Genomic DNA, 72,089 nt, shown 5'->3' with positions numbered 1-72,089 from the left:
AATGGCTGATACTTTACGGGATTCTAAGCCAAAACAACCATGGATCTAAGGTAGCAACCTCAGATCTGGACCTCAAGCTCAAGATTGATCTTAAACATGGCTTAAAAGCCCCAAAACTCATAACCAAGGAAAATCTGGAGGAGAGGAATGACTTAATACCTTCAAATGCTCTGAAATGCTCCCCAAACTTCGGATCCAAGACCACTCTTTGATGCTTCAAAGATTCCCACTCCTTCTTCTTCCTTAAAACCACTCAAAAATGGCTAAAAGCTTGAATGAACACAATGGGGGCTTAAGGTGCGGCGTTCTGGGTGTGAGAGGCTGTAAAGGAGCCCTAGGAAGAAGATTGAGACGTTTAAATAAGCTCCAAGCCCCGGATTTAGGGTTTTCCTCGCACAGACCAGACTCGCCGAGTCCACTTGGCCGACTCGCCGAGTTGGTCACTTACTCCTCGACCCGGATCCCGCTCCGACTCGCCGAGTCCCTCTTAAATTTAGGGTTTCCTTTACTTTCTTGGCTTTCAAAATCTTGGGTGTTACACCTACTCGACGAGTCGGGCTATAGACTCGCCAAGTCCCTCTTGAAAACTTCTAAATAAATGCCACGGAAGCAACATACCAGAGACGGGGCGTTACAATTCTCCCCCACTTGACTCAGACTTCGCCCTCGAAGTCTCCTACGGCTGAATCTGCAAATAACTCCGGGTAGTGCTCTCTCATTTCCTCCTCAGCCTCCCACGTCCACTCAGACCCCTTCCGGTGCTGCCACTGCACCTTCACTAACTGAATTGCCTTGTTCCTCAAGGTCTTTGTCTTCCGGTCCAGAATCGCGACCGGCCTCTCAATATAATTCAGGCTACTATCAACCTGAATATCCTCTAGGGGAATAACCGCTGACTCATCCACCAGACACTTACTCAACTGAGACACATGGAAAGTGTTGTGGATCTGGCTAAGCTCTACTGGAAGATCCAACCGATAAGCAACCCGACCCACTCGGGCCAAAACCCTGAAAGGACCAATGAACCTGGGGCCCAGCTTGCCCTTCTTCCGAAACCTGATGACACCCTTCCAGGGTGAGACCTTTAGAAGGACCATAACGCCCGCCCGGAACTCCAAGTCTGAACGCCTCCTGTCGGCGTAGCTCTTCTGCCGACTCTGCGCAGTCTGCAGTCTACTACGAACCTGCTGAATCAACTCGGTCATCTTGAGCACCACCTCTGTGCTCCCAACGACCCGCTGACCGACCTCACCCCAACAAATCGGGGTCCTACACTTCCTCCCATAAAGCATCTCAAAGGGAGGTCGATCAATGCTCACATGATAACTGTTGTTATACGAAAATTCCGCTAATGGAAGATACGTATCCCAACTGCCACCGAAGTCTAGAACACATGCCCTGAGCATGTCCTCGAGAGTCTGAATCGTCCTCTCACTCTGCCCGTCCGTCTGAGGGTGGAAAACGGTGCTGAAATGGAGACGAGTACCCATCTCTTCGTGAAACCGCTTCCAGAATCTGGATGTAAAACGGACATCTCGGTCTGACACCACTGATACCAGAACTCCATGACGTGCCACGATCTCACGCACATAGATATCAACTAACTTTTCTGTTGATATACTCTCCTGGATCGGGATAAAATGAGCACTCTTCGTCAACCGATCCACTACTACCCATATCGAATCTACTCCTCGTGCGGTCCTGGGAAGCTTGGTGATAAAATCCATGGTGATGTCCTCCCATTTCCACACGGGAATGTCTAACGGCTACATCTTGCCGTGAGGCCTCTGGTGCTCCGCCTTGACCTTCCTGCAGGTTAGGCATCTCTCAACATACCAAGCGACATCCCGCTTCATGCAGGGCCACCAATAATCGGGTCGAAGATCTCTATACATCTTCGTCGCCCCTGGGTGGATAGAAAATCGAGACTTATGAGCCTCATCCATCAACACCTGTCGTACCCCACCCCAGTACGGTACCCACACTCTCCCATGAAGTGTCAGCAATCCCTGACTGTCATAATCAAATGAAGCTACTCGGCCCACTATCCTCTCACACTTTTGCCTCTCCTCCTTGAGGCCCTCAACCTGAGCCTCCCTGATCCGTTCCAACAATGGAGTAATCACTGTCATCCTCAAACACAAATCTCTGATAGGGGCTACCGACACTTTGCGGCTTAGGGCGTCGGCCACCACGTTGGCCTTCCCTGGATGGTAAAGGATCTCACAATCATAATCCTTTAGCACATCCAACCACCTCCTCTGCCTCATGTTCAGACTCGGCTGATCCATAAGGTACCTCAAACTCTTGTGATCCGTGTAGATAGTACAACGGACCCCATAAAGATAATGTCTCCAAATCTTGAGGGCAAACACAACCGCCCCCAGCTCTAAATCGTGGGTAGGATAATTAGCCTCGTGAGGCTTCAACTGCCTCGAGGCGTAAGCTATCACATGGCCTCGCCGCATCAACACTGCACCCATACCTGTGATTGAGGCATCACAGTAGACTACGAAGTCCTCTACTCCCGCTGGCAAGGTAAGGATCAGAGCCTCGCACAATCTCTGTCTGAGGGTCTCGAACGCTGCCTGCTGCTCAGGCCCCCAACGAAATACCACCGACTTCTTGGTCAGTCGGGTGAGCGGCACTGCTATCTTGGAGAAATCCTGAATGAACCTCCAGTAATACCCTGCCAACCCTCGGAAGCTCCGAATCTCGGATGGAGACTTCGGACCTCCCACTGCATCACGACCTCTATCTTGGCCGGATCCACCAAAATACCCTTCTGGTTGACGAGGTGACCAAGGAACTGCACCTCGCGCAACCAGAACTCACACTTAGAGAACTTTGCGAAAGTCTCTCCCTCCTCAAAACTTCCAGCACCTCCCTCAGGTGCTCCTCGTGCTGCTCCTGCGTCTTGGAATATACCAAGATATCATCTATGAATACTATCACTAACCGATCCAGCATCGGCCTGCACACACGATTCATGAGATCCATGAACGCGGCTGGGGCATTGGTGAGTCCAAATGGCATCACCACAAACTCATAATGACCATACCTGGTCCTGAAAGCAGTCTTCTGCACATCCTCATCCCTAACCCGCATCTGATGATACCCGGAGCGTAGATCGATCTTGGAGAACCAAGACGCTCCCTGAAGCTGATCAAACAAATCATCTATCCTCGGAAGTGGGTAACGGTTCTTCACCGTTACCTTATTCAACTCCCGGTAATCTATACACATACGATGCGACCCATCCTTCTTCCTTACAAACAGGATCGGCACTCCCCAAGGCAAACTGCTCGGCCGAATGAAACCCTTGTCTAGCAACTCCTGCAGCTGCGTAGACAACTCCTGCATCTCAGGGGGAGCTAGGTGATACGGTGCCTTGGCTATCGGAGCCGCACCAGGAATCAGGTCGATCCTAAACTCAACCTGCCTCTCAGGAGGTATTCCCGGTAAATCCTCGGGAAATACATCCGGGAAGTCTCGCACTATCGGAACATCATCAACTGTCGTCTTGCCCTTCTCCCGGGCATCCAATACATAAGCTACATAACCCGCGCAACCCTGCTGAAAATAGCGTCTCGCTCTCGCGGCGGAACAAAAGGTTGGTCCGCGTTGTGGCCTCTCACCCTGAATTACTAACTCTCCCCCACTGGGAGTGCGAACCCTCACTAGCTGCAGCTCACAATCAATCACCGCCCCATTGGGGCTTAGCCAATCCATGTCTACAATAACCTTATTCCCTCGCATGGGAATAGGAACCAGGTCCACCGAAAACTGCTCGTCAAACAACTGAAGAGAACACCCTCTATGCACTCTGGCGACCCTCACGGTCCTGTCATCTGCTATCTCAACCTCTAGTGGACAATCCAGCTCCCCTGGAGCTCTACTAAATCTCTTGCTAAGCGCAAATGATACAAATGATCGGGTAGCCCCCGAATCGAATAACACCATAGCAGAAATGCCGTTCACAGAGAACGACCCTATATAAAACATACAATCATAAGCAATAATCAATCAATAATAATATAGAGATGAAGGGAAGATACATACCCGTCACCACATCAGGAGTCGCTCGCGCCTCCTCTGCTGTCATCTGAAACGCCCTACTCTTCGCCACTGGCGCCTCGGCTCGGCCCTGCCGGCCATCTGTAATCCTCAAAGTAGCAGGGGAAGGTGCAGCCACCTTCCCTGCTGCAGCTAAACTCGGACACTGAGACTTTTTATGTCCCTCTAATTGCACTGAAAGCAAATCAGATCTGATGCTGCAATGGCAGTAGCAGGGGCCGTACAATCCCTGCTCAAATGCCCAGTCCAACCGCACTTGTAGCAGCCGGAACTCCCTGCCTTGCACACCCCATCGTGCAATCTCCCACACTTGCCACATCGACCGTGGCTCTGCTAACTCCTGGATCTGTGATCAGCAACCTTGGGCTTTTTGCCCGAACTGCCTGTACCCGAAACCGCCTCCGGTTTCCTCTTCTTCTCCATCTCGAGATCAATCTCCCTCTCCCGAGCCCTAGCAATCATATCATCCAGTGTCTTACAGCTGGACCGGCTCACAAACTGGCGGATATCGCTCCGCAACATCTCATGATAGCGGGCCTTCTTCATCTCCTCATTGGCTGCATACTGAGGAACAAGAAGAGCCCTCTCCCTGAACTTGGCGGTGATCTCCGCCACGGTCTCTGTAGTCTGGGTGAGGTCCTGAAACTCCCTGGCTAACTGCTGCACCTCAATAACTGGTGCAAACTCCGCCCTGAACCTGGTAGAGAAATCAGCCCAGGTCATGGCATCCAACGCTGCATCATCTCCAATGGTATGTCCGACCTCCTCCCACCAATCCCGTGCCCTGTCCTTCAGAAGACAGGACACCAATCTAACCTTGTCCCCCTCGGGACACCTGCTCGTGCGGAACGCGTTGGCCACATCCGCCAACCATCTAGTACTCGCTATGGGGTCCCACGCCCCGTGATAGTCTGGAGCTCCACATGCCCTGAACTCCCTGAATGTAAGTGTGCGCGACCCCATCATGGCCACCACCTCGGCACGGAAGGTGCCCAATCTCTCATCCGTCAGCTCTAGGATACCCTCCTTGATCGAACCGAAGATCACAGGAGTCTGCTCTAAAATGATACGAGTAATCTCTGAAGAAAGAAACTCTTTGGTCTGCTCATCCATGCGCTCGCCCCCCGAGCCTGATCCTGATCCCTCCCCGGCACCTCCACTGCCGGCTGCTGTCCTCGAACGCAAAACCACCATTCTGAAACACATCATAGCAACATCAGAAAACTGAAATATCTCAAGGGATCATTGATACTACTACTAGCTTCCTGGTCTTGTCTCGGCCTTCCTTGATTCGAGTACGGATCCTCTGCTTTCAGTAGTACGGGCCCATACTACCTTCCACATCTATCCGTACTTTCCTCAAGAACTGCATTGACTCCACCAAGTCACTTCTACTACTACTGATCTCTGCTACTCTCATCCTAGGCTTGCCCTAGGGAAATCTCTGACTCCACTCAAACCAGTCCTCAGCTGCTGAAGGCCTCCTTGTAATGCTAATTAGCCATCACCTGAATACCATCACATGTGATGAGGCTCGGATGATCCTTCGAGTAAAAGGCTCGTCCCTACAACAGTTAGACTCAAACAAGAGCTGCGCAATAGGGCCAAATCCAATACTATGAGATTATTCAACCCTGATCATATGTGACGTGGCGTATTCATCTAATGGCTAACTCTCATCACCAAGAGTTCTACAAAGCACGAAGCAAGCAGCATTCGGACACCGGAAACTACTCAAGCAAATCTACTCTCATAATGAGAAACTATACTAGCATACAATGCTAAGCTCGCGCTACCAGGCATAACCTAAACAGGCTATCCTACTGCTGTCTACTCAATACTAGCATGCAATTCTCATAAAGCTGTAACACATATAGCAGGCACATAAGGCATCCTCCTAGATCCTTAGTCCTATACTAGCATGCTGTTCTACTGAAACTGGAACAATTAATCATAATAATAAAACTTGTATGGGTAATTTGGGAGTACTTACTTGAGCTCGGCTGATCGCATGCACCACACCCTTATCTTGTTTAAAAATTCTTTTCTTTCTAATTGCTTTTCAAAATTTCATTCGAAAACATTTTTCTTTTTGAAAATCTTTTTATCTTTCCCTTAGTTTGAGTTTAGATGCACCCGGAGGTGTATCCGAATCCCTCAAACCAAGGCTCTGATACCAACTTGAAACGACCCAAAAATTTCAATTTTTATCATAACAAAAACATGAAACCAAGTATCACATAACAAAATCATACGTTGCGTGTTTCACAAACCATGATAAAATACTGAGAGAAAGAAAACTGTATCACAACTGTATCCAAAACATATCAAGAAACTGAATCAACTCCCAGGACAAAAACTGAAGTTGTGGTGTGTGCGATGCCATCATCCCGAACTCTTCCCTTTGCTTGCGGAAGTACTTGAAACCAAAACTGAAACTGTAAGCACGAAGCTTAGTGAGCTCCCCCAAACTACCACATACCATACAATACATATAAAGCACATACTGGGCCTTGCCCACTGCATCGGACCGAAGTCCGGAACTAGCTGCATCGGATCGAAGTCCGGAACTGACTGCATCGGACCGAAGTCCGGAACTGACTGGGACCTTGTCCCCTGCATCGGACCGAAGTCCGGAACTGACTGATCATGGCATACCATAACACATATCAACTAATATAGACACATATACTGCATACTGCATCAGACTGAAGTCTGGAACATATAACACATAAACATGCTTGAATCACATAGACATCAAGCATACTGAACTACTGCATCGGACTGAAGTCCGGAACTACTGCTAACTAAACGGGCCGGCATTGTGGCCGTAGACTCGTTCCTACTGGAAGGAAACTCACCTCGTGAACTGGCTGCTGCGTGTATAGCTCTGGAAGCTAACTGCTGCTGCTCCGGTATCTCCCCGGCTACAAATCCATAAACACGCTCAATCAAATGCTAATCACTGCACTGGGGTAAAATGACTCTTTTACCCTTGGTCAAAGTCAACTCTCCCGGTCAAAGTCAACCCACAGTTGACCTGACTCGCCGAGTTGGGCCGCCAACTCGCCGAGTCTCTAGTCTCACTTCTCAACCCTACTCGTGGCTACTCGTCGAGTATGGCATCGACTCGACGAGTACCCTCTCGATCCAAGAACTCAGACAATCTGCATCCGACTCGCCGAGTCATATGAACAACTCGACGAGTTGTTCTTGGCTAAGAAGATTGCCTTGTACTCGCCGAGTTGTATGAACAACTCGTCGAGTCCCTCCATTACTGAGTCTGCCCTCCAACTCACTGAGTCCACTCTACTACTCACAGGCTCCCACTCGACATCACTCAAAAAGGGGAAAAACGGGACTCGCGACTTGACTCGCCGAGTCGTTCTTCCGACTCGCCGAGTCACATCCATGCAGCTACTCTAAACTTGAATTCTACTTGAATCCAGCGTCTAAAACTTATAGATCTGGGCTTCCTTAGTTCGATTAGCACGTAAAGATTCTATCTTTACGTGCCCATAAGCGTCCATGAAGATAATAAGGCTCAAAAAGCATAATAAAGGCTAGATCTAGGGTTCTTATGCAAAGCATCTTCAAAAAGGCAATAGATCCGGGCTCTACAACTCCCAAATGAACAGATCTAGGGATATCTCGACCTATTAAGGCATCCATACAACTATAAGGTTTGGAAAATACATCAAACTAGCCCTAGAAGTGTTCTAATGGAGGTCTAAAGCATAAAACAGAAGGAATCCGAGAAATACCTCAATGAACTCTGATTTTGCCCTTGGATCTTTGCTCTACACCTCTTCTCTTTGTTCCTTTCTTCTTCTTCTTCTTCTTCAAGCCTTCAAAAATCCACACAAAAACACTTAAAACAATCAAGGGATGGATTAGGGTTTCTCACAGCTCTCTGAGGGTGAAGGAGGCGAGTTTGGGGCACATAACATTGCTTAAATAGTGAGCAACCCGGGGATTTAGGGTTTCTTCCTGGCAGGCAGACTCGCCGAGTCGCCGACTAACACGTGCTCGAATTCCCGCCCCTACTCGACGAGTCGGGCTATAGACTCGCCGAGTCCCTCTTGAAAACTTCTAAATAAATGCCACGGAAGCAACATACCAGAGACGGGGCGTTACATAAATACTATAAATATCACTTTTTATCGAATCAAAGAAATTAGCTTTGAATAGAATATAAAAGATTGAATGTAATTGTGGTTTGGTTTAAATTAAACTCTCGAATATATAATAACTAGGTGTGACCTCGCGCGTTACGCAAGAATGTATTTAAGTGGTTAAAATAATTATGGGAAAAAATAGAGTTATGTTGAAATTTACGTTTTTAGTCATGTTTTGGGCACTAACCAAATTATCAAATAATATAAAATTCCATCAACTTGTATTTTGATACTATCTAATATAATTCATAACTTATAATTATACTTTTACTTTTACAATATCCAATATAAGTTATAAGTTTTTGTATAACATTAATATAATCTACTTTTCTTATGTCCGATAATATTTTTTGGATAAAATAAGAAATAAGTTGTTTTGAATGAGCTATTAATAAACAATATTGAACTAATATATTTTGTATTACACTATTTATATTACACTAAAACATCCATGATTTCATATATGAACTTTCAAATATTAAACATGGAAATTAAGAATGAAGTCATACAAAATATATCATTATACATAAATGTCATCAAGAGTTTTAAAATAAGTCGATTAGTAAATATGATATTTAATTTTAATTACATATTTTGCAAGGCGTACGTTTGACTTTATGTTGGTGCGCCGATAATCTTCTTCTTTAATTTGTACCTAAAAAATTAAGGTGAATAGGAATATGAAATAGATATTACTAAGCATTAATATAAATAATTAAAAAAGGTAAGCTCCTACCACCGGTTAAAGACAACATACCTTCTAGTGGTATCGATTCCTATGAGAAATTGAAGCAGTCATTCTATGTACACCTTGTTTTCTAATTACATAAACAAATATGAGTAACCAAACATACAAATTTTATATTTATGTAGGGAAAAAAATTTAGTTAACTAACAATTTAAATAATATAAGTTTAAGAGTTAGAAGTTTCAAAACATTAATATTTTTATTAATCAATCAATTAAGTAACACATGTTAAAATTTTTACAATCATTATTAAAAGCATTTGAAATATTAGATTTTAGATGAATTTTGGTTGAAGTGTTTTGACCTCTATAATATATATATATATATATATATATATATATATATATATATATATATATATATATATATATATATATATATATATATATATATAAAGAGAGAGAGAGAGGGGGGGAAAGTATAACATATGTATGAGTTTTAGTTAATTATCTTTTTGAAACGGTACAATTACAAAATGACAAGTGTCAAAACTCATTGACATGTGGCAAAAACAACATTCATCTATTAAAGAAGACTAGGTGTGAGACTCGTGTATTACACGGTTTGATTTAAAAAAAGTTTAAACATTAAATTAGGGTGTAAACAAAGAATAATTTTTTATTATACAACTTTAAAAATTGAATGAAATCAAAAATTTAACAAGTGGATAATATTTGTTTCAAAAATACCACAAAATGACAAGTGTCAAAACTCATAAGAGAATTACATGTGATAAAAAAAACTTTCATTTATTAAGAGGATTTAACTAAGTACTCAACATGTTTGTGAAAAAAGAACTTGCGAAACAAAAGATCTTTCTCAAAATTGTTAAGTTAATATTTATTTTAGGGTAAATTACACGAATCGTTTCTTGTCGGTGCCAAAAGTCACGTTCAGTCTCTATTTTCAAAAATTAATTCGGACTGTCCGCTCATTTGTTTAAGTTCATCATTTTGTACATAAAAAGACTATTTTACCCTTAATAATTTCTTTTTTAATTTTCTTTTATTTATTAAATATTTTTGAACTCAAAAAGGGAAAGAAATAAAGAAAAAAGCTCTCCAACCAACCCACTCCTCCTCCCCCCCCCCCCTTTCACTTTCTCTGTTCCATGTTTTCTTTCTTCCCCGATCCAGCTCTCTTGAAAGAAATATGGTGGATCATGAAACTCCCGACACTTTCTTTGGTCCAGTGTGAAACTTCGTCGTACACTGCACCATAAATCATTCATCAGAAAGGCTACGATGGATCGAAGGCGGATCCGGGGTTGCTTCGACGACTCTTCCTCACTCTCCTTTATTTTTCTTTCAAGCATTTTTCGGAAACCCTGAACCTCTCACCACCACCACAAACCTTATCATCAGCATCGCTAAAACCACTTCGTCGCTGCCTACCCCTGCCCTGACGTCACCTAGCTAGGGTTTTGAGTCTATTGGTCATTTGGGTGTGAGATCGAGGTTGTGTGTGCGGAGCTGTCGGGGCTACCATCACCCCATTCTTCCGCATTTGATGTGAAATACACCTAGAAAAAAGAAAACCTTTTAAGCTTCTTTCTCTGCAACTCGAAACCGTCACCAACATACCTGCAAGCCTGGGAAGATCATGGTTCACAATAGGGTTTAGGGTTTACAAAACCATGTTTTGATTTTGCTAAACTCTCAAACAGGCAAGCATTAGGGTTTCAAAATTTCCAATTTTGCATCTGTGTATTTTTTTGGTGTGTAGCTTGCTATGCAGTTAATAGCGGTGCAATAGCGGCGCTATAACGGTTAGCGGAGGTAAAGAAACGTTATTTCAAAATAGGGTTTTAGAATAGCGGTGGGGCTATTAGCGCCGCGATTTACTGCTATTTACAGTGATTTTGGTCACCGCTATAGCGGCGCTATAACCGCTATTTGAATAAATTCCATTTTTGGGCTATTTTAAATAAAAATAATAAATTTTTTTGTGCCATTCCATTGAATAAAATTGTTTTTCCTTATCCCAAACCAAAATTTGTGTCATTCCATTGAATAAAATTGTATTTTGTGACTGTCATGACTTCCACTGAAACCATGTATGTGTTGTGTTGCTAATTGTGTTGAAAACTTGAAGTACTACATTATGATTAACTATCAAGTTACTTAATCATTTTATTTGCTAACAGTAATTGTGTTAAATTATGATAAAATTATAAGTATCACATATGTTTTCTTGATGACTGTGTTAAAGTATGATTAACTGTGACATTGGTAACCGGTCTATGAAGTATGATTAACTAATTATGATATGTGAAGTATGATTAACTAAATATGATATATGAATTATGATTTACTGATTAACTAATGAACTGGATTGGGTTGAACTTTGATGTATGATTTACTTATTAAGACTCTAATATATATAAATTCTAAATAATATAGAAAAACGCTATAACACCGCTATACCGCCGCGAGAACCGCGATTTCAGATAGCGGCCGGTGACCGCTATTATATTTTTGACCTCGATAACTGCTTAAGTAGCTTGAGTTTTGGATTTTGGTTTCTGGTTCATTTTGTTTTTGGATGGTATCATTTGATTTAGTGTGGTGGGGCTTGTTGAGAAAGAGGACAAGGAAGAGGGTTTCTGGTGGTGGTTATGCACATTTTCGGTGGTAATGTAGATTTTCCGATGGTAGTTATGGGTATTGTTCTTAAAAGAGAGAGAGAGAGAGAGAGAGAGAGAGAGAGAGAGAGAGAGAGAGAGAGAGAGAGAGAGAGAGAGTTCTCTTCTAAATGATTAAAATATATTTTTAATAATTAATAATAATTAGAAATTAAAAAGGGCATTATTATCATTTCATCTTTCAAAAATGAAACGTGCAAATTTAAACTAACAAGGGATGAAACACACAACCTTTTATGATATTAGATACGATCTTAATTAATTTTTAAAAATAAAGATTAAACATATATTTTGAGACTTCGACGAGGATGATTCATGTAATTTAAGAAAAAGTGTATGGGTTGCATCTTTTGTGATTAGCCATGGCCCATCTGCCCATGTCACATGTGCTTTGTTAATGATACGTGAATAATTGATTTTAGTTGTTCACTATTACTCGCTATAATTTGTTTTATTATAACCAATTATTTGGGCAATTTATATTCTATGGCAAGTAATATCTTAAATCAAAGGAATACTTGTCTATTAATTCATGCCCATTATAGAAAACTGCACATCCATCTTAATCTCATTTTCTTATTGTTATTGCGATCTTTCGGGGAAAACAACCCCCACAAACTTCTCACATTGTATGACACAGCCAATCATGTCCGATGTGACCCTACCCAATGTTCATCTCTAATATAGAAAGTACGTGAACATTTTTTATTGCACTTACTCCATTGGAGAGTAGTGTTAAGAGACAGAGTTAGGACAATATTTTGTCTTTTATAGCAATTTTTCGATTTAGGATTTTTTGATAACTTCTAAATGGAACCAGCAGTTGTCTCTGAATTTTTTGGTACTTAATGTTTTTATACAGTTTCTGAACGACCGCTAAATGGTTTAAAGAACTCTGTATTTTCAAAAGCATTAAAAAATTGAAATCATTCAACGCTAAATGCTTTAGTTTTATCAAACAACCTGATAAATAGAACATTTGTTTTTGATTTCGTATGTCATTTTCTCCACCATTTCTTCTTGTGTATAGATTCGTGTTCTTATTGATTTAAATTAATCTAGTAGTGTACTCATCTGGTCATTAAATATGTAGTCATCTAATGGTATGCTTATTTGTCATATTCTCCATCATAACTCAAGTGGTCTTACCAAAAGGCTTCTAACCCAGCGGTATCCGGTGTTGCCCTCCCTCCTTGAGGTCGAGGGTTCAAGTCCTGTGAGGAACATAGGTGGAGAATTAGAAGTAGTGTAGGAGTAGATTAGATTTGTCGTTCAAAAAAAAAAAAAAAAAACTCAAGTGGTCTTTAGGGATGAGCATATGACCCGTTGGACTGGACCGGACCGGAAAAAAACCGGGACCGGACCCGGACCGGACCAGATATACATATTAATGGGCCGGTTTTCGGGTTTTGTTTTTACCACTAATCGGGTTTCGGGTTTGGACCGGACCGTACCCGGAATACGGGATTTAATCCGGACCGGACCGGATATTTTTTTCTCCTTAAAATATATAGATAAGGATATTGAATTATTATTTAATGTTATATATAACATTATGTATAAAACTTGATGTTTTTATTGTAACATTATTTATAAATCTTGATCAACGTTTGTTCCTTTCACTTTACAAGAAAGAGAGTATTTAGCATGCTATTTTTTGTTCAAACATGCAAATTTTTTATATAAAAACATGCAAATTTTTTTATAAAAACATGTAGTTTTTTTATAAATAATGCTGTTTTTTGTTGTTTTTTACACAAAAAAGCTGTTAAAATGCAGTTTTTTATTAACAATGTTGTTTCTTTTTTTGTTAAAATATGCATTTTTTTTTTATAAAAAGTGTAGTTTTTGTGCTAAATAGTGTAATTTTTATTTGTTCCAAATGTTAATAAGGTTGGTATTTTTTTTTTTGTAGACACCTCATTTGCACATGATCTAACTAAAGTCCCGCATTGTACCAATTTCAAAAGCCTAGTTCGGTCCAAAACCCGAAACCCGGTTTAGTACCCGAGACCGGACCGAACCCGAACCCGATACATCCAAAAACGGTCCGGTTTTCGGGTAAGAAAATTCACGATTTTCGGTCTTCGGGTTTTCGGTCTTCGGGCCGGTCTGGTCCGGGTTTGACCCGTTGCTCATCCCTAGTGGTCTTCGTGTTAAACGGTCTATAGCCCGTCTAACATTACCCGCATTGATCTTTACATTTATGACTATTAAATATGTATTTATGCTACATTTACAAATAAAATGTTAAAAGTAACTAGGAAATAGTTTATTAGTTACTTTCTCATACATATATAAGATTTTTTTGAACGACAAAAAACACACTTCTAATAAATTACCGGAAGGAAAAATATAAAGAGATTTTAACAACCTCTCTAGCATACATATTTAGAGCGTTTATGCTTAAACCAAGAAAGTGAAAGTAAAAATCTGCATTATGCAAGAATCAAACACAACATTATTCGGAACTTCCAAATCATCCACCACATAGTAAAAATCGCCACATCCAATTTTTCCTTATTTTTTCGAACCATTGTTGCATCATCGAGCTTGAAAAGCCATTCTCGTATTTTCATCACGATGTGGAGTCAAATATCACACCACCTCTCAATTAGTCTCCAAATAGCCGAAGAAATGTGACATGTGAACATACATATGGTTACTAGATTCCACTCTTAGGTTACAAATCCGACAAAATATATTTTGCACGTCTAAATTTTTTTTTGAAAGGTTTAGGTGAGTTGGTAAACAATCAAACATGGCTTGCCATAGAAAATGTTTACCTTCATAGGAACACCTTTACACAATTTAGTCACCATATCCATCTCTAGTAAAACTAGGTTGTCTATATGTTGCCTAGTAATAGCAACCTAGAAATCCCCTTCATCACTTAAGTCTCACCACCATCGATTTGGAGTAGAATTGATGTTCATTTGCATTTGCAGATCCTACATGCAAAAATCTCATATTTGTATGAGAAAATGTAGAGTTTCATATATTATTTAAATTTTTTCAGACAAATGTCACGAAAAATATCAAATTTCATGCCTGTAAAATTCTCATACTTAAACAAATAATGCAAAAAAAACATATAAAATTGTCAACACGTACCTACAGAAACCTAAGATGTAAAATTTTCACAGATAATACCTACGAAAATCTTAGATCTATAAGAAAATATATATTTTCTTAAATAAATGAGATTTTTGGAGATCATACACGCAAAAATTTCAGTTCTATTTAAAAAAAATATATATAGATTTTCACATATGACCCTACGGAAATTTTAGTAGTCTACACGTACGGTTTCGTAGATCATCGTCGCTTCGTGCCCATTTCTGCGAAGACTTTTCGTAGTCCATATGATATTTTCAGAGAAAATTTCCTATGGTTAGTGAAAATCAAAAAAAATATATTAAATGTTTTTTTTCCCCTTAAATAGAGGGGATCACAACATACACGTTTGTCTAGGCCCATAATATGATTTTCGCAGCCCATAAAGACTTTCTGGCAAACCCTATACACATTTCCACATACAAGAGTATATCACGATTCACGACATCGTTTTGTAGCGAAAAAAGAATACCTTTATTAAAAAACATATTTCCATATATTGATAGATTTTTACAGATATCAAGCTGCAAAAGTCATATTATTCTGGTCCAATGCCTATTTTTTTTTTTAATCTTGAAAATTAATAAACGAAGTTATGGTCATTGCCTTTTTATTTTATTTTTTTCATTATGAGTGTATAATTATCATAAATTAATTTACATTATATATAGTGACGAAAATATAATAGTATTATTTAATTTGACACGACGAAAATGTAACAGTATTATTTATTTATTTTTTTTTTAATCTTGAAAATTTAATTTGACACGGATATATTCTCAACCAGTCAGTTTCTGCTGAAAACAACACATACACACACACACTTCACCTGTTCCGAAAAACAAAATTTAGAAAAATGGAAAACAGGCTCGGAACTTATGGAGATGATGCAGGTTCCTATCACCGGCTTCGTGATGGTGCCGGAGTTAGTAACGAAATCATCGGCTCCGGCGATGATTCAAAGTTGAATAAGCTCGGTTACAAGCAAGAACTAAATCGCAGTCTCTCGTAAGTAATTATACGTCCTCCTTATCGTCATCAATCTCCTCCATATATGAACTTACAATGAACTCATTTTGATGTTATTAGCAGTTAAATTTATGCCTCTTTGTTTTTGAAAAGTTAGGTCATCCGATATTTATAAATGCGATAACAAATTTCAAGTTTGAATTTGCTGAACCTCGTTGTTTTATGAATCGCATTGGTAGATTTGATGAGTATTCAATTTGTGGATTTTGAATTCACGAGAAAGCTATAGAAAAGATATTTGATTTTCCCGAAATGGCTTTTTTACGATATTTTTGTATTTTCGATAGCAGATCGCGTTTTTTCCGGTAATTCGTTCAATTTCATCCTGGTATTCTCTGGTAATACAACACTCAAACAATTTCAGTTATTCTACAATTAATAAAAATAAATCAAACAAACAAATCCTGGTTTAGCATCATGTAGTTAACCACTTAAAAATCTGCCATTGTTGTAGGTGTTCTTGAGTTTTATAAAAAGTGTATCAGCTATTTCTTGTTATCTGCTATTTGATTAACTCATCAAACATTCATCATACCCCAAGGTTCTCATAAGAGCAAATTCATGAACAAATTATGTTAAGGTAGTGAAACTTTTGCAACTAATAATTCCTCAAACAATATACTTTATAGATTTTGTCAATTGTCATATTCTTGGTGATTGATTGGACAATAGAAAAAAGGTGAGATCCAAATATAGCAATTTATATTGGGCAAACTCAGTTACTTTATCATTTTCATCCAAATAGTCAAACATAAAGTGGATTTAAAATGCAGAAGCATAAACTTTAGATCTTAAAATCTCGAATATGGTTAAAAGAAACTTAAACAAGAAAAAAGATTACATTCATGCTTCCATTAAGATTTTCAGATCTAATGAGCAGGATTGGTTTTCAAGTTGATCTCTCAAAAACTCTTTCTAAATCCTTTGTCAATTTCATATGTAGGTTACTCTCCAACTTTTCTGTAACTTTTTCAATCATCTCTGTAATCACGGGGATAACCACATTGTATAGTACTGGGCTCGCATTCGGTGGGCCAGTAAGTATGGTCTACGGATGGCTAATAGCGGGCCTATTTACGATGTTGGTGGGCCTATCGATGTCCGAGATTTGCTCTGCTTACCCTACAGCCGGTGGGTTGTATTTCTGGAGTGCAAAGCTTTGTGGCAATGACTGGGGTCCTTTTGCTTCTTGGCTCACTGGTTGGTTAGTACTCTTTATAACTGCCATTAATATTTCTCATTTTTCTGTTGTTTATTTATTTATTCCACCTTCATATTAGGTATTATAGACTATAGATAGTTGCACATGAATGACACAATATGTCGATATAGAAACTAGAAACTAGAAAGTAGCATGTTGGGTGGTTGATTATGGACCCTTCATTAAAATTTAAAATAATGGTTGTAGGTTGGAGCAAGAAGATTCCTTAACTAGTTTGGGAGAATGGTTTTGAGAAATTGGGCCCTTTTTATCCTTAGAATTTACTATTGAGCCCTATTAGTATATTAGATAGAACTTTATAATTTTGTGAATTTGGGTTTTTGGTTATTTTATTGGTTTTGATTTTTTTTTTTAGGTTCTGTTTTGGTTTCTCGATTAGGATTTATTAAGTTATGTATCTTTTAAAATATTAAAGATATTTAAGAAGATTAGAAAATGTTGATTTAAAATAAAAGGAATTATCATCATTAAACTTGTTTAACTCTTGAAAGTATTAAAGAAGGAATTAGAAAAAAACATCAAAACTCATGAAAACTAGTTAAAATTTTGAGACTATATATGGATTTTCGAACCTATTTTATAGAATTCAAAGCTTTAACCACTCAGAAGAAACTCTGATGTAATTATTATTATTATTATTTTTTGCAAAAATATAAAGGCTAAAATGAAATTTATCGTTTGCTTTAGTATATAAATATTTGATAATTATAAAAGGCTAAAATGGAAAGCAAAATTTTGTCATTGTAATTTGGAACTCTTTTTTTAATGAATAGAAAAAGATAATGTTAGTGGACACTGTTTGCACACGTTCCTCACGCTTAAAATTTCAATTTTATAATCAGGAATCGATATATTAAAACGTTACCTGCCCAACATTTGTGGTCCTTGAAATCGCCAAAAGTGATTGTTAAGGAGTCCTTTTCATGAAATATTATACATTTCATTTCACACACGATTTATAATTGTAAATTAAATATAGTAAAGGTCAAAAAACAATACAATGTTATAAACCAAAACAATGTGAAGAAATAGTTGAACTTATATTTAAAAAAAATCTTGAAAGTGAAATTTTATTTTTATCAACATTTTATAAACATTTTATAATTAAAAAATAGGATGTAAGACAGAATACAGGTTCATGAATTAATCGTACTTTTAAATGATAGTTTAATTTGATATAAATCCTTTCATATCAAATTTAATTAAAAAAAACAGATGTTTCCAAAATACATCTGTTAACGATATCAAATATAATATAATAAATTGGAATGGTTGTCATCATTATTTATTAATATTATTATCAAATAACCCCAAAAAAAAACATCAAACAAACAAACATGCTTATGACTGTTATTACATGTTATCAAACTTAAACTTAAGATCATCTATTATTAAATCCAAAATAAATTCGATTATCATAAAGGCGTATACAGAATCGAATCATAATTTTTAAATCAATTTGCTAAGGCTGTTCTGATCGGTAAATTCGTCTTCCACTCAATACAAAATTGTTAAGGATTTTTAGTTTGTATTTTTTGGAACGAAAAACTAATGTAATCATAAACTACTCTTAAATCCATTTATGTCATGAGACTTGAACTCTCAACATAAAAACATAAATTAAAAAAAAAAAAAATCTAATACCTTTGGGTTAGAAACATTTTGACATTTATTGAATATTTGGTTATAATAACATTTTAAAAGTGCATTGATGATGTTATTTGATGCGCAAACTTGTATTTCATTATGTTCGAATATAGGAGTGCAAACGAGCCAAACTACTCGTGAGCTATTCCGGATCGGATTGTTAAAAGCTCGACTCGAAACCGATTCTAAACGAGCCCAAGCCGAGCTCAAGTTTAATATTAAGCTCGTTTATTAAACGAGTTCAAGCTCGAGCCTGTGTCACTAAGCTCGATTAGAATATTAAAATATATTGCAACAGTTAGGATTGAAAATAATATTTGATAGAATATTAAAATATATTGCAAGCCATTATTAAGAAAGGCATGTAATTATAAGGATCAATTATATTTCACTATGCATATTATGTGTTGGAAAGAATTTGTACATACAATAGTTTTTGCATCGCATATAATTTAATCAAATCAATTAGGGAATGATATACCAAAACTAAATTCTTTGTTTAGTGCATTGCAAAACCCATTTTGTTATAAAAGTTGGAAAATGAAGAATGGTGATAAATCCACCACTAGCAAAATTGAATGAAGAATGAGAATGCATTATATACTCGAATTAGTGTATCATCAATGCAATGATTGGAACATACTACATTTGAAGAGATGCATTTCATCAATATAAATTGATCATATTACTTTGAATTTGGGATGTTACAACTTCAAATGACAAACATAATAACTAAAATATTGAAATACAAAAAAAAAAAAAATGATGACAAAAAACCGTAGTAATATTTATGTCAATTTAGATGTATAATCGTTTAACTTGAAAAGATTCAAAATAATGGGACAGCAAAGCATGTAGTTGCATTATTGTAACTTATAAGAATATATGCAATAGAGAAAGAGAACAAATAGAAATTGTAAGTAAAGATCATTATGGAGATAATCTGTGGTCGTAATTAGTTGCCGAATAATTATGTTTTGGAATAAGATTAAAGGTTAAACAGAGCATCTTAGTGGAAGTCATCGACAAAATAACGACTTAATGTACTATTCAGAAGTGTCAATATCAAATTCAACTTTTTTTTGAATAATAAATTAAATGTAACATATCCTTTTTTTTTCTTCCTTTTTACCAACTCCTTGTACCAATTTGACTATTACCTACCGAATCTATATATAACTAAATAAATATTGACAACATCACGTTTAAAAGATAATATTATATATTGTAGATAGTCCAATCCAAATATACGATTACTTGTTGACGCCCATAAACATGTATAACGTTATGTTGATTTTCTTACAAATACGATTCCTTTGTTTAATGTTTTTACATAATATCTTACGTGATTGATTAAGAAACAAATACAATTATCCAAATATTATGAATTAAACCAAATATTATCTTAAATAGTGCCGCATAATTATAATAAAGTGGATATCTATTTTGTTGATATATAATTGTTAACAGAATATTTAAAAATCATACGACAAGAATAAAAAACGAATTATATGCCCATGTTATCATAATTAATTAAATCAAAAGTATAATTGGATTAAAAGATCGTGTACAATAAAGAATGATAGATAAATCTACTTTAAAGGAGGACATGAACCGATCATTCATCCCTGAGAATTTAGTAGGGCCAAAAAGGTGTAAATGCCTTCTATCATTCAAAAAAGAATCATGCATAATTTCCGTTCTTTGATTTATTTATTTTCTAAGGAAAGATGACAGAATCATTTATTCATATTCAGACCTCAAACATTTGATTTTTCACATCAACTTGGCCTGTGGTGACTGGTGTGGCTCCCCTTTCTCCTTCTCCTTCTCCTTGTTTGACCAAAACTCTTAACTTCCCCCAATGAAACATTAGATTCCACACATATAAAATTCATACCTTATAATTATATTATATATATTATATAATAATATAATATAATACACAAATTCAAAGATTCATGAAATGAGAGTTTGACTTTCATAAATCATACTCAACAACACCTTCCAAAATCACAAATTCCACTCATCACACACAACAAAACACCACCGATCATTACTAAGAAACCCCAACCCAACAAATAGTAGAAGTAGAAACAAATTCAATCCTCTCTGAAATCTTCTTCTATCTGGTGTAATGACGGGTTCGCAGAATGTTATTTCAATCCAATCACATGAAAACGGAAAACACCCACAAGATTCAGGCCACTCTCGTTTAAACGAATTGGGATACAAACAAGAACTCAAGCGCGACCTCTCGTAATACTCTCTCTCATAAACCCTTATTCTATCATCTATCTCGATTCTATGATCCAGATTTTGAGCGTTGGGGGTATTTTTGGAAATTAATTGCAGGGTGTTGTCAAATTTTGCGTTTTCGTTTTCGATTATATCGGTGCTAACAGGCATAACGACACTTTACAATAGTGGGCTGAATTTTGGTGGACCTGTCGTGTTAGTTTATGGATGGCTAGTAGCTGGTGCCTTCACCATGGCTGTTGGTTTATCAATGGCTGAGATTTGTTCTTCTTACCCAACTTCCGGTGGTCTTTATTATTGGAGTGCCAAACTTGCTGGCCCTAGTTGGGCACCCTTTGCCTCGTGGATCACTGGCTGGTATTCTTATTATTATAATTACTTTATCACTACTTATTTTAATATTATCAACTATCAAATCAATATTAATAAGTTATTAACAACAACCCGCAGTATATGAAAGCGTTATGAATTGTCATGTACCACAACTCTTTTAGACGATTTTACTGAAATAATGTTGTTGTGTTAGTCTTTGAGATTATATGATCATATATAGTTTTGTTATGGACCCCTTGTATTCTTTTTTTATGTTCATGTCATCCATATTTGAGCAAACGGTTAATCATATCCTCTCTTTTTGGCTACTTTTGCAGGTATAATATTGTAGGACAGGTAAATCTTGTGGTCCCTAATCTTTAAGGTTTCACTTGTTATATCCGACAAACTTTGTAGACTATTTTCAATAATTCAGAGTTGTTTAATTTGAACAAAGAATTGTACTTGTGCAGTGGGCTGTGACAACAAGTGTAAATTTTTCACTGGCTCAGTTGATTGAAGTGATCATTCTTCTGAGCACGGGTGGGAAAAACGGAGGTGGCTATGTAGCATCTAAATACATAGTTCTTGCAATACATGGTGGCCTTCTTCTAGTACATGCCATCATAAACAGTCTTCCAATCACATGGCTATCCTTCTTTGGTCAACTCGCAGCTGTTTGGAACATTCTAGGAGTCTTTTTTCTAATGATTTGCATACCCGTAGTAGCAAAAGAAAGAGCAAGCGCCGAATTCGTTTTTACACATTTTAACACAGATAACGAAGCAGGAATCAGTAGCAAACCCTACATTTTTCTCATAGGGTTGCTTATGAGCCAGTATACATTGACAGGGTACGATGCCTCTGCTCATATGGTTAGTTTCCTTTCACTTTATTATCTCTGCTCAGATACTGCTCAGTTGTTTATATATGTTTGGGATTTATTTATTTAATATTACAGTCGGAGGAAACGAAGAGTGCGGATATAAATGGTCCAAAAGGGATTATTAGTTCTATTGGAATATCTATAATTGTTGGATGGGGATATTTGCTTGGAATAACATTCACGGTTACTGATATTCCAAGCCTTTTAAGCCCAGATAATGATGCGGGTGGTTACGCCATTGCTGAGATATTTTATCAAGCTTTCAAGGGTAGATTCGGAAGTGGGACCGGTGGTATCATTTGTTTGCTTGTTGTTGCTGTCGCCATTTTCTTCTGTGCCATGAGCTCACTCACAAGCAATTCAAGGTAACTTTTAAGTCCTGTATTGATAAAGTATAAAGTAGTGTCTTGAAAAAATAAATAATTGTGGATATATATGTTATTTGGTAGGATGGTTTATGCATTTTCAAGAGATGGAGCAATGCCATTTTCATCATTATGGCATAAAGTTAACGACCATGAGGTCCCTATATATGCGGTTTGGCTTTCGGCTTTCATATCATTCTGCATGGCCCTTACGGTATGTCATAAAAAAAAAACAAACGATTTATTTAGTTACTTGGTATGCCGTTTTTTTTTTTTTTTTTTATTTTGGTTTTGAATCCTAAAGGAATCATATTGCAAGTTAATTCTGTGTTTATTTATTGAAGTTGATTGTGTGGTGATACAATTGTTGCAGTCTTTGGGGAGCATAGTGGCATTTCAAGCGATGACATCAATAGCCGTGATTGGGTTATACATTGCGTACGCTTTACCAATATTTTTTAGGGTGACATTAGCCCGTAAATCATTTGTTCCAGGGCCTTTCCATTTAGGGCGATACGGTGTGATTATTGGTTGGATAGCGGTTCTTTGGGTGGCCACCATTTCAGTGCTGTTTTCTTTGCCTGTTGCATACCCAATTACCGATCAGACCCTCAACTATACGCCGGTTGCTGTTGGTGGTCTTTTTATTATTGTGGTCTCGTATTGGATTGTGAATGCCCGATATTGGTTTAAAGGTCCTATAACAAATATGGGTACCCTTGGAGATGTCTGACGGGAGTTATTATTATTAACTTTTTTTTTTGTTATTGGTATTTGTATATTGATATTTTGTATTGTGTTGGAAAACTATATTCGTATAGGTATAGGCAAATTCGAGAATGAAATTAGCTTTTTTTTTATGGGAAAATGACTTAAAAGCCCAACGAAGTTTCCAAACCGTTCAAAAAACCCCAATCATGTTTTGTCTGTTCAAAAAAACCCAACAAACTTAACATTTTGTCTAAAAAGCCCAACTAAGTTACACTTTCCTGAAAGTCAAATAAGAGAAACAGATGACGTGACTTATTACCGTATCGATAAAATGACTTGTTAGACCAACGAAGTTTCCAAAACATTTAAAAAACTCCAATCATGTTTTGACTGTTCAAAAAAAAACCCAATAAACTTAAACAAAACAAAATTGGAATTTTCTGAAGGGTTTGGAACTTTGTTGGACTTTTTAGACAAAAGGTTAAGTTCATTGGGTTTTTTTGAACAGACAAAACATGATTGGGGTTTTTTGAATGGTTTGGAAACTTCCTTGGGCTTTTAAGTCATTTTCCATTTTTTTATATATATCGTATTTTTACAAGTAGGATATGCTTATGTCAAAAAGAATTTATAATATGTCATGTGGTTAGTTGACAATGATAAATTGTTTATTAAACTTTGTAGTTGAAAATATCATGTGATGTTCTTCATAGTATGATGCCATATTTCATTTTAATTCATATATTAGGTATTTTTTAGTTTAGACAATATATTATTCTATTCCATTTTTTTTAATCGTGGTAATTTGAAAGTTTTACTAGGAGCATTTTCTTTCTTTCTTTCTTTCTTTTTTTTCCTTTTTTTGAAGAAAAAAAAAGACTTTTACTGGATTCAAACTCATGCCCTTCAACCACATTTTTTTATTTTATGTTGTTTTTATGATATTGCTATAACGACATTTTCAAAATAAATATATATTGCGATACAAAAAAACTATAAAAATGAACATGTAAAGATACATTGCCATTTATTGCATTTAACCCGTTAATAATAAATGGCAAAATGTCAAAATTTGTATGTGTAGTATCCATGAAATCTGGAATTTCTAAAACCAGATTTGGATATAGCAGTTGAAAAATAAATAAATAAATAAAAATTATCATCTTTACCATTTGAAATGCAATAAACGGCAATTTACCAATTGAGATGCAATAAGCGACAATTTAACAATTGAAATGCAATAAGCAACGTAACTAAATTTAATAGATAGGTATTGATTGTATTGGTTTCACTAGAACAGTAAAAATGCTCTTTATTCTAATAATCTTGATTATTTTTTAATCTCGTATTCTCGAGTTTCACTTATTTATTAGGCTATCCGCTATCATCACTTGTAAGGCATGTCATGTCATCAATGTAGCCCCTCCACCACATGTTTATTACCTTTGGGGGTGGAGAGAGAGAGAGAGAGAGAGAGAGAGAGAGAGAATCAATCCCAAACACCTCTGTGACCATTCGGAAAGTAGTCATTCCATAAGACAACCACTAGGTTTTAGGTCGGTGTTCACCGGTGGAAACACCTCTACACCTCATCTTAACATCATAACAAGCTTCATGAGTACGGGTCAAAATAACTTCACCAATGATAATGTGTTCAGAGGCGGATCTTTCATAGGGCTAGGGGGGCTGTGCCCCCCCCCCCCCCCCATATTTTTTTGGCATAAATAGTCCCTATGCTTTAACTTTATACATATTTAGTCCAAAAATATAAAATTTTGACTATAACCCCCCTGTTCACCAATGTTTATACAAATTATATTTTCAACCCCCCCCCCCCCCCCCCAAAAAAAAAAAAATGAAATATTAAAGCTCCGCCACTGAATGTGTTAGTATCAAAATCTATAATAGATTTGATGATAACACTTGATTTATCTTTTCGTAGAAACTAATATTTATTAGCGTAGCAAATCTATGTCAATACTAGATTGTGTAACATCCATCTTTTAATATAGTTTGATTTTTCCTAAGTTTTACTAGTTAATTAGTATAGCGTATGATGAGAATCTATGTCCTTTCTTTTAAGTCAAATCTAATTACAAATTATGTTGAAGATAGAAGACTCAAGCTTGACAGAATAGAAAACGTTTTTGTAACCAATTTAAAAAGACATTGGATCATGATCAAAATTGGGGTCCTGAGCATTTAAGGATATTTAAATTCTCATGACCAACCCTGAATTCCGTGTCCATTGTTTATGAAAAAAGTTAGAGTACAACCGTGTAGTAAATGTCAGACATATTTCGAACTACCAATATACAATTTATAGTAGACAAATGATCATGTGATTAAAGTATTGCATGTAACAAATAGTATTTGTACAACGATGATCTATGAGACACGTTTACAAAATCCGTGTTCCAAGAAGTGTAAACATTCAACTGCTTCGAGCCTTCGACAACTCGTGATTTATGAAAATCAAGACAGCAAAGATTTAACTATTTGATAATCAAGTAAGTTGTATTATCCTTAGAGCATCCACAATGTACAGTTCAATAGAAGAGTTGAATGAGGTGACATGTCTAATTGACATTCAATGGATTAAACTCTACCATTGTGTTATGTCATGTTGGCATTCAATGGATATAAAGCTCAATGACCATTGACCTCTTCAATGGGAAAATGAAACCTTTTAACTATTAAAAGTATATTTCATTGAACTCTATCGAGTTTAATTTATAGTAGCAAAATTAATGTAGTAAGTCAAATGCATTGTGGATGTTTAAGAGATGTAATTAAACTACTCGATGGTTTAATGCATTGTGGATGTTTAAGAGATGTAATTAAACTACTCGATGGCATTTAGAACGCTTCATATCGCTCAGTGGATTCTTACCTACCTTGGTACAACGCATTTGGTTTAGCCCACGTAGTTCGCCAATGATTTCCGATATTAATGTTTATATATTTGGTTTTCTACTTTTTATTTTGTATTTAAAATATAATACACATATATTTAAGTGGAGTTACAAATTAGCTTTTTATATCTATTTTCTTATAAATATAAAAAACTAGATTACCCAAAAACTCCTCATAAATATGGTCCTATGGTTGCCTAAAAAGCCTATTTTAGTGAGTTTACACAATAAACCTGTTAAACCATGTATATTGAGAGATGTTGCAACCAAATGGTTTCTGACCCAGCAGTATCAGGTAGTGTTCTTGTTCTTTAAGGTCGAAGATTCAAGTCCCGTCGTGAATATAGGTAAAATTAGATATTATGTTAACATAAGAATAAATTAAATTTGTCGTTTAAAAAAAATTAAAAAAAAAAAATACGCATTTTGATCACAATCTAGGTCGCTAGGTAAAGAATGATCACAACCACATTTATGACACATGGCAAAACCATATTCATTGTTTTGTATTTTTTTTATTCTAACTTTTTTAATAATTCATTATTTATAGATAATATATTTGAAAAAAGAATATCAGGAACTCATGGTATATAGAAATTATAATATTATATATATATTTTTTTATATTTAACTTTTTTATATAATATGTCTATTGTTGTGTTAGGTTGTTGATAAATAATAAAAAAGATTAATTTGATTGATTGTATACGTGAATATGTCAAAAAAATTATCTATTAAAAAATAAATTGTGACCAATTATAATAAACATAATCTTAAAAACTTAAATTCGATCCAAATATATCAAAATCAGATTGTAATAGAAACTAGGTGAGTGACCCCGCGTTGCGGGGTCGGATGTGGTACACTTTCACAGTAACTTTCGGACCTAATTGCCGCTGTTGTCGCTCTAAATTAAGTATAATAGTAATAACAATCACTAATTATAAATTTTAAATCATTAAAATAAAATCAAAGAAATGGAAGTTTTATAGTTTTAATCAATAAAACAAAACATAAAATATCAGCAAGTACAGTTACTCTTCATCCTTTTGCAACTAATGCATCTTCCTTTTCTTGAACAAAATAACCATGACTTTGTTCTCCTAACCGCACATGCATATCCTGATAAAAAAATCAACAAAATAATTAGTCTGCTATTTGAAGTATCAATGTCTTTTTATCCATGAAAAGATTGTGGGGCTTAAGATCCCTGAAACAAATGAGAAAAGAAATCAATTTTTTTTTGAGCATGGCAGAAAGCAACGCCCTTACAAAGTTGGTACATCATGTACTGCATTAAACAGCACAAAACATAATACTTGCTCCTTTTACAAAAAAAAAAAAACAAAACAAAAAATAAAACAAAACAAAGCAAAACAATATATATGCTTTTTCATACCAAAACAACAATATACTTTCCTTGAAACAGTTGCATCTGGGAATCTTCCATTCTCTTGTCATTCTAAGAGGAGGTGATTTCTTATAATCTCTCCATAGGAAAATGTTGGATAAAATAAGCTGCAAATCAAAAGGAATACAATTAGGTTCTTCATTATGAAGCAGCTCTAAAATTATACCTACTCACATGAAGAAATAAATACCTTGAAGATTTCTACAAGAAAAGGAATAGTTGCATAAAGTCATATTTGTACCTCCATTACTATGTGACAATGTAGTCAAAATTCCCTGTCATGATTACCAAATTTAAATTAAACTCGCCATCAACAATCATTTAATGAGAAAAAAAAATCACCTTTAAAGGATTCCTGAAAAACCTATCATATTGACAAAAAAAGAAAGTAAATTTTGAACTCTTACATTGGTTAAACTAACAATTAAATGACTATAAAAGCATGCCCATCTACATTTTGGTAAGCTATAAATTTATAATTTATCTTCATGTTATTTCAACATATATGAGGATTCAAAAGTAAATTCCAAAGATATTATGCATTAGAGATAGCAAACATTTTTTCATTATAGCTATTGTTGTGAATATCTTTAAAGAATGGTTGGACATTGAAGAAAAGGTCAACACTAACATAAGTTATTTTACCACAGATTTCATGTATGAGAGTTGAACAAAGGTTTTGACAGACTCACCTCGAGTCAACATCTATACCAATCAAGTGCAGTGTTGTGAATACACAAAGGTGAAGTCTTGAAGATCTGTCGTTCAATAATCATGCCAATAAAACTGAACATTTGCCACCACCTATACGCACAAAAGACAAAACCAAACAAAGCAATGCTGTGACAACCATTTTTCAACCTCATCCTGTCGATTGAAACATTTAAAAATAAGTAAATAAATATGGAAAACAAATAATAAAATTAGTTGTAATATGAATTCTTAGCGGAACATAAGGACAACAAAAAAAAAAAGAAAACAATAATGATTTAAATTAGGCATGAATATTTTAACTACAGTCCCCTCCCTTCCCTTATTCAGCTGCAGGAATCTTTCAATTATACAAATCAGAAACGAAAATTGTTTTACAACAAAGAACACCAAAATTAAAAAAGATAACTACAGAAATTGTTAGTTCTCACTTTACCTTTATTGATATTACCATGTTTTTGCAGCTTTTGTCATTTCAGTGTTCTATATAGTTATAATTTAGATTTTGTTTTTTTCTTCTGCAAACATGGGAAAACTTATATCAAAACTGTCTCTTCAGATCCCAACCATTCTTCTTCCCTGTTTTAGGTTAATATGATTATTCACAGAAAGTCGAACCAAATATTTTTAATTGTTGGAAGTTGAATTACATTTCCAATATTAAGAACCTTTTCCCAAGCTCCTATATTTTATATATCTCAACTCTCAGATAAACGAAATCAAATGCTTAAAGCACTTTGTGAAATCTGTTCAAGAATAGTTGCTAGTATGCAGGGGGAAAAGATGACTTTGTATACAAAACTAAGTCCCAAATAACAACTGAGCTAACAAAGTAAACAAATTTCACAACACCTAAGTAAAATAAGTAGATGAATACAAAAAAGGTACAACTTTACCTGTCATAAGCTGCAATGTTGATATCCAGACCACCAACAAACAACTGCTTTCTGCAAAAAAAAAAAACAAAAAAAAAAAAGAAGTTCAAGGATTACCTAAAAAGAGGCAACATAACATCCAGGGTGTAGTATGTTGGACCATTTTAACCCCACTTACTTTCTTTTGGTGTAGAATTCGATCCATTAACGACATTTATAATTTCCAATGGTGTCATCATCTGTATCACAATCATCTAAAAAGAGTCAGTCGATGTTGATTTTTGAGCATCCAAAGTACATAATTCTTTGTACATTAGTACATGTATCCTAAATGATGAAGTTATAAACCTAGATTCTTTAGAAGCAATCTATTTTGATGATATGAAATAATAAATAATGAAGTTAAAAACCTTGATCATTGTTTCGGAGTCGATAAATTATACAACCTCTGGTTGAATCATAACAACTTACTTCACATAAGAGATCATCAAGATTACAAACAACATCCAGCTCCACTTGAAATTTCAATTACCATCTTCAGGGGCAAAATTGTCCAAACATGGATCAAAAGTATGTTACACATCAGCAGCTCAAGAGAAAATGCACAACCAAACTCAAATTAAGGGCAAAACCGTCCAGTTTACGCTCTATTTATAAAATGCAAAAATCATAAAATTTACAGGGATTCCTATTTCCATATTCCACAAACTAAGGCAAACCATACAAATCCATTTGACAAATATACATTTAGAATTCTCGAAAGAAAAGAATCAAAACGCAAAGAATAAGATTTTGGTTACTATTTCGGATGTAGAATTTCAGATTTCGGAGTTTAGGAATTACAGATTTTGATTTAAACTTTAAATAATGAAAGAAGAAAACAAAAAAGTAGATTCTTAAAAAAACTCATCGTTGCTTGCAAGACTCAAGGCAATCGATTTCTTATTTAGGCTTGATTATTCCACGTGATCGACTCTTCATTTTCTAATTTTTTTGGCATGATTGTTGAGCTGCGTTTTGCCGCCTTCTATACCCTTCAAATTTCATGCCCCCTTCATTGTGATGCCCTGGGCGGTGGCCCAGGTCGCCCTACGCTTGGGCCGGCCCTAGGAAGATGGTTGTGTTGCCCCTTCGATTGTAGTCTTTGTCCATAGGAAACTCCAATGAAGTCATCAACAAATGCGATCAATCATCTTGATGATTCCGTCATCGCTCTTAGTCGGATGATAGTGGCGTGTTTATCAGCAACAGTTTAGCAGAAAAAACATGAATTGACTGGGTAAATGGACATTGCGTACAGAAATAAGTTATAAATCAAAAACATTAAGTCCTTACGACTTATGGTTAAGGGATTGACGCTGAGGAAAGCTGATTTGGTGAATCAATTTCTAAAGAGAACACGTCGAGTAGAAGACAGGGAAGAAGGAGTCGGCAATGGATAGGAGGAGGTATAGATGAGAGAAAGGCGGTGGGAAACATAGCGCTATGTGTAAGAAACTGAATGGAGGATAATAGCGGTGTCCAGAAGAAATAAATTAAATGCGAGACACGTATCAGTCAACAATTGAAAATATATAAAGAGGGATCAGGGCGTTGGAGGAATGTAGAATAAAAAAAATGAAATCATAAGGGTTAAAATGTCAAGCCCGAAAATTAATGTGGCCAATGTCTAAGTTAGAAAAAATAAGGGACCAAATATGACAAAACCTTAGAAACTTTACTGTTCAGGATTGCCAACTTGAATATATATATAATCCGAATATATGATCCGGAAACGGCCTCCTTTAGGCCCATATTGACTTGCTTTGGGTTTGATGACCCAGTTCGAGACTTGTTCTTCACTTCTTCGTGGGATATAAAAGAAAGGTCTTATTCAGTTCGGAGTTTTCAAAAATAAAATTGCGTATTTCTCGATAAAAATCAACCAAAGGAGTAGCGATCTATCAACATAACACAAGAACATCATAGCTTCAATAAGAGATGGTGAGATTCTTCTTCTTTTCAAAATTTTGAAATCCTGAAATCATTTTTAGGGTTTCAGAATTTGATTTTAAATTTTGTTTTTTATGAAAATAGGCGGAACAAACGGAAGAACTCGAACCTCTATTTGATTACAGTCGTGTTCAGCCTTTGGATGTCGTTTGCCTCGATGACGGTTCGTTCTCTTTCTACATCTGTATAATGTCGGTTGAAATATTTTTTATGAGTTTGATCTTTAATAATGATTATGCAGATGATTCATTGGATAGTTCTACATTGATTCCTTCCAAACGCAGGAAATCCTCTGAATCAGCTGTAAGCTCTTCTTTTTTCTACTTACATAAGCAGCTTCAGTTTGTAATTTGTATTTAAATTTGAAGTCTGAAAGGTTATATCATTCTCTTTGGAAGAACCCTGATTATACCTAAGCAATAGGATAGGATATGCAATACCTGAATTCAATAAATCATCTCTTTTTGTCTTATCGAAGTTTTCATCCTTTTTAAAGTGGAAGAGGATTTTGTCTTTTTTTGGATTGGATAGGTAGAGAAGGTACAAGATGCAAGTAAAGTAATTGATATCAATGGTGGTGGTGATGATGATGATTTGGATTGGCTAGAACCACCACCCAAGGTGGTTGTTGACAAGGAAAAGCTATCTGAGAATTCAACTATAAAGGAGTTGAGGTATATTTAAAGACATTTTTTTATCCTTATGTAGACTTTTGCTGTTTTTTTCTTCTTTTTAATCAGTTAAAGTTCTTTTTGTAGGCTGAAGAAACAGGAGCTGATGTCATTTACTGAATCAGCTAAAGATATGTTAAGAACTGTTGAAGAGTCTGTGAAAAGAGATCTTAAAGCCTCAATGGATTCTTCTTCTGAAAGTCCTATTCCTATTGAGAAGCCATTAAAACCTGCTGTAGAAAGACCAAAGATAGTTATATCCATCCAAGACAAAAAAGACATGAAACAGTTTCGTGTCTACATGGTAACAAAATATCACATCATCATTCATGAATGTTTCTAATACTTTCAATCCCCTTATGAAATGATTAAGAACATTATTAATCCCATCATCATTGTTTTTTCACTTTTTTAGGATGATAAATTTGAGAAGCTTTTCAAAATGTATGCTGAGAAAGCAAATCGTAAGGTAGAAAGCTTAGTGTTTTCCTTTGATGGGGACAAAATTGACCCTTCAAATACTCCAAGCAGTCTTGACATGGAAGATGATGACATAATTGAGGTCCGTGTAAAGTCAAGTTGATCCAGGTAACCAAATTTTGCATTTTGATATCTGTTTATTATAATCTTTCTCTCTTTTACTTCTTAATTTCTTTGAATTAATGATACATATTGCTGTTTCTTTTTTACCTATTTGTCTTTTTTTTTTCCTCCCAACTCCTCTCATGCCAAAATTGATGAATTATGTGAAATTTGTTTTGTGGAAGTGTAAGGGTAAAATGGTCATTTAGTCTCACTTTATCTTTACAAGACTTGATGTTAACTTTTATATTCGTTTTTTTTTCTTTTATGTCTAGAAACAATCATTTAACTCCACTTTTCTGATTGTTTTATGTTCCATTTCAGGTTTGTGTTTTGCAGAGACTTTATATTGTATGCAAACAATTTTTTTTGTTGTGAAGAGCATATGATTACTTTTATGATCTGAGTTACTACTTTGTGACTATGTTTTTTTGTTACACAACCTGTATAGCTTCTAATGATTGTTTTTGGAATTGTACAAAATCAAAAACAATTTTGGTTGTGAGAGAGAGAAACTCATGAAATGCTAATGCTGATTCGTTTTTTTTTTTTTTTTTTTTTTTTGTGTAGGACAAGAGATCGTAATTTTTGTCACAATAACATAGAATACACAAATAGGGCCTTAAATATGATTCGCTTAACTGATTTTGATTGGTTAAACCATTGTGTTTTGTAAAAGAAACGTTAACGAGAAATGGCTGAAAATTAGATATGCATTTAACAAAATCATCACCATGATAGAAAACTTGTTCAAAAATAACCATAATCAGTGTCAAAGAGATGACCATTAATGGTGTTAATTGTACATGGTGTCAAAGGTGATAAATTGTGGTTTGAATTTCACATTGTATATAGATACTTGGGGTGTTTGATTGGTGATTTGAAAATTTAGTTAATCTATCCTAATAAATAAGAATGGTTTTGCCACATATCATTCTTTCATTCAATTAGCCACTTGTCATTTTGTCATTATTTTGAAATATATTTATTTTCCACTTGCCATTTACTTCATTTTTTATTTCCAATATATCATTAATATAACTTCCACAAATTAAACCTACCATAATGACTATTAATTTCAAATTCTAAATTTTAATTTCAATTTCAAATAAATTTACAGTTTAAACCTTTGTGTTTAGCATTTTGTTATAATTTACCCGTTTAGTACACAAATTTGATAACTAAACATATAGTTTTAATTTATTTATTTTTTGCATGTTTTTTTCTCATAATTTTCAGTTATCTTAAATTTCAAATTCAAATAAATTTTCCATTTAATCATTTATATTAACATTTTGTTTTAATCAACCTGTATAATATACGGGTCTCACATTTAGTAGATACTAACCAAGAAACTTAACTTTTTTTTGGTGCAGGAACGTACGTGTACCAAAAAAAAAAGTTTTAGTAATCAAAATTAAATATAAAAAAATTGACGTAAGTGATAAACATGTGATAGCCGGTTAATCAAAAGAAATTTGTTTAAGAACCTCAACATAAATAAATAAATAAATTATCTAATTAATCGGACACACATAATTTGTTGGACTATTTCAAATTTTCTTCAATTTTATAATTAATATAAAGAATAAAGTAGAGTGAGAGAAAGTAAAACTTAGAAGCCCCACGTAATGGGCCTAATAGCAAAAGTAGCCCGTTCGGCCCATTGGTAAAAAGAATATTCGCCCTTTTAATATTTAACTTTTGATTAAAAGATACTACTATATATTTTTTTAAATGTAGAATAAAGGTGTAGTTTCTTCATTTCAGATGAAATGACATCTTTTAGGTGCTATTATGTTAGTGCCCTGAAGTTTGTCGTCTATAGATGAATACAAAAAGAGCTTTAAGAAAATTTGTCTAAAATAGTAATTAACCTAAAATAAATTGTTGTCTTGTTTGTGTAATATTATATATGCCAAGCGCTTTTATTAGGGTTTCCACATATTATATTTAATTTTTTTATAAAACATTTATCATTTATGGGTGGGTTCATGGCTTCATGGCCAAGACCCAAGATGAAAATTTTATAGGATAAAATACCAATCCATTGTGGGGTTGGTGATGGTGGCTATAGCAATTCAGGTCGATTCGGATTGATTGGAACTTGAAAAAAAACCCATTAGCCCAAACACAACCTTGAACCCTATATCCTCTTTAATAAATGAAGGTTTTTTTGACATATGTCAACCTCTCATTAATTTTGACACTTGTCATTTTGTAGTATTTTAGAAATAAATATTATCCACTTGTCAATTTTTGGTTTATTTCAATTTTTAAAATTAAAGTCATCTTCTTATATATGTAAAGTATTAAATATGATATATATGATATTAAATTGCAATAAATATGTATATTCTTTATTTTAAAGTTATACATTAAAAAATATTTTATGTTTACACTTTAATGTTTAATTTTTTTAAATCAACCCGTGTAATACACGGGTTTCACACCTAGTTAACGAATAAAGAAAACAAGAGTGTATCGTTTGATGAAATGAAATGAATGTTGCTTAAGGAATATAACTTCTTACATTTTGTTAATATTTACTCGTTATCAACATTTTTTTTTTCATCGTGGTTTTATTTCCATAACTTATAGATTATAATGATATGATTTTTCATCATAATTAAAATATGATTTTATTTTGTAAAATATCATTTGTGTTGTAACTTATATTGGCTTTGATGAACTTTTATTGTATTTAATATTTTATTTCTATAAATAAAAATTCATTGATTACAAATAAAATAATTTTATACATTAGAGTTAAATTATGTATATATTATGTATACATATAACATAAAAAGTTCAGAATATTATATATACACCAAATAAGTTTTGTTGGTGTTTCTTTTCACGATTAAGCTTATGATTGTTTGTTTTTCTATTTAATATACAATATATTAGCTTATTGGGCTAAATGGAAAAATAATGGGCTCTAAGTTTTAACATGAAGAAAAACAAAAAGAATGTTCTACAAAGATGTTCATGCATCATATCAAAATTTTACGTTCTCAGCCTTCAAGTGTTAAACTTTTAAATTTAATGTTTCATACAAGTTAATTTCAGGTCGTTCTTTTATGTTCGATTTTAATCCAAATAACTTCATGTTCACCTATTTTTCTACCTAAGTTCATTTATATATTGAACTGTTAGCACTTAATTTAATTTTAAACATAGAGCATTAGTTGGTGGACCACATCTTTAAAAAAGTTATTCAATTGCAATAATATATGTGCATAGTAGTGGTTGTGAACATTTACTATGTATATATTCTGTATGCAATTAAATTTCATTTTCTGAAAATGACTTTATGCTAAATTGTAGTTGTCTATCCTTAGTTTCTTACCACCCCATTACCGAGTTCAACTTAACGAGAGAAAGGAAAAAAAAAATGAGTGGAAATGAAAAGAAAATAAAAGAAATTAGTGTTCCCAAGTTTCATTAAAGGAGGGAAGTGGAAGGAAGTGGAGAGAAATGGGAGGATCATTTACCCTCCTAACTTTCCTTCCGATTTGGAAGGATTTAGAAAGAAAGAACAAAATGATTCATTTTCCTTCCATTTCTCTCAAACTCGGGAACACAAAAGAAAATTTTGTTTTCCGTTATTTTCTCTTCTTTTCTCTTGTGACCTTATTTTCTCTTTTCTTCTTTTCTTTTGTTAAACTCGGGAACGAGGCGTACATGTCACCGTCTTCGATTTAAAATTGACAAAATTATAAAAACAATCCCTGTGGCTAACAAAATTTTGTGGATTTTGTCCAAAAAATTTTGTTAGTGCACTAATGGTCTAAAATTGGATCTTTTTATTGCTTTTGATCCCTCACACTACCTTCCGTCCAAATCTACTATTACCTGCAATAAAGACGAGGGTATTTTCGTCTTTCCGCCCATAGGGACCGATTTTTCAACCTTGTTTAAAATAAATATAGTAGGTACATACCTCACTCTTCTATCTTCAACCTACATGAGCTTTATCTTCTTCCCTACTCACCCTTTGTGTTCAAAATTTCTTAGACATCAACAATCGAAATGGTGGTGTGTTTATATGGCAGGGTTGCAGTGGTTCGTACCTCCTGGACATCAAGAAACCTTGGTCGAAGTTTCATTCATGCCAGGTAAGTGTTCCATTTTGGTATTTTACCCTCATTTTTTTTGTTTTTTTTCTCTTGAAGGGTTCCAAATGAAGATTCATAAGATGGACTGATCCTCCAATGTGTGCAAGATCTATGGTGATAATACCCGGATTATTGAGAAACATCAACAATGTTAACTAAAATTTGTTTGTTTACAAGTTGGGTACTTTTGTGGTAGTTTGGATGTTTTTCAATTAGGGTTTAGGAATTAGGGACCCATGTTGTTCTATGGAATTGTGGGTGTTTTTGGATTATGATATTATAATAGGGGAATGTGGTTGTTTTTTATTATTTGATATTGTAATATTGAATTAGGGTTATTTTGGACAACTTCATAAACGTTTACCCCTTGCATGGTTTCAATGACAATGTAATGTATTCATAGCCTAATTTTCATGTGTATTGGTTGTTTCATAACAAACTCATCAAAGCCTACAAAAACCATTAAACATGTTCTTACGAAACATAACTAATAAACATCAATGTGGTCCTCTTAAAACCATCAAAAATACACCAGAAATATCATTCTTTTACAATCACAAAAGTTTGATATTAAATTCATGGCCAAAAGAGCTAAAGGACCAAAATACAATCATGACAAATGTGTTCAACCATTACATCCAAAAGACATCCAATTACATATAAACATAAGTAATGACAACAAAGTAGTTACAAACCATAATATAAGTTTTTAAACACACTGACTCTTGCCATGAATGCCATCTCCATTCCCTCCTTGATTGCCACCTCCATTCATCCATTGACTGCTTCTTGCATTCAATGTATCTTATCCCTAGGAATTTTGTGAACCTCCCTCCATGATAGAGCTCAATGGTGAATATGGTGGGATATCCTTCAGTAAAAAATAATGAACCAAACCAAAAAAAACATTACTTTATACAGATTATAAAAGCTTTTTATTCTTTTCAAATGAATGTATAAGAAAAGAGTACATTACTGTAAATTCGAATTGCATCAAAACCCCTATTTCTTGCCTTAATATCCCACATTTTGAGCATACTCAACTAACGAACTTTCGATTTAATGAAATGACCAAATGCAGGATATTAAGTAACGATTAGGATTTTTTTGATTAAGAAAGGATTTAGTGGGGAAAGAGTGAAAGGTCATTAACTCAGACGTATGTATGTACATCAAAATGGCGCTAATCGATGACATATATGTGGAAAGACGAAAATACCCTTGTCTTTATTGCAGGTAACGACATATTTGTACGAATGTTGGTGTGAGGGACCAAAAGCTATAAAAAGATCCAATTTTGGACCATTGGCACAACAACAAAGCTTTTTGGATCAAAATCACATAAATTTATCAACCACATGGACCATTTTTGCAATTTAGTCATTTAAAATTCCATATCAAAGCATAAACTTTAATAAAGTAACATTAAAAACCAAAATTTAATACATACAACAGAGGTTATTAATACACAATAGTATCTATCTGAAACAAGATGTATATTGCGACCTTAAGGTCCCAACTAGAGGATATTTTGATTTTAACACGATACAATCCTAATGGAACCTTAAAACTTCGTTCATATAAGAGGCAAAAAGACTCACTTAGTATCACCTTATCATCTTAAATTAACCATAATATCATGACACTTATGTTATTCTCTTTATGATCTTATGTCTTTATTTGTATATAATCACAATTATCTTGTCCAATTTTCCATTTTTGTGTGTTTTTTTTTTCTAATTTTTGTAGTTTGCAGCAATAAAAATTATGTTTCATGCTTAAAAAATTAGAGTTAATTTCATCATAGATGTTTTAATCCATATTAAATTTAATTGGTCTTGCACAGACAAAACATTGTAAATAAATTTGAAAACTAATCCATTTTTATTGGATCTTCTAATGTCGATCCAATCTTACAATGGGCGTGTTCGGCACAGAGCGTGTGGGAGCATTTGAGAGCTTCTTGCTTCTAGCGTTTAACAAAACGCTCCGTTTTGAACATAAAGTCTTATTTGACACTACAAGCTTTTAGCGTTTAGTTTAAACAAAACGCTTCAAATCAAAATGTTATTTCATGCAGCGTTTAACAAAATTCTAAAAGCTACAAGCTACCCACTACCAGCTAATTTTACCGAACACGCCCGACCTTAAAATACATAAAACAAGCTTTAGGGATTTCGGAAATGGCTCATGTTTTACTTTAGCCACCTTTGTGAGTATCCTAGATTTATTATATTTTTTTACTCCAATTTATTTATATATATACTAATTTTAAAGTACAAGATGGATAGTACTCTTTTGTGATTGGTGGAGATTTTTTTTCTTTTTTCCTTTTGGTTTTATGGGTTTCTTTTCGACTTCTTTTTGTCCTTTTCCATTCTTTAAGAGAGTGGTTTCACGTGAAGGCCAGGGCACACTACTACGTGTTATCTCCTCAGTCCTCAGACAACTCACCACCCCCATGACACTTTTTTCTATGTTTCCACCGCCTCCCATTCTATAATCCACCGTTCTACATTCTTCTCTGCCTTTTGCTCTAATTGTCTCTCAAGCCGACTCCTCTTCCTTACGACGAACCACTGTTACCCAGGCTCTGCCTGATCTTATTCCTCCTGTTGGTGACGAACGCTTCGGAAATAAGATCTTTATCCTCCCTTCCATTTTCATCTTCTTTCTCTTCTACCGCTTCAGTCGATGGGTTCTAGGGTTTGATTTAGGGGGATGGGCTTGACGTTGCTGTTCATCGCAATCGTATGCATGGAATCGACAATTCCAAATCAAAGGTAAACATTCGCATTCTAATTTCCCTAAATTGGTTAGCCGCTCCCAAAAGCATTCAAGTAATCAATTGATTTCTCCACTGCTTCATCTCCGGCCCACTCATGCTACCAGCTTCTTCCAAAGTCCTGTCATATGTCGAATACTCCAGAGGCAACAAACCATTTGTTATTTTCGTTCTTACATGATGGACCGTTCACTGTTAATTCTAATCTTTCCAGGTAACTACCTCAACAAGTGCTTGGATTTTTCAATTTTAGGTGTATCGGGATTGTTTACCAACCGAACAAAAATCAACGACGGGAGCTGCTTGATTGCTTTAGTTGACCAGTTGAGGCGGTCGGTTGAGGCTGATGAAAGAGATCGACATCAGTGTTGTTTCTGGAATCAGTGTAGGTACGGATCCACTAAGATTTGTGTGTATTATGTTCCAACCTGTTCAATTAGACACACAAATCCAACCCTAATTCCATAATTCTAAATTTTAGTTAACAGTGCATTCGTTAGGCCAACCCTTGGGTTGGTTTAAATTAAATTTTTAGCTACCATCATTGTAGTTTTGACATATTTAAATAAAGTGCATCTTGTACCCATTTAAACCATAATTACATTTACAAGAGATATTTTGACCTTATTTATAATCTATGATTAATGTTTAAAAAACAAAGAAATTATACCTACTATAAATATACAACATTTTTAAGATTTATACTTTTATTTTGTAACGTTTTAGGGTTAACTGATTTTTTTAGCTAGAATTGTGCAAAACCATTCACAACCTAAGTATTTTATAACGGCTTAATTTTTTGAGTTTACCAAAATGCTATAAAATAAAAAAGGCAATTACAACGAAATAATGGCTCCAATGTTTTGCACAAAAACAATTCAATTAAGCTTAAGTTTGACACTTTTATTTACTACCCAATTAAACAAATACACGGCACTAATATAAAAAATAAAGCGTCTAGGAGGATCAAAAAGTGTCCATGATTCTCAATCTCCAAATCATCCAACATGTATTCAAGCACACCACTTTTAAACATGATCGTTGATTCTATTGACCATTAATTTCATCTATTCTACATAACAATTTATGTAGATATCCTGTACACCATTTCATGTCATTGCCCGTAATCTTTCCAACCTCTATTAGTCGATTAAATTCTTTGATAACCGATGTGACATCCTCAATTATACGACTAATTAAAAGCTTTTTCTTTATGTTTATTTAAAATAGAGTATCTTTTAAAAAGAATACATTAATTTAGAATTTGTCCCAAAACATTATTTTGATGTGAGATCATATTAATATCAAGTCATTTCCAGAGAAACGTTTTTCATTACTACTTAAAAGCTTAGATGTCATAACTGATACAGAAAACATAAGCATAAATTTGTTTTTACAGGTCTTACAACAACTTATTATACTAATGACCTAAACTCATCGAATCTCTCATATTCAAATATCACTATTAAAAATTAATAAAATTTGGTGAAATGTTAATATGAGTATTTCTTTGAAGGAAAAGGTTGTGAAATGATGTGTCGTTAATATTGAATGAAAGATTAAAATAATGAAAGACTTAGGGTCTTATGTCGAGTTCGGACGGGCTAATACCAAAAAATGATAAAAGAACTATACATCATTTCATGAATTTTAATTTTAGCAGATTGATTATCCAATGAGAACCGGTCCAAAGTTCAAACATATTTCCTTCCTTAGAAAATTTCAAAATTTATTTCAAATTGTAGTTTTGTATATTATTACTTTTCAACACTATTCATGCATTTGATAACTTGTATTATACAATTTTAAAACTCTCATCCGGATCACCCTATCCAACCACCCACCTTTGTCGGAGATATGTGTAAAACTCAGTTTAGTTAAAAAGATATATGTTGCCATAAACATATGCTTTTGTGTTAGATACGTAAAATGGCACCATAATTTTAAACATATATTTTTTAATTCCAGGTCATAGATAACTATAAACATGAATGTTTATGGAATTTATTAACCTAAAGATAAAAGTATAATGTTATAAACAATAGAAAAATGAGATTAAATTTGTATTGTACACATCTTATCCCATTTTACAACATCAAAGACTCAAAGAGTCAAAGTAAACAGTTTATGTTAAGTTCGGCCCGACTAATACAAAAACACGACATAACAATATTATTTTGTTAGCTAAATCTCAATTAAAGAGTTATTAAATAAGATTACTATTCAATATAACTTCATGCATTTGATAATTTGTATTATCCTATTTCACAACTCTCATCCCCATCAACATACCCAACCACCCAACTTTGTTGTGCAAAACTTAGTTTAGATGAACAAAATCAAGATTAGACAAAAATATATTAAAAGGGACTTTATTTTGTGCAATTAACCAGTTTTCAGTGCGATTTATCAATGTTCTTTTGTGTTAAATGCATAAAATAGCAACATATTTGAGTATTAGTTTTTATCTCTATAAAAATATATCTTTTTTTAAAGTTTCAAGCTATGCATTGCAACAAACATAAAGTTCTATAAAATATGTTGCTATAAAAGCTATAAAAAAAATCCGTACTTATAAAAGTAGACAATTCAACCCATGTTATTAAACTTGATCTTTTTTCTTCGAGCTTTAAATTACATTACATCTTAGGTTTGGGTACAGTTTTTCATTATATTTATAGTTAAATAATACTAAAAAAAGATGTAACAAAATCTTTTCCTTGAAAACATATAAATCATTATTTTTATAGTTTTAGTCTCAAACAGAAAGTGGGATATCGTTTTGTAAACCTATATTTAGCCAAGACGACAGTTTTGAAGCTCATATCATCCTGTTTTACTCTCGAAAAGACATAAATACCCCTTAATCTTGCTTCTTTTTATTCCTTGCCCATGAAACCCACCACTTTCGAAAGACCCATTTTGGTAATTCCTTACTATATGCAAATGGCATAAAGCCCATGATGCACATGTAATGGGTTAGTTTTTACTGACACATTATCTTCTTCGTTTTCCTACCAATTTCTCCCCCCTCACCGTTTTCTCTATCTCTTAGTCAGTCATGGAGCTCCGCCTCCGGAGGAATCTTCCGGCAGAAGCTTTTATGTTGTTTTTAGTGGTTCTGTTGAGGAACTCAGTTGTCGGTGCCATTGCCAGTAAACACCCATGTGATTTTCCGGCGATCTTCAACTTTGGAGACTCGAATTCCGACACTGGTGGCTTATCGGCGGCGTTTGGGCAGGCCGGACCACCCCACGGAGAGTCCTTTTTCCATGGTCCGGCCGGTAGGTACTGTGATGGCCGGCTTATTATCGATTTTATAGGTATTTATTATACAAATCTCTTTCTTTTGCATATTCAATAAGATATTTCTTGGGTAAATTTTGTATGATCCATTAGTTACTTGGTTGAAATCAGAAAATTGATGTATTTATTGGATAATCATTAAAATTAAAATGACATAAAGGGTAGTATTATAATTATAGATAACAATATTTACCATATTTAATTATTTATCAATAGTAAAATGAACTTTTTGGATTTTCTCTATGTGGCTAGTTTCATGATTTTTTCAATAATGATGATTATCTCGCGATAGAAAAAGTCGTTTAATTGTACAAAAGATTTATTTTTATATGACCTGAAAACACGACTATATTCTATTCACGTGACAGACGATTAATGGTGTCCCTAACTCGTGTCCAAAATCGTATAATTGGAGCTGCACGTGACTGAATGGCATAACAATACTTTTTTGTTTTTTAATAAAATATTTTATATATGAAAGATCTACTAAGTTATAATTATAGATTATATTTCTTTTATAAATGTTTTATACTTCTATTTTTTTCTGTATCATAACAATGAGAACTGTTAGAAATGAATTGTTTTTCCCAGTAAAAATCTGTAAAAGAAAAATATGGTATGATAAATAAATTAATGAAATTATATTATATATTTGATGATGTGTATTTACCATAAATAAAATTATATATGACCTTTCAATTTAACTAGTTCACCATATTCATTAATATAAACTTTATATTAATTCTAAGATAAAATGTACATTTGTATAATTCTTAAAACATTATCTAGCAATTAATGTTTTTTTTTTTTAAATTTTGCAGCTGAAAGCTTCGAGCTGCCATACTTGAGTGCATACTTAGATGCACTTGGCTCGAACTTCACCCAAGGAGCCAATTTTGCCACAGCTGGTTCGACCATTAGGCCACAAAACCAAACCCTCCACCAAAGTGGGTTCAGTCCTTTTTCTCTAAATGTTCAATGGTATCAATTTAATGATTTCCATCGTAGGGTACAAAATTTTCGCACCAAAAAAGGTAACATTTTTCATATTATTATGATATCTAGTAATCATATTTATAAGCATTTGTGTGATTTATAAATTTCATTGTGTAGTTGATGAAGTATTTAAGCGTTTGATGCCCAAATCTGAAGACTTTTCACGTGCTTTGTATACATTTGATATCGGGCAAAATGATTTGACTGCTGGCTTATTCCAAAACTTATCTCTTAGGCAAGTTAGGGAGTCCGTACCAGATATATTAGGTCAATTCAAAACTGTGATCAAGGTGAGTGTTTCCCTTTTAATTTTCGTATATAATATATATGAACCATTTCAGAAACAAATATTATGATCATATAATATGTTTATTATTACATTTTGTAACGAATTTAGTTTTTTTATTAGGATATCTATAATCAAGGAGGAAGAGCATTTTGGATACACAATACTGGTCCATTTGGGTGTCTACCATACGTCCTCGATCGTCAACCAGTCACAACTGGACAAGTGGACAAATATGGATGTGTGGGCCCATTTAACGAACTTGCTCGGTATTTTAACCTTCGGTTAAAACAAACTGTAGATCAACTACGTGAGCATCTACCAAAAGCAGCAATCACCTACGTCGATATCTATTCAGTCAAATATGCACTCATTACCCAAAGCATCAATCACCTACGTGAGTGATTTTATTCAATTCTTTAATTTAAGATAAATCTTGCATTATTTGCAAATAAGGTACAAGAAAGTGTTTTGTTCATGTGATTTAAAGACTTGTATGTTTGTTTGAAATTTAGGGTTTAAACATGCATTGAGAGCTTGTTGTGGTCATGGAGGAAAGTACAACTACAATGTGCATATTGGTTGTGGTGGGAAGATCAAAATCAATGGTACGGAAATCTTGGTGGGTAAAGCTTGTGCAGATCCAACGACTGCGATAAATTGGGATGGCGTACATTACACCCAAGCAGCCAATAAATGGGTATTTGATCAAATTGTAAATGGGTCATTTTCTGACCCGCCAATCCCGTTAGGATTGGCCTGCCGTAGACAACATTAAGGTAGTATTTGGCTTTGATATCCAAATTTGTTATAGGTAGGGTTCTTAGTGGAAATTATTCGAATTCTAAGTTTTAGGGACTTGAATCAAACATGCTTTATTTTTATTATATTTATTGAATATAGATGGTGCTTATAGTTGTTATTCTAAAATCTGAATTTTGGGCTCAGGCTTATTTTATTAAAAGTTATTTCAAATGATAACTTTAAATTATCCTGAGATGTCTAATCTTTCTCGAATCAAGTTTGAGTAACACTCATCATGTTGTTAAATCAAATTCAAACTTACGAGTTGTTAGATTAAAATAAGTCATTTAGTGTTGAATGATTCTGATATTTTACTGGTTAAAAGAAGGTAGATTTTATTAACCGTTTAAAGGCTTTTGATTAGTTTAGAGACAATATCAAAGTCGTATTGAATGTTGACCGATTTAAAGGTCATCTCTTAATAGTTTCATTAAGAGGTTATCAAATAGCCCCTTAATTTAGTATTGTTGAATTAACCTTGAGCTCTTTCCAACTCGTTTGGAACCTATCAAATTGCACCACCCAAGACTAAAAACTTCAAATATATTGATCCATTTTTAAGCATTCCTATCTATTAAAACTTAATTACTTGAAAAGGAGGTGTACCTTACAATGATGTAAACTTTTGATAAATTGAAAGAGAATAATGTAATTAATATATAGGTAAATGTTATAAAAGACATTCTATTGTTATTTTTTCGATTTTGATGTTGTATTGTTTTCCTAAATTGAATATCATGTTTTCCAATTTTGTTCAATATTGACCACATAACGGGTTTCCTATAATTCTCTCGGTAACACCCTTGATGTCACCCCTTTTCTTATTAAACCCTCAATCATGTGGAAATGAACATTGATAAACTCAGAAAAAAATAACGCCTCATTCAAGAGGATATTTAATTAGGGTTTGTCCAAAGAAAAAAGCTCAAATGAAATTCCACCGACTAATAGCAACATTGGACCATTGACACTATTAATGTAATGTGTGTATGGTAAAAATCCCTCCTTTATTTATAAGTTGTGTTAAAATTATAGATTTCTTACTTTATAGTTTATGGTCGAAAGTAATCCTTACATGAGAGATTATTATGACTTAGACTTTGAAGAAAGTGAGTTGTCTTAGAACGTGATGAGGATGGCCATATGTTTTTGGTGGATGAGAGGAATTGAATGACAATGATAAACAGGATGAAGTCAAAATTCAATATTAGGTTTGTGTTTTTTTATTTAAAAGAAAAATAGACTTAATTAAAAAAAAATTCCAAAAGAATTTTCCGAAAAATATAACATATTTCATCATCGTGCATCACATTTAAAAACACCATAAAAAGTAAAACATAAAAAATGCAACACTTTAGGTAATAAAAACTCCATATGGATTGCCATTTTAAATGTATTTTACTTTTATTTTATATATGAAAAATGAAGGAAAATGTATAAATATTGTTATATGATTAACATATTTGACTTAAGGGTTGAAGAAGCACCGAAAAACTAACACCCTTTAAACTTATACTCAAAAACTGATAAAATCTCAAACCTCAATCGGCTTCTTCTCCTTTCTAAATTTCAAATCTCTCTCTCAAGAGATCTCTCCGATGAAAATGTTTCCGATCTGTGGATTTATGATCTCTGTTACATTACTGCTACTAATTCCGACTTTCTCTTCGCCGGACTGTAATTTTCCGGCAGTATTCAACTTCGGTGATTCAAATTCGGATACTGGTGGTTTATCGGCGATGTTCGGACAAGCTCCTCCGCCTAACGGCGAAACTTTCTTCCATTCTCCTTCCGGCCGCTACTGCGATGGCCGTCTACTAATCGATTTCATAGGTTCGTAATTCCCTATCTTCTGCACCGAAAAAACACTCCATCAATTTATCAGAATCGTAAGTGTAGTTTACCCTGAGAATCCAAATTTATCGATCCTGAAACTCATAATTTTCCGATTTATGATTCTTAGCGTAAAGTCGTATCTTATCAGTTCAAATTGATCCATCGATTTGAGTGAAATCAACATATAGACGAAACTTTAATTGTAGTTTTTAATCCCGTGATTCCCCAAATGTGTTTTGGAAATTGGCTGTATTATGATCAGAATCTTCATGCCAGGGTTTGTTAGTCAAAAATTTGAGCCATGCAATTTTAATTTCCCGACTTTATTTGTTCATTTTTATATTATTGATGGCGATACATATCTAATTAGTCAACAAACGTTACATATTTTATTAATGTTTCTTTTCATACATATTTTTTTTCTACTCTCAAAAGATAATTTTGACAAGTTCCATAACTTTTCTTCAAAAAAATCCATCTTAAGAAATATCCAAAGAAATCAAAGGAAACAACTTTAACATGACCATTAAATTTTGGGCAGATACATATATAATGACAATATTTTACAATAATGTAACATTATAAGAAGGCGAATTGAGTGGATTTTGTTTTAATTTTCAGCTGAAGGTTTAGGAATACCTTATCTTAGTCCATTTTTGGATTCAATGGGTACAAATTTCAGCCATGGAGCCAATTATGCGACAGCTGGATCCACAATCCGACGTCAAAACACTACAATTTTTCAAAGTGGGTATAGCCCGATTTCTTTAGACATTCAGTATGCAGAGTTCTTTGATTTTTTGAACAGATCCCAAATAATCCGACAAAAAGGTACTTACTTTTTGGCTCATTTATTATAACAACTTGTCTTTAATGCATTAAAATATTATACATTATGTTGCAGGAGATGTCTTTAAGGACTTGTTTCCTGAAATGGACAAGTTTTCAAGCGCATTGTACACATTTGATATAGGCCAAAATGATCTCACTGCTGGGTATCGACTTAATATGACTACTGAAGAAGTAAAAGCATACGTTCCTGATGTTATATCACAGTTTACAAATATTGTGAAGGTGAGATTTATACCCCTGTCTTTTTCCTATTAACTCTTAATTTGATAAATAAATTTTAGAAAATGAAAGTTCACTTAGAAATGAACAAATTTTCAAAAAACATCATGTCAAAAAAGAAAACACTCATATGTTGTATTTTTGTGTTAATGTGGATTAAATAAAAATTGGCTTAACGTATTCAGACACCAATCCAACGAGCTTTTTTTTATTATTTATTATTTTTTTATATTCTCCCAAATATACTTTTTATAGATTATAAAAAAAATTCAATCTTCTATATACCATTTTATGCCATTTTACATATTTCAGCTATCTTATCAGCTATCAGCTAACGTGACAAACATAATCTTGGTGTTATTTAGACGGGTCATTCGATTTAGAAAAAAATGAAACAATTTATTATAATACATAATATATTACAAAACGATTTTATTAAACTCATTCTTCAAATTATGTCATTAATTATTTCTTGAAAAAAAATTGTAATTAAATAGAAAGTGTACTATCGGTTGGTTCATGTTTTCTGTAAGGTTTACACAGAAGAAACTTCTATTTTGAAGTTTATTTTAATTTGATCATTTTTATGAGTAGGTAATTGGAAAAAGGCGTGTTTCACTGGGGCAATTAGGGAATCCCACTTTTCAGATGTTGGTATGCAAGCAAGCGGTTGTCTGTTGCTAGAAACATTGTATCAGGGATTAATATGATTTCCATGTCTTGTGGGAATGATGTTTCAAGGTACTTACTTCACTTTGCATTGATATGTTATCTTTGCTTCTTGATATTGTGGATTGATATTGAGTACCTACTTTGCATTTGCAGGCTGACTTTTTGGTGGTCAAACATTGTTGTACTGAGGGATATGATTACCCAAGCATTTGGAAATAAACAATCCAATAAGTCCGATGTCACGAATTAATTTGACGATTGACAAGAAACAAGAACATTCACATCTCAACTTGAGAAAATCGAGTCAGGGATCTTTTCTGAATCATTGAGTCTATTTGGTGCCAGGTACAAAGTCTTTTTTCATTGTATACAATAATTTGTGACAAAATTGGCATTAAGGTTGTTAGTAAGTTCTTGTGATCTTATGGATGTGGGTGCAGACTTTGAAGCCTAAAATGCTTACAAATGAAGCAAATGCAAAGTTACATGGAGACTTTTCCACTAATCTATGTCAAAATGCTCTTCATGATGCTTTCAAGAGAGTTTGTCCTGTTTGTGCAGGGGGGCATGAATGTGGTTGCCTCTCATTTTTGGGAAGAATGGCAAGTTCGGATGACTTTTTTAGAAGATAAATAGTTGTTGATGCTATTGAAATGAATGAAATAAATTGTCATCAATTTCATTAATATCCTTGAAATTTTAAATGATCAGGTGATGGAACATTGTGTTTCCAGACTTGATGTAACCATGTTCAATTCAATTCTCCATGATGAAATTCCATCCAATCATGTAATAGATCCTATTAATTGAGTAACAATGTTTCCGGGCACTCTCTGCTCATCGTTGTCTGAATCTTCAGCTAACATGTACCCTTTTAACAAAATCAGGTAAGAATCCTACATGACTTTCGATTGATGACCGACGTACTGCTCACAGACACGGAACAAGAACAAAAGGAGGGTAGCTATGTTGCGATAAGTTGTTATCTTTCCTCTGATTACCTTTCTGCTTCATTATCCCAATTTGTAGAATTTGGATTAGGGTTTTCTGTAACATCAATTTTTAATATTTTAATTGCCCAAACATCTGGATATTCTGTGAGTATTCAATGTTAATACTTATTTTCAATTTTCATAAACAAAAGGTATTTTTTAAAACAAATTGTAATGTATATTGTGGTTTTTTTTTTTCACTCATTTATCTTCCAACAAAATGTCTGGGATACTTCCATTTAGACATGCTCAGATACCAACGTTAACTTACCTGTAAGTATATGTTCATTTCTCCTAATCTCTCACTCACAGCTGAAAAGTGTAACAATTTCCCATTGATTTCTAATTTTCAGGTATCTAGATCTCAAATCAATTTACTTACAAGCATCTTTATCTGAAAGACACTATACTTATAGTTAGATCATGCTTTGTTTCAACTTCAAAGATGCAGAGGCGGTGAAAGGTGTGAGCATAAGATGACATGTACCAATTCTATGTGGCAGAACATAACACGTAGCAAAGAAAAATATAAGTGGTCCATTAGGAACAAATCACTGTTCCTAAGGGTATCAACTTTAACATCCTAAAAATAATTACCTGCTGACAGTGAACTTGAAACTCCTGACAATGAACTTCAAACTGGTATAATTTGTTTCAGTTAAAAAAATAAGCAAATACAAGACAAGACAAAATGCTTCCCTTTTGTGCATTCCTATGGCGTATCCAATCCCTAGCTATACACTAAAACACAATATCTAAATATTTAAACATATTCTTTTTTTTTTTTATCGTACCACTTTTTAATATATAGCAAATATTAATATATAATTAATTATTAGTCTTTGATAATCTATTTTTTGTTCCCCAGTTTACCATTTTTATAATATTTTATGTTATAAATTTGTTAAAATACACATTAATACTTTAAACCTAAGGATGAGTGGATGGCACCTACAATTCAAATACTTTAGATCTCATATTTAGATGATTATCTCATTTTGAACCTATGGATGAATTATATTGATACATTCCATGTAAAAGTTTATTCTTTAACTTTTATATTAAATCTTTAATTATTTTTCCTCTAAAATTTGATATAAAATGAATGGAATAATATAATATCAATGTCATAAAAGAATATTTTTACGTGTAAGATCAGAGATGTTTTGACTGGTAAAATCTGTTTTGGAAGACCTTTCCCCAAGTTGGTTAACGAATAATTGTGGCAGACACAAAGTGCTTGAGTGGGGAATCTTAAAGCAATGCCAAAACTTCGAGGAAAAGCATCCAATGTAAATTTATTTTTTATGCCCTCTATGTTTAAGGTAATAACATTTAACACTAGGGCCGGCAATTCTCGACACAATACGCAACACGACCCGCGACACGACACGAAATAAATAGGTTTGGATTGAGTTTTTCAACCCGCCAGCCAGTTTATTAAACGGGTCATATATCAGTTTCTCAAAAAATAAACGGGTTGACCTGCCATCCCGTTTATATTCTTAATAAAAAAAATTATGTTATTTTTAAATGTATTTATGTATCAAGTAATAATATTTAATAAGTATTATATAATATATACTATTGATTCATAGACCATTTGATTGTTTTGACATTTTGACTTGTGGTGGATGGTCTAAGGTCGTAAGTCGTGACCTATATGGCTAAGTCTATAACATGTTTCTATGAATGTTTTTAATTTTCATTTGAATGTTTAAGACTTAAATGTATAAAATTCGGACCCACGAACCCAAATCTGACCCACTAACCCGCCAACCTATAAACCCGTATAAATAAATGGGTTGGCGGGTCATATATGAGTTTATGTTCCAAACCCGCCAACCCGTGACACGTATATTTAAATGGGTCGTGTTTGGGTTGGCATATTTTGACCCGCCAACCCGAACACGACACGATTGCCAGGCTTATTTAACACCACCCTATGGTTTGACCAACTTGTCAATTTTACCCCTCTACTTTTTGTAACGACCCAAATTTTACGTCCAAAAATTTCGTTTTAAAACGTTACTTTAGAAAACATTAATAATTAAAACATTGTTTGATCAAACCATAACACAACGTAAACCATGTCTAAAAGCCAAATCATACAACCAATCTAACATCAGAGTATAAATCCCAGATAATCTCGTAAATGCGGAAACCAGAGAGTATGTGTGTGACATGCTACTACCGCGCCGGCTCCTTTCTCCTAGCTAAGGAGGTACCTGAAACCAAGACTGAAAATCGTAAGCACAAAGCTTAGTGAGTTCCCCCACCGTACCACATACCATATAATCTCATAACATACATATATTGTCAGGCATATCTGGGTGCCCGACCTACCCCTTCGGCCCTCTCGACCGGGTATTACCTAGCATATCTGGGTGCTGGCCTCCCCTTCGGTCCTCTCGACCGGATATTGCCTAGCATATCTGGGTGCTGGCCTCCCCTTCGGTCCTCTCGACCGGATACTGGGGAACTATTCCTCCCTCCATTACTACCACATAACATGTATCACAATATCCGATCTATCTAACATGGCTGGGTATAACTACCCCTTCGACCCTACCAATCGGATACCTCGGGGACTATCTCCCCCTACTGTCACTAGCACATAGCATCATATCATACTAGCACATAAACATAACACAGGTAGTAGAAATCCCTAGATGAATATCACGGAGACAATCATCTACATACAACTCCTACTGGTGGGTCGACATTGTGGCCGTAAGCCCGCCGCTACTGGAAGGTAACTCACCTCGAAGTAGTTGCTGCTCTGATCGGGAACTGACTGTCTACTGCTGCTGCTGCTGCTCCGGAAATCCTCCGGCTGCAATTCCCACAACATTCTCAATCAAACACTGCTAACTGTCCTTTGGGTAAAATGACCATTCTACCCCTGATCATGCCCTAAGTCAAAGTCAGAGTCATCTTTCAGTTGACCCGACTCGCCGAGTTGGCTTTCCAACTCGCCGAGTCCCTACCCAAACGATTGACCTATAACCCATTTCTACTCGTCGAGTTAGGCGACGACTCGACGAGTTCTCCTTCTAAGCTGATATTCAAGTCCTTCATCCTACTCGCCGAGTTGTATGAACAACTCGTCGAGTTCATCTGTAACGTCCCAAAATTCAAGACTAAAAATTTCTTTTAATAAAGTATCACTTAAAGTAAAATCATCATTTCAAAACACATGTTCATTATCAGAGTAAAACATTCCCAGGCTGACTAATCTATGGTGTGTGCCATGCGATCATCCCGAGCTCCATCATCCACTACCGAAAGTACCTGAAACCAAAACTGAAAGTCGTAAGCACGAAGCTTAGTGAGTTCCCCAGATACCACATACCATACAAACCATTCATAGCCAAGAACCATACATAACTGACTTATCCATAACCAAGTAAGGTGCTATGTGCCAAACATAGTCTTGCCATTATGCCACGGGCCGCACGTGGTCTTCCTGGTCAAGCCTGGGCCGCTCCCTGGGTCTTACAGACAAGTGCCAAGGGCCACCCCTGGTCTTACAGACGTGTGCCAAGGGCCACTCCATGGTCTTACAGACAAATGCCAAGGGCCACCCCCTGGTCTTCTATGCAAGTATCACAAAGACAACCGTACATACTACTCTACTTAGCTAAACAACATACAGTGTGCTAGAAGCCACCTCCTGGTCTTTCATATCTATAGCATACAATACGCCAGGAGCCACCTCCCGGTCTTTCATACATATTGCCTAGGGCTAACCCCCCGGGTCTTCCTACCATACAAAGTAACATACTGTGTGCCAGGAGCCACCCCCTAGTCTTTCATGCATATTCTAAATGGGCCGGCATTGGTGCCCTAGACCCATACAAACAGTGAGGTGACTCACCTGATACTGCTGAACTGCTGCTGCTAATCCCTTTGACCGCTACCCGACCACTGACTGAACTCCTGCTCTACTTGCTTCCCGAGCTATCAATGTCAAAGCAACACTGAGTCTAACTGACCCCCGAAAGACAACCAAGTCAACTCAGGTCAAATTCAAAGTCCTGGTCAAAGTCATCCTTCCAGGTCAACCCTACTCGTCGAGTCACCCTACTGACTCGCCGAGTTCATAAGTCCAGAGTCCTTCCACTCGCGACTCTACTCGACGAGTCAGCCCCAGACTCGCCGAGTCTACTGATTCCCGATTCCTGTCCTGTCCAACTCACTGAGTCCTTGCTCGACTCGCTGACTCGAGTCTTAACTCGAAGGGTTTGGGGACTACGCGACCTGACTCGCCGAGTCTAAGAAGAGACTCGCCGAGCACAAGGAAATCTTCATCTAACTCGCCGAGTTGTTCATCCAACTCGCCGAGTTCATGCCTATCTTCATCCGACTCGACGAGCTGTTCATCCCACTCGTCGAGTTCCTCCTCATCTTCATGGTACTCGCCGAGTCCACTCAAAGGACTCGCCGAGTCCATTCAGATCTCCCAACATGCAGAGGGCTTTTGAGTCATGCAGGGACTCCAATCCATAGATCCATACTTCCAAAAATCCATCCCTACCTAAAGTTGCAAACTTTACGTATAACTAAAGAGATCTAGGCTCAAAACACATTAGGGCTTGGTTTAAGGACACAAGGGCTTCACCAACTACTCATCTCCTGATGCTTTATGACATAATGGACTCACCCAACCATAGATCTGAAGTGGCAACAACATATCTAAGCCCCTAACCCGATTTGGGTCTCAAACAACCATAAAACCCCCAAATCTCATGAAAAAATAAATCTAGATGCAAAGAAGGGAAAATGACAGCTTAATACCTCCAAGATGAAGACAAACTGAAGTAGATCTCGAGCACACACCTCTCCCTTGAAGCAACCTTCTTGATCTTCAAGTTTTCTCTCCAAAGTCTCCTTCCTCCAAAGCTATTTCTCTCAATAATGGAAGCTCACACGATATATAAGGTTTACAGGTCTTCTGGAGTGATATGGGGGCTGAGGGAGGGACATAACACCCTTTATATAGGATACAACTCCCGGAATTAGGGCTTTCCTCGCACAGACCAGACTCAACGAGTCGGTCACTTACTCCTCGACCCGGATCCCGCTCCGACTCGCCGAGTCCCTCCTTGGACTCGCCGAGTCGACCCCTAAACTTAGGTTTTCTTCCCTTTCTTGGTCTTCAAAACTTTGGGTGTTACATCATCTTCATCCGAAGAACACTTGCTGCTGCGACTCGCCGAGTTGTATGGACAACTCGCCGAGTCTGTTCTTGATCTAAGGAGATTGCCTTGAACTCGCCGAGTCAGGGCATTGACTCGTCGAGTTCCTCCATAGACGAGTTCAGCTTCCAACTCACTGAGTCACACCCCGTGACTCACTGTTCACTCGACACTACCAAAAGGGGACAAACTCGGAGACTCGCGAACAGACTCGCCGAGTCACATGAACGACTCGCCGAGTCGTTGCCATGCACCCACTAAATACACTGATTTGCTCGATTCCAGTCCATGCCATTCACAGATCTGGACTCCTAGAACACGAATCACACGTAAAGTTTCCAACTTTACGTGTAGATATTCACCAATACGGATTTTAGGGCTCAAAATGCCTCAAAAGGGTAGATCTAGGGTGGACAAGCAACATGGGACCATAAAGCTAATAGATCTGAGCTCCTGGAGCTCAATCTTGCTTAGATCTAGAGGCCAATCAACTTATTACAAACCCTCAAGCATACACAATCTTGGAAATGGCTCAAAGAGGACTTTAATGGAGCTATAAGGGACAATAAGCTTAAAAACAGAGGGGAAACGAGCTATACCTTAGGGGAAACATTGGAATGACACAGAGATGCTTGGCCTCCTTCTCCTCTTCTTGATTCCCTCTTCTTTTTCCCTCAAAAACTTCAAGAACACCACAAAAACACTTCAAACTCACAAGGAAGCAAGGCTAGAGAGAGATACAGGGCTCTGAGGGTGAATGGGGGCGAGATTGGGGTGGATATGTTGTTTAAATAGGGTGCAAACCCCTGAAACTTAGGGTTTCATCCAACAGCTGTGACTCGCCGAGTCGACAACTTAAACGTGTCCCGGGTCCCGCATCTACTCGGCGAGTCGGACCTGTGACTCGCCGAGTCCAAGGCTAAAAGAAGAGAAATACTCAAATAAAATTTGCGTACCAGGAACCAGGTGCTACAAATCTCCCCCACTTATTTTAGACTTCGTCCTCGAAGTCTGCTGCTCGATCCTGAAACAGCTCGGGATAATGCTCCATCATCTCGTCCACCGGCTCCCAAGTCCATTCCGAACCCTTGCGGTGCTGCCATTGCACATTCACTAGCTCCACCCTCTTGTTCCTCAAATCCTTCGACTTCCTGTCGAGGATTGCGACTGGGCGCTCAATGTAATTTAGGCTGTCATCAACCTGAATGTCCTCTAACGGCACAACTGCTGAATCGTCCACTAGGCACTTTCGCAGCTGAGAAACATGGAAAGTGTTGTGGATCTGGCTGAGCTTGGCTGGCAGATCCAACCTATACGCCACCTTACCCACCCGGGCTACGACCCTGAACGGTCCGATGAATCGTGGGCCCAACTTGCCCCGCTTCCTGAATCGAATGACGCCTTTCCAAGGCGACACCTTCAGGAGAACCATATCCCCGACTCGGAACTCCAAGTCAGATCGACGCTTGTCGGCGTAACTCTTCTGTCGACTCTGAGCAGTCTAAAGCCTGTTCCGAACCTGTTGGATCCTCTCAGTTGTCTTGAGCACCACCTCGGTGCTCCCCATGACTCTCTGGCCAACTTCACCCCAGCATATCGGGGTCCTGCACCTCCGTCCGTACAACATCTCGAAGGGAGGGCGGTCGATACTCGCGTGATAGCTGTTGTTGTAGGAGAACTCGGCCAGTGGAAGATAGGTATCCCAGCTACCACTGAAGTCTAGCACGCACGCCCACAACATATCCTCCAGAGTCTGGATGGTCCGCTCGCTCTGACCATCTGTCTGCGGGTGAAAGGCGGTGCTAAAATGCAAACGAGTGCCCAACTCGTCATGAAATCTCTTCCAAAATCTGGAAGTAAAATGCACATCCCTGTCCGAGATAACCGATACTGGCACCCCGTGCCGCTCCACGAACTCCCTGATATAGATGTCGGCCAATTTTTCGGCCGATACGCTCTCCTGAATCGGGATAAAGTGAGCACTCTTGGTCAATCGATCCACGATGACCCAAATCGAATCCACTCCACGCACGGTCCTGGGAAGCTTCGTGATAAAATCCATCGTGATATCTTCCCATTTCCACAGTGGAATATGTAGTGGTGTTGATTATGATGGCATGTGCGGAATTAGAAAGATCTAGTAATTCATCATACAAATTCAAGAACACAAGGAGTAAATAAATATTTTTAAGCTCTTATTAGATCTAGAAAGATTATACAAATGGGTTTGTATACAATTTCTCTCTCTAGTCTAACACTCCAAATGGACTCTTACATAATGGGAGTCACTCACTTCCTATTTATAGGAAAAGACTCAACCCATTTACACATACAAAGAGGAAAGCCTAAAACAATACAATCAAGCATGACTTTGCACCCTAACATTCTCCCCCTCAAAGTTAGGATTGGATGTCCGACTTTAATCTCCAACGAGCTAGCGCGATCAAGACCAAACTCCCCCTCGAAGTAACACCGGTCTTCAAATCCGCAAATGAATATTCGACAAACCCGAGAAGCTTCGAATACCCATCATTCTCCCCCTTTTTATAATCAAAAAATGATTATAAAACCCACTAAGGATGAGAAGCGCCCGAGGAATAGTCTTCACAATACTCCCCCTTGATGTGTACCAAAAATGAATCACCAAAAATCTTGCACGGAAAAACAATCACGAAAAAGCCACAAAATATTCCAATTTATGAAAATTTTTGACTTTTCGGGTGAAAGTTGCAAGATTTTTCAAAATCCGGGTAGATATTGTCACTTTCTGAAACTTGCAGGGACCCGTTGCGCCAAAAACAGTCAAATATGCGAAACTCTAGCCCATTTGCGAAACCGGGCATAAAGCGTAAATTCGCACAAACTGCAGGGACCAAAACTGAAAATTCTGCATTTTTTCAGCTTATATTACCCATTTTGCGAAGTTGGGTATAAACTGTCAAAAATGCGAAACTGCATATACTCGTTTTGACAATTTATGTATGTTTTTTAAACTTGCGAAGTTGGGCTACTTGTGTTATTTCTTGAAAAGAGCAGGGACCAAATACGAAATTCTTGGCTTTCTTCTTCATTGAACTGATAATAACAGGGAATGCTTCGCATTTTCATTCCCACACCCTTCGCATCCCTTCGCATGTTCCACCCAATTAATCAAATGTGAACTCTCAATTGGAAAATGCGAACCCGATTCATTAGACAAGTGTGTAAATCAAAAATAATTTTGAATAATTGCTGAAACTCATCCAAATGCGAACTCATGTTTTTGTTCTGAATACAGTTCGCATAATCATCCATGTTTTTGAATAATTTTGAAATCCCAAATGCGAATTCAACTTTGATCTCATATGCGAAAATCAATCCTGATCTTTAAGTTTATTCACCAAATGCGAATCCATAAAGTGAACACAATTTTTGAATCACCCATATGTGAATCACTTTAAGACCCAGATGTGAACTCAAGACCAACCAAATCAATCATTAACATCGATTCCCATATATCCTTCATTTCTTGATATTTCGTCATTTGTTCTTCGTTCCCAAACATCGAGCTCGCAAAAATTAGACTTGCGAACATTTTCTTCCAAGTCGATTCAATTTACCAACCGATTCCAAAATCCAAGTTGCCGACTTTGCTTTTTGTTCATCAACAATCGATTCCAAACTGTGACTCTTCAAAAAATTCCCAAATATAATTTGTCTATCAAAACCAATTGAAATCAAACAATCGACTTCAATCGTCATCGATCGAACTTGTGAACTCAACCCAAATCAATAAAATCGTCAACTATCTATTCCATCTATTCAGAGTTCACTTTCAAGCTTTTTACTTCACATAATCGATCTCATCGGCCTTCCAATTTCGTTCCTGTCCTTCAATTCACAACTTCAAATAATGATTTTGCAATCGACTCTTGTGCCTGATATCAAAGCCTTTCCAGTCGATTCCAATCAAGCAACAAAAATTTATTCCAATTTGCAACCAATCGATTTCAAAAAATCATTCCGTTTTCCAAAAACCTTCGTTCTTTCTCAATCGAATTTTCAAGAACACTGATCTAGCGAACTAGCGACCAACACCAAACGTCAACATCAACAATCGATAATTGTTTGTTAATCGATCGTACTTTGACTTTCAGTTTTAACTCATCAACATTCGCATATAAGAACAACGATTAGAATTTGATTTTGACTATCAATTTGACTCGATATTCAAACGATTTCAAAATAAAACCAGTCAAAATCGAATTCAGCTTCTATTACTCACAAATTCAGTCGAAATCGATTTTAAACAAAGATTAAGACTCGATCGAAGAGATGTTTGATTCACAGTGAGAGAAAATGATACACATGAACTCGATTTAAAAGGAAGTCACGAAAGGTACAACACTTTTCTGCATACGATGAAGAACAAGGAATGATCAACTTTCTTATCTGATTATTGACGAATGGAAACAAAGATCTCGACAAAATGGACTCAAATCATGAATAGTAACGTTTAGAATTGGATTTGGGCTCAAATAAGTCGGATAATGATTTTGGGCTACAATCACAAATGATGAACAGTAACAAACTTGAGTAATGGACTGGATATTTGAAGAGAAAACGAAATGGATTTACTTTTGAATTTGTCTTTGGGCTTGAAATTCAATCTGATGATCAGTAAAATTGATTTTGTTTTTGGTTGACTTGATCTAAAAAGAAAATAGATTGGATCTCCAATTAGGCTTGAAACAAACTTGATCCAATCTGAGGCAAAACGATCAAAAATTGAAAAACGTAAAACACGAATTGAAATCATGGACGTTTTGGAATCCATTTGAGAATTTGAGTTACCTTTTTGACGAATTGAGTTCCATTTTCAACAAACGAATCAAATTTGGAAGATCTTGGTTCTTTTGTCGGAATGAGAAAATCTCCAAATCGAACATTGTACCACCCACCATGCGAGATGTACAACTCGTTCTTCGTGTTCTTCAACGATCCAAGAACATCTTCAAAAGAACCACCAACACATTTGGGTTTTGACTTCAAATTCAATGCAACACTTGGAGATGGTTGCTTTGGAACCCAAATTTGCTTCACGGATTTTGGCTTCACAACATATGACGATTTTTGTGAGTAAACCCGCTTGTTTTTCCGATTCATCTTCTTCTTCTTTTTCTTTCTCATCTTTTTGCATCTTGAAGACTTGACTTCATGAACAAACCCACTTTCAACAACATGAACATTTTGAGTTTGAATCAAATCTTTAGGAGTTTGATACTTGTGATTTTCTTGGATCACCGGCTTCCGATAAGGAATCATTCCTTCAAACGAATCACAAGAACACAAAATATCATCGGTTTGAACTCCAATTGAGCAAAAAACTTTTTCATCATGAGAATCAACTTGAACTCCTTTTTCTTGAACATCAAGAACATCACATTGAACTCCACTGTCAAGAACTTCAACAAACTTAAGAGCACGAAGATCCTTTGGGTTTTCAATTAGAGAAATGTATTTCTTATTGAACAAATCTCTTTCTTCTCCTTCTTTTTGATTTCTACTACGAACTAATATGGACAAGGCAATTTTATTCAACCATGTAATCTTACAAATTGGTTGAAATACCAAGCTTCCATGATCATCCTTCAAGCCTCCATAAGAAACCAAATTACCCCATGAAATCAATTTGCTTAACAACAACCCATAAAATTGATCTTCATTGACTTTGTATTTCACATCTTTAACAATCACAATCCAAGAATCATATGGAAAATCCACCATGATCACGAGAACTTGAAGATTTCTAGAGAGAGAAAGTGATTTTGAATGGGTTTTCTAGAAAGAGAAAGTGATACAAACAAGTATTCTAGAGAGAGAAAGTCGAATTATGGATCAAATCAAAGAAAAATTTGACTTCTAGAACACAAAAACACTCTCTAAACACGAAGATCAATGAACAATAAGAATCACCAAATCAAGAAAGCCATCAAGGATCATTTCTTGATCAAATCAAGAACACCCGCTCTGATACCAATTGTAGTGGTGTTGATTATGATGGCATGTGCGGAATTAGAAAGATCTAGTAATTTATCATACAAATTCAAGAACACAAGGAGTAAATAAATCTTTTTAAGCTCTTATTAGATCTAGAAAGATTATACAAATGGGTTTGTATACAATTTCTCTCTCTAGTCTAACACTCCAAATGGACTCTTACATAATAGGAGTCACTCACTTCCTATTTATAGGAAAAGACTCAACCCATTTACACATACAAAGAGGAAAGCCTAAAACAATACATCCAAGCATGACTTTGCACCCTAACAGAATATCCAACGGCTGCATCTTGCCATGCGGCCTCTGATGTTCGGCCTTGACCTTCCTGCAGGTCAAGCAACGCTTAACGTACCATGCCACATCCCACTTCATGCAGGGCCACCAATAATCTAGACGAAGATCCCTATACATCTTCGTCGCCCCGGGATGAATAGAGAATCGGGACTTGTGCGCCTCCTCCATCAAAATCTGGCACACGCCTCCGTGATACGGCACCCACACCCTACGGTGTAGTGTCAATAGTCCTCGGCTGTCATAATCAAAGGAGGAAACCTGACCCACCACACGCTCGCTCTTTCGATGTTCCTCCTTGATAGCCTCCTGTTGGGCCTCCCGAATCTGCTCCAACAAGGGAGTCACCATGGTCATCCTCATGCACATATCCCTGATCGGCGCCGCCTTGCGGCTAAGCGCATCGGCCACCACGTTGGCCTTCCCTGGGTGGTAAAGGATCTCACAATCATAATCCTTCACCACGTCCAACCACCGACGCTGCCTCATATTCAGATTCGGCTGATCCATGAGGTACCTCAAACTCTTGTGGTCCGTGTAGATAGTATATCGAACCCCGTAGAGGTAATGCCGCCAAATCTTGAGGGCTAAAACCACTGTCCCCAACTCCAAATCATGCGTCGGGTAGTTCGCCTCGTGAGGCTTGAGCTGCCTCGAAGCGTAGGCAATGACATGCCCCCTCTGCATCAGTACCGCGCCCAACCCAGAAATGGACGCGTCGCAGTATACCACAAAATCCTCTACGCCCTCTGGCAGGGCTAAGATCGGCGCCTCGCACAGTCTCTGCCTCAGCTTCTCAAACGCAGCCTGCTGCTCAGGTCCCCACCGAAAGACTACGACTTTCTTCGTCAGCCGCGTAAGGGGTACGACTATCTTGGAGAAGTCCTGAATAAATCTCTGATAGTAGCCTGCTAATCCCAGGAAACTCCGAATCTCAGATGGAGACTTCGGAACCTCCCATCTCATCACGGCCTCGACCTTGGCCGAATCAACCAAAATCCCGTCCTGGTTGACAAGGTGTCCGAGAAATTGCACCTCGTGCAACCAAAACTCACACTTGGAGATCTTGGCTTACAAGCTCTCCCTCCTCAGGGTCTCCAACACCTCTCTCAGATGCTCCTCATGTTCCTCCCGAGTCTTGGAGTAAACCAAGATGTCATCGATAAAGACTATCACAGACCGATCCAGCATCGGTCTGCATACGCGGTTCATGAGGTCCATGAACGCGGCAGGAGCATTGGTGAGCCCAAACGGCATCACCACAAACTCATAGTGGCCATAGAGCGTCCGAAACGCGGTCTTCTGCGTATCCTCCTCCCTGACCCTCATCTGATGATAGCCCGAACTAAAATCAATCTTAGAGAACCAAGATGATCCCTGAAGCTGATCAAAGAGGTCATCAATCCTCGGAAGCGGGTAACGGTTCTTCACCGTTACCTTATTCAGCTCCCGGTAATCTATACACATCCAATGCGACCCATCCTTCTTTTTCACAAACAGAATCGGGGCTCCCCAGGGTGAACTGCTCGGACGAATAAATCCCTTGTCTAGCAGCTCCTGCAGCTGCGTAGACAACTCCTGCATCTCGGGAGGAGCCAACCGATACGGTGCCTTGGCTATCGGAGCCGCACCAGGAACAAGGTCAATCCTGAACTCCACCTGTCACTCCGGAGGTATCCCAGGTAGCTCCTCTGGGAACACATCTGCAAAATCTCGAACCACCGGAACCTCGCTCACTGTCGCCTTACCCGCCTCCCGGGTATCCATCACATACGCGACATATCCTGCGCATCCCTGCTGAAGGTAGCGTCTCGCCCTTGCTGCTGAACATACTGCGGGTCCACACTGCGGCTTCTCGCCATGAATCACTAACTCTCCCCCGCTTGGGGTCCTGACCCGCACTAACTGCTGCGCGCAATCTATCACCGCCCCATTAGGGCTCAACCAATCCATGCCAATAATCACCTTGCTCCCACGCAGCGGAATGGGAACCAGGTCTACTAAGTAGCGCTCCTCGGACAAACGCAATACACAATCCCGAAACACCATCGATGCTTGCACCGATCGATCATCAGCAATCTCTACCTCCAGAGGGCAATCCAACATACCCGAAGACTCAGGAAACTTCTTGCTAAGCGCAAGGGACATAAATGATCGGGATGCACCCGAATCGAATAACACCTGAACTGGTATGCCGTTCACATGGAACGATCCTAATGCATATATATATACATACGGAGCACATATCAATATCATAACATCATAAAAATAAAATAGAGGGAAAGAATCATACCCGTCACCACATCGGGTGCGACGCGTGCCTCCTCGGTAGTCAACTGAAATGCTCTGCTCCTCACCACCGGAGCCTCTACCTTGCCCTGCCGACCATCCGTGATCCGCAGGGTCGCTGGAGCTGGCGCCTTCACCGGTGCTGAAACTGTGGGGGCAATTGGCCTTCTTGTGGCCCCTCTGGTTGCAGTGGAAACACAGCAACTCCGATGTCTGAATAACTGCTGCCGGAGCAGTGCAATCCCTGCTAAAGTGCCAGGCTTGCCACACTTGTAGCAGCCTGATGATCCCAACCGGCATGCTCCCTCGTGCGTCTTGCCGCATTTCTTACAGCGCCCCCGTCCCTGTTGGCCTTTCGGCCCCGCATCTGATCCCTTGGGCTTCTTCCCCGAAGCCCCTCCTGTTTGACCCTCCTCTGATTTCCATTTCCGGATGTGCTCCAAATCTATCTCCCTCTCCCTTGCCCTGGCAATCATAGAGTCCAAGGTAGGGCAAGCCGAAAAGCTAACATGCTCCCGGATGTCAGCTCGTAGCATATCATGATAACGGGTCCTCCTCATATCCTCGTCACCAGCATACTGGGGCACCAGCAAAGCCCTCTCCCGGAACTTGGCGGTGATCTCCGCCACAGTCTCCGTCATCTGCCTCATGTCTAGAAACTCCCTGGCCAGCTGTTGAAGCTCGACAGCCGGCGCAAACTCTGCCCTGAACCTGGTCACAAAGTCCGACCAGGTCATAGCCTCGATAGCTGAGGCTCCCAACGAGTCACCCACTGACTCCCACCAATCCCGGGCTTGGTCCCGTAAACACCCTGCTGCATACCTCACCTTCGACCCCTCGGGGTAGAAGCTAGTCAGCTGTGCAGACTCAATGTCTGCAATCCATCGCCTGGCAGCAATGGGGTCTTTCACCCCATGGAAATCCGGCGCACCACTACCCCTGAAGTCCTTGAAGGACAGTGTGCGAGATCTCGGCTGGCTAGATGCCATATCACTCCGGAATGCCCGAAGGGGATCCTCCATCAACTCCATGATCCCTTCCTTGATCGACCCAAAGAGGATGGGGGTCGACTCAAGGATGCCTCTGGTGATCTCTGACGCGATGAACTCGCGTAGTCCCTCATCTACAGGCTCGGACCCTGATCCCGAACCTGACCCCTCTCCTGAACCGCCATCTACCGGCCTCGATCGAAGTACCACCATTCTGCAATACATAACACAATCATTAGAGATACTGATACTTCCTGAGGGATCACTGCTACCTACAAGTTCCCTGGTCTTATCTTGGCCTTCCTTGGTTCGGGTACGGACCCTCTGCTTTCAGTAGTACGGGCCCATACTACCTTCCACATCTATCTGTACCTTCTTCAAGGAATGCCTCGACTCCACCAGATCCCTTTCACTACTGCTGATCACTGCTATACTCATCCTAGGCTTTCCCTAGGGAAATCTCTAATTCTTCTCTATCCAGTCCTCAGTTGTTGCAGGCCTCCTTGTAATGCCAATTAGCCATTACCCGAATACCATCACATGTGACGAGGATCAGATAATCCTTCGAGTACCCGACTCGTCCCTACAACGGTTGGACTCAAACAAGAGCTGCGCAGTAGGATCAAATCCGGCACTCTAAGATTATTCAACCCTGAACACATGTGACGTGATGCATTCACCTAATGGCTAACTCCCATTATTCAGAGTTCCGCATAGCACGAAGCAAGCAGCATTCAGACAAGGGTAGCAATCTCAATCAGCTCTATCTGCTTACAGGAACTGAGCTAGCATAAAGTGCTAAACTCATACTATCAGGCATAACCTAATCAGGCTATCCTACTTACTGTCTACTCAATATCTAGCATGCAATTCTTATACAACTGAAACACATAAAGCAGGCACATAAGGCATCACTACTAGATCCTTAGTCCTATTCTAGCATGCTGTTCTACAAAAGCTGATAAACATAACATAAACTTGTATGGGTACTTTGGGGAATACTTACTTGAGCTCGACCGGTCGCGCACATCACACACTTCGTTCTTTCTCGAAACTCTTTTCTTAGTTTTTTTTGAAAACATTTTCTTTTTAGAAAATCTTTTAATCCCTCGATTTGAGTTCAGACACCCCCGAGGGTGTGTCCGAATCCCTCAAACCAGGGCTCTGATACCAACTTGTAACGACCCAAATTTCACGTCCAAAAATTTCGTTTTAAAATGTTACTTTAGAAAACATTAATAATTAAAACATTGTTTGATCAAACCATAACACAACGTAAACCATGTCTAAAAGCCAAATCATACAACCAATTAAACATCAGAGTATAAATCCCAGAGAATCTCGTAAATGCGGAAACCAGAGAGTGTGTGTGTGACATGCTGCTACCGCGCCGGCTCCTTTCCCCTAGCTGAGGAGGTACCTGAAACCAAAACTGAAAATCGTAAGCACAAAGCTTAGTGAGTTCCCCCACCATACCACATACCATATAATCTCATAACATACATATATTGTCAGGCATATCTGGGTGCCCGACCTACCCCTTCGGCCCTCTCGACCAGGTATTACCTAGCATATCTGGGTGCTGGCCTCCCCTTCGGTCCTCTCGACCGGATATTGCCTAGCATATCTGGGTGCTGGCCTCCCCTTTGGTCCTCTCGACCGGATACTGGGGAACTATTCCTCCCCTCCATTACTACCACATAACATGTATCACACTATCCGATCTATCTAACATGTCTGGGTATAACTACCCCGTCGGCCCTACCGACCGGATACCTCGGGGACTATCTCCCCCTACTGTCACTAGCACATAGCATCATATCATACTAGCACATAAACATAACACAGGTAGTAGAAATCCCTAGATGAATATCATGGAGACAATCATCTACATACAACTTCTACTGGTGGGCCGGCATTGTGGCCGTAAGCCCACCGCTACTGGAAGGTAACTCACCTCGAAGTAGCTGCTGCTCTGATCGGGAACTGACTATCTACTGCTGCTGCTGCTGCTCCGGAAATCCTCCGGCTGCAATTCCCACAACATTCTCAATCAAACACTGCTAACTGTCCTTTGGGTAAAATGACCATTCTACCCCTGATCATGCCCTAAGTCAAAGTCAGAGTCATCTTTCAGTTGACCCGACTCGCCGAGTTGGCTTTCCAACTCGCCGAGTCCCTACCCAAACGATTGACCTGTAACCCATTTCTACTCGTCGAGTTAGGCGACGACTCGACGAGTTCTCCTTCTAAGCTGATATAAAAGTCCTTCATCCTACTCGCCGAGTTGTATGAAACACTCATCGAGTTCATCTTCATCCGAAGAACACTTGCTGCTGCGACTCGCCGAGTTGTATGAACAACTCGCCGAGTTTGTTCTTGATCTAAGGAGATTGCCTTGAACTCGCCGAGTCAGGGCATTGACTCGCCGAGTTCCTCCTTAGATGAGTTCAGCTTCCAACTCACTGAGTCACACCCTGTGACTCACTGTTCACTCGACACTACCAAAAGGGGATAAACTCGGAGACTCGCGAACAGACTCGCCGAGTCACATGAACGACTCGCCGAGTCGTTTCCATGCACCCACTAAATACACTGATTTGCTCGATTCCAGTCCATGCCATTCACAGATCTGGACTCCTAGAACACGAATCACACGTAAAGTTTCCAACTTTACGTGTAGATATTCACCAATACGGATTTTAGGGCTCAAAATGCCTCAAAAGGGTAGATCTAGGGTGGACAAGCAACATGGGACCATAAAGCTAACAGATCTGAGCTCCTGGAGCTCAATCTTGCTTAGATCTAGAGGCCAATCAACTTATTACAAACCCTCAAGCATACACAATCTTGAAAATGGCTCAAAGAGGACTTTAATGAAGCTATAAGGGAAAATAAGCTTAAAAACAGAGGGGAAACGAGCTATACCTTAGGGGAAACGTTGGAATGACACAGAGATGCTTGGCCTCCTTCTCCTCTTCTTGATTCCCTCTTCTTTTTCCCTCAAAAACTTCAAGAACACCACAAAAACACTTCAAACTCACAAGGAAGCAAGGCTAGAGAGAGATACAGGGCTCTAAGGGTGAATGGGGGCGATATTGGGGCGGATATGTTGTTTAAATAGGGTGCAAACCCCTGAAACTTAGAGTTTCATCCAACAGTTATGACTCGCCAAGTCCAGGATATGGACTCGCCGAGTCGACAACTTAAACGTGTCCCGGGTCCCGCATCTACTTGGCGAGTCGGACCTGTGACTCGCCGAGTCCAAGGCTAAAAGAAGAGAAATACTCAAATAAAATTTACGTACCAGGAACCAGGTGCTACACTTTTATGCAAGCTTAAGGCCTGTTTGATATGCAATTGACTGGTCCGGTCAGCACTTTTGGCTGACTCAATCCAGTAAGCCTGTTTGATAAAAGGCTAAACACGTCTGACCCAGTCCAATCCTCTGATCCGGTCATAGAAATTTGTCTCACTCGGTCCTGAGTAAAAAATGGACTGGTTGAAAATCTCTCCATTTTGCCCTTGAACTCCCCCATCGTGAACGACATCACAAACGCTCTCTTCCTCCATTGACACTTCCTAACCTGCAGCCTCCTTCCTTCGACGTCTCCTTCATCCACCTCCGCCAATGCCTTCCTACGCCAATGTGCATTCTTCCTCATATGAGGGTTTTTTCTTCAATCTTTGGTTTCAATCCCAAAGCCATGAACTCATAATCTCCCTCTGATGTTAAGTTAATTCTTTTTTCCTTTAATTTTTGCAGGTGGGGGCTTTCTTCTCCAACTCTCGATTCCAGGTATGCATTCAACTTCAGTCTCATTTTTTTATCTCGTTTGATAACTTGATTCTTGTTCATTTTTGCAATCGGTTGGGTGAAGGATTGAGATGACAAAATTGATGATTGAGACTATGAAATTGATGATCAATGAAGATAGAGATGTATTTTGTTGCTGACGAATTTGGTCTTCATGAACTTAAGGTTTGCATTTTCTTTCATATGTAAATAGCTTGTTAAAAGACCATACCATTTACAACAACATTAATTTATATGTAAATAGGATGTTAGATTAAAGATTGTAAATTTTTCTAAATGTAGTGGACAAACACTTGGGAATATTGGAAAAAACAACATATTTTTTCAACTTTCCTTTTTTATTTCATATTATGCAATTTCATCTAAAGTCTAAAGAGGAAAATTTGACATGAATATATATTATGCCTGATTTGATATGCAGACTCAATTGCTGTTGGATGTATTTTGCACTTTCATTGAGAGATTTTCTGAAAATCACAAAAGGGGCAAGAGCTTGGAGTTAAATCATCCATGAACACAACCAAATCATGCAAAGGTTTAGGATGACAAGATTTGGTCAATACTTAGGCTATAAGTGTAGATGGTGGTTTTTTGATGGTATAAGTTGTGTATAGTGGAGATAAGAGTAGAGAAACTATGGCTGTAATGGAGGGTTAAGGTTGAAGGGTGGAGAATAAAAGTCAATTACATCATTTTGTCCTTTTATATATATATATATATATATATATATATATATATATATATATATATATATATATATATATATATATATATATATGCATCTTTTTTGAAGAATGGTTGTAAATTACATTATTTTGATCAGTTTGATTGTTTTTATTAAACATTTAATATTATAAATTAAATGGTAAATTATAAAGGAATTATTATAAAAAAATGTTGTTTGAGGGTAATGTAGACATTTTACACAATCAGTCAAATAGAAAATCAAACATCAATTTTCAGTTAGATGTTAACTCAGTCAGAACTTCTAACTCAGTTAGCTTTTAACCCAGTCAGCTCTAACCCAGTTATCAATTATCAAACGACCCTTTAGTTTGCACCTGTTTTTTTTTTCTCTTTTTTGTTGCAATGTAGACATTGTAAACAAAAAATCTGTAAATCTTGTACGCATGCATATTTCTTAAACACCTGAAGTGTAATAACTTGTGAATTTTTAATGTCTTAACTTTTATTTTAACATAAAACTTGCTAACAAAGACTTATCTAAAATGTTAAATGCAAGGTATTTTTACGCTTAATTAAGTTAAGATGAAATAATAAAATAAATTGGTAACCTCAAAACATGTCACCATATAAAGAATTAAATATGATTGATTGCACACTGATATATGTATAATGCATATAACTATTCTATTTCATTTTTCTAATAAAAACAACAAAAAAATCTATATTTCAACGATTTAACATGCTATAACATTTAAAGTGATCTCAATAGAAAAAAAATTGTCTGAGATGAATGATATGTATAATTGAAAAAAGTTTGTAAATGAACAGAAAGTTATGCTAGATTTTTATGTATCTTTATTTAATTAATTAATTAATGATCATGAAGATTAAATTTGTTCTTATAGTTAAATGGAGGAAAACGAGATCAAAAAACGAAATATGATCTCGTTTGTTTATATATGTTCATGAACGTTCATTCGGATTTGTTCGTTAATGATCATTTATGTTTGTATATATTCTGTCGGTTACATTTGTTTATGTCCATTTACACTGTTTACATTTGTGATTATTATTATTTTTCTATTTGTTTTATAGCAACATCTATTTAACAGCTTGTTCATATATGTTCATTCTTGATTTAGCTGTTTATGTTTGTTTATTTAGTTTGTTGTAATTGTAAATCTAGTTTAGGGTTTTATGTGTGATTTTACTTCATTATATTTGATATAATTATTGTTTTTTAACAAGTTTTAAGGAAACTGTTTTTTATTTAATAAAATAGTTATAGAAAATAATAAAATTTGGAGAAGTATCTTTGATTTTCTTATATAATTATTCTATATGATTGGTCAGTAAAAATCAGACACGTGTTAAGTGTATTTATAAACTTTACTGATAGATATGTATTGAAGGCTGATAATTAAATTTTCATCTGCAAAAAGGTAAAATAAAAATAACATCTGTTATTAAGTCCAGAATTCAGAATAGTATTTTCGGAGGCCCTTATTACCGACTAAGCAGTTATTTTCCAAAAATTAAAGAAACTTGTCGTTTTAATAAAAAGACTTTCGTTCCTAATAGCCAGTTTACTCGATATCCTTTTTGTTTTTCCTGTCTTAATTAAAATCGCATTTTAGTTGCCAATGTAGTTTAAACTGCTTTTTAATTAGTGCTTTTATTAAAATCATATTTCTACTTAGGAGTGTTCATTAATGGGTAAATGACACAAAAAACACTCTTTTACACAGAAATTCGATTTTGACACAATGTTTTTTTTTGTCAATTTTGACACTGTGTTTCCAATTTGTTACAATTCTGACCACTTGACCGATTAATCAGGTTACATGCTGACGTGGCATGATGACGTGTCAGTTTTGATGACGTGACATGCTGACATTATATGCTGACGTGTCAAAATTGATTTTTTTTCCACAAAAAACACTAAGTTTTCACTTTTCTCAATTTTGACACTAAGTTTAATTTTTTATTTCAATTTTGACATTATGTTTTTTTTGTTCCAATCGAACATCATTTATCAAATTTTGTTCAATTTTGTCTATTTTCCATTTGAAATCGTATAAATATATTTTTTTATATTAAATTTTAAACCGTATAAACATATTTTTTTCGTTTAAAAACCACATTTTTATTTAAATACAAGATGTTTTTTTTTCTTACATTCAAAGCAATGGTTATATCATGAGAATCAAACTAACCATAAGCTTCTAATAAGATGTAAAAATTTGATGGGTTGCAAACTTGATATCTGAGTTTTGATCGACTACACGCCTCCAAACCTCCAAACATATTTTAAAGTTGCATATTTAATATAAAATATAATTTTTATATAACTAATACATATTTATATATAAAAATATGGTTTGAGTGTAAAAAAATGTATTTATACAAAACTATGGTTTTTAAATGAAAAAAAAACATATTTATAAGGTTTAAATGTATTAAAAAAAATATTTATACGGTTTCAAATTGAAAATTATCAACATTGAACAAAATTGAAAAAAATGATGTTCGATTTGGAACAAAAACATAGTATCAAAGTTGAAAGAAAAAATTAAACTTAGTGTCAAAATCGAAAAAAATGAAAAGTCGGTGTTCTTTGTGAGAAAAAAAATTCAATTTTGACACGTCATCATATAATGTCAGCATGTCACGTCATCAAAACTGACACGTCAGCATGTAACCTGGTTAACCGGTCAAGTGGTCAGAATTGTAACAAATTAAAAAACATAGTGTCGAAATTGACACAAAAAATAACACGGTGTCAAAATCGAATTTCTATATAAAAAGAGTGTTTTTTGTGTCATTTACCCTTCATTATTTGGATAAAACCGAATTGTCCAATTGGACAAATTGGATTGGACTATTTGGTTCGGATATTCGGATTTTTGGATTGGTTTTTAATAAAACCGAATTACTATTTTAGAGTTCGGATTGGTTTTGGTTTATAAAATATGAACCGAATAATCCAAAAAAACCGAATAACATTTTATTATTTATTTATTTTTAATATAACTATAACTATTTATTAGTTTTATTATTTATTTTTTCAAATAAATTCAAAAAGTGTCATATAATAAAAAACATTAATATGCATTTTCTCTTAAAATTTCCTTATCTATTAAATATTAAACTATAATATATACTCTTAGTAGTTTATAAATTTTAAATCACAACTAAATATTTTTTGTTTCTTCTATAAAAATTGAATAATATTATAATTATATGTCATTTTAAAATGTTTTAGTTTTTGAAAACCGAATTATAAAAACCGATCCAACCGAATTGTAATTGGATCGAATCGGATCGAATTTGAATTTAGTTTGGATTATTCGGATCCATATTTTGAAAACCGAAATCAATTTGGATTTACTTAATTGGATCGGATCGAACCGATTCATCCAAACGAACACCCCTATTTCTACTAGTCTTTGGAAAACTAAGATATTTTCAAGATCTTATTTCTCAAAACGATTGCGTTTAAATTAGTAAAATAACATATATATATATATATATATATATATATATATATAT

The 72,089-nt window shown here is 36.3% G+C and overlaps 4 protein-coding genes and 1 long non-coding RNA gene across 25 annotated transcripts; 4 read left to right on the top strand and 1 right to left on the bottom strand.

The window, feature by feature from the left end:
• The first annotated feature begins 15,539 nt into the window (after nt 1-15,539).
• On the top strand, nt 15,540-23,344 carry LOC111907568 (amino-acid permease BAT1 homolog). 3 transcript variants are annotated; one of them, XM_023903367.3, is made up of 8 exons: nt 16,861-16,997; nt 18,776-20,921; nt 21,018-21,278; nt 21,572-21,590; nt 21,707-22,108; nt 22,195-22,484; nt 22,569-22,698; nt 22,858-23,344. In XM_023903367.3, the coding sequence occupies exons 2-8, from the start codon at nt 20,800-20,802 to the stop codon at nt 23,215-23,217; spliced, it is 1,584 nt and encodes a 527-aa protein (XP_023759135.1). In that variant the 5' UTR covers nt 16,861-16,997; nt 18,776-20,799; the 3' UTR covers nt 23,218-23,344. The 3 variants fall into 3 exon arrangements, with proteins under 3 accessions (XP_023759134.1, XP_023759135.1, XP_042756135.1); XM_042900201.2 differs by having other exon boundaries at nt 16,906-16,993; XM_023903366.3 differs by lacking the exons at nt 18,776-20,921; nt 21,018-21,278 and adding an exon at nt 15,540-15,772 and having other exon boundaries at nt 16,737-16,997.
• A 3,704-nt stretch (nt 23,345-27,048) lies between these two features.
• Nucleotides 27,049-30,666, bottom strand: LOC122196875 (uncharacterized). Of its 9 annotated transcripts, XR_006189240.2 has the most exons (5): nt 29,518-30,662; nt 29,286-29,346; nt 29,129-29,179; nt 27,712-28,388; nt 27,049-27,628 (listed from the first exon to the last, which is right to left on the bottom strand). It is a non-coding gene; the product is annotated as an uncharacterized LOC122196875 (long non-coding RNA). The 9 variants fall into 9 exon arrangements; XR_006189234.2 differs by having other exon boundaries at nt 27,049-27,232; nt 27,510-27,628; nt 27,712-29,179; nt 29,286-30,666; XR_006189238.2 differs by having other exon boundaries at nt 27,712-29,179; nt 29,518-30,665.
• A 237-nt stretch (nt 30,667-30,903) lies between these two features.
• On the top strand, nt 30,904-33,231 carry LOC111907566 (uncharacterized). 2 transcript variants are annotated; one of them, XM_042900200.2, is made up of 7 exons: nt 30,904-31,090; nt 31,184-31,262; nt 31,341-31,402; nt 31,631-31,773; nt 31,858-32,074; nt 32,186-32,358; nt 32,923-33,231. In XM_042900200.2, the coding sequence occupies exons 1-6, from the start codon at nt 31,088-31,090 to the stop codon at nt 32,351-32,353; spliced, it is 672 nt and encodes a 223-aa protein (XP_042756134.1). In that variant the 5' UTR covers nt 30,904-31,087; the 3' UTR covers nt 32,354-32,358; nt 32,923-33,231. The 2 variants fall into 2 exon arrangements, with proteins under 2 accessions (XP_042756134.1, XP_023759133.1); XM_023903365.3 differs by lacking the exon at nt 32,923-33,231 and adding an exon at nt 32,677-32,897 and having other exon boundaries at nt 30,906-31,090.
• Nucleotides 33,232-38,796: 5,565 nt separating this feature from the next.
• LOC111907564 (alpha-L-fucosidase 3) lies at nt 38,797-44,776 on the top strand. Of its 8 annotated transcripts, none has more exons than XM_023903358.3 (7): nt 38,797-39,256; nt 39,366-39,643; nt 42,318-42,581; nt 43,386-43,598; nt 43,678-43,850; nt 43,970-44,243; nt 44,362-44,776. In XM_023903358.3, exons 1-7 carry the CDS (start codon nt 39,195-39,197, stop codon nt 44,622-44,624), a joined length of 1,527 nt encoding a protein of 508 aa, XP_023759126.1. In that variant the 5' UTR covers nt 38,797-39,194; the 3' UTR covers nt 44,625-44,776. The 8 variants fall into 8 exon arrangements, with proteins under 8 accessions (XP_023759126.1, XP_052625277.1, XP_023759129.1 ...); XM_023903361.3 differs by having other exon boundaries at nt 38,799-39,256; nt 39,473-39,643; nt 42,314-42,581; XM_023903362.3 differs by having other exon boundaries at nt 38,800-39,256; nt 39,512-39,647.
• A 1,342-nt stretch (nt 44,777-46,118) lies between these two features.
• Nucleotides 46,119-49,930, top strand: LOC111907563 (GDSL esterase/lipase At3g26430). Of its 3 annotated transcripts, none has more exons than XM_023903357.3 (8): nt 46,119-46,483; nt 47,108-47,317; nt 47,391-47,560; nt 48,152-48,298; nt 48,383-48,574; nt 48,670-48,831; nt 48,941-49,018; nt 49,117-49,930. In XM_023903357.3, exons 1-4 carry the CDS (start codon nt 46,249-46,251, stop codon nt 48,239-48,241), a joined length of 705 nt encoding a protein of 234 aa, XP_023759125.1. In that variant the 5' UTR covers nt 46,119-46,248; the 3' UTR covers nt 48,242-48,298; nt 48,383-48,574; nt 48,670-48,831; nt 48,941-49,018; nt 49,117-49,930. The 3 variants fall into 3 exon arrangements, with proteins under 3 accessions (XP_023759125.1, XP_023759124.1, XP_023759123.1); XM_023903356.3 differs by having other exon boundaries at nt 48,670-49,018; nt 49,117-49,494; nt 49,575-49,930; XM_023903355.3 differs by having other exon boundaries at nt 48,670-49,018.
• Nucleotides 49,931-72,089: the final 22,159 nt, after the last annotated feature.

This window comes from Lactuca sativa, chromosome 3, assembly GCF_002870075.4.
Source record: "Lactuca sativa cultivar Salinas chromosome 3, Lsat_Salinas_v11, whole genome shotgun sequence".
Taxonomy (NCBI): domain Eukaryota; kingdom Viridiplantae; phylum Streptophyta; class Magnoliopsida; order Asterales; family Asteraceae; genus Lactuca; species Lactuca sativa.
This window is presented reverse-complemented; position numbering and strand designations above follow the sequence as displayed.

Bases quoted from the DNA above. Each gene is read 5' to 3' on its own strand.
- LOC111907568 (XM_023903366.3), top strand. From the start codon at position 15,621: ATGGAAAACAGGCTCGGAACTTATGGAGATGATGCAGGTTCCTATCAC. The intron at 22,109-22,194 runs GTTAGTTTCCTT...TTAATATTACAG, and splicing joins ACGATGCCTCTGCTCATATG to TCGGAGGAAACGAAGAGTGC. The intron at 22,485-22,568 runs GTAACTTTTAAG...GTTATTTGGTAG, and splicing joins TCACTCACAAGCAATTCAAG to GATGGTTTATGCATTTTCAA.
- LOC111907566 (XM_042900200.2), top strand. The intron at 31,774-31,857 runs GTATATTTAAAG...TTCTTTTTGTAG, and splicing joins TCAACTATAAAGGAGTTGAG to GCTGAAGAAACAGGAGCTGA. The intron at 32,075-32,185 runs GTAACAAAATAT...TCACTTTTTTAG, and splicing joins AACAGTTTCGTGTCTACATG to GATGATAAATTTGAGAAGCT.
- LOC111907564 (XM_023903358.3), top strand. From the start codon at position 39,195: ATGGGCTTGACGTTGCTGTTCATCGCAATCGTATGCATGGAATCGACA. The intron at 42,582-43,385 runs GTATTTATTATA...TAAATTTTGCAG, and splicing joins GCTTATTATCGATTTTATAG to CTGAAAGCTTCGAGCTGCCA. The intron at 43,851-43,969 runs GTGAGTGTTTCC...TTTTTTTATTAG, and splicing joins AATTCAAAACTGTGATCAAG to GATATCTATAATCAAGGAGG.
- LOC111907563 (XM_023903357.3), top strand. From the start codon at position 46,249: ATGAAAATGTTTCCGATCTGTGGATTTATGATCTCTGTTACATTACTG. The intron at 47,318-47,390 runs GTACTTACTTTT...ATTATGTTGCAG, and splicing joins CCAAATAATCCGACAAAAAG to GAGATGTCTTTAAGGACTTG. The intron at 47,561-48,151 runs GTGAGATTTATA...TTTTATGAGTAG, and splicing joins AGTTTACAAATATTGTGAAG to GTAATTGGAAAAAGGCGTGT.